The 72,089-nt window shown below is 45.7% G+C and overlaps 1 protein-coding gene across 1 annotated transcript; it reads left to right on the top strand.

Annotated features, from left to right (window-relative positions):
- Nucleotides 1-25,901: 25,901 nt before the first annotated feature.
- On the top strand, nt 25,902-46,609 carry LOC146178716 (carboxylesterase 5A-like). The gene is made up of 6 exons (XM_084579793.1): nt 25,902-26,036; nt 29,728-30,094; nt 36,390-36,679; nt 37,639-37,908; nt 45,123-45,400; nt 46,466-46,609. The coding sequence occupies exons 1-6, from the start codon at nt 25,923-25,925 to the stop codon at nt 46,593-46,595; spliced, it is 1,449 nt and encodes a 482-aa protein (XP_084435919.1). The 5' UTR covers nt 25,902-25,922; the 3' UTR covers nt 46,596-46,609.
- The last annotated feature ends 25,480 nt before the right edge of the window (nt 46,610-72,089 follow it).

Raw genomic sequence — 72,089 nt, forward strand, 5'->3', positions numbered from 1 at the left:
GAAGCTAAAGCCAGATAATAATATAACTAGCCCAAAGGGAAGTTCCCGGCAACGCTTAATGCCGATACCTTATCGCCATATCTCGCGATTACGGCATCCAACTCAAATATACCGACCATAACTGGCACAGCTATCAAGCAATAAAATAATAAGCGCAATGCACCCGAGAATGTACAGTCTTGAACAGAAAGCACGCATGATATAAAGAACTTGTAAGGAGAAATAGAAGAAGAAAATAGGATATATGTACCTAGTGGAAACCTTAGCGCACCCCTGCGTGCGTTTTTTTGATATATTGAGAAAACGAATTTTAGAGATCATTGTCTTCATATATGCCCACTTACAAATACTGTTTGCCTCATGACCCAAACACAATTTTCACAAGTCAATGAAGAGAACGAACGAATACTGCTTCATAGAGGCGGACCTATGTATGCCACATGGTATGGCCCTGTCAGTTCAACACCGCAGTATAAAGGATAAAAGACCCGATGACTGAGCGGTGGGAGGAAATAGTGTCCAGCTCAGATCCGAACCTTCAGACCAAGCTGACTCAAAGCTAAGAGCGGCTACAAAATCCATCGAACTCCCATAATAGGGCACCAGACCACAAAGTTTAATTTCAATAAAGGATGTTTTCAATATCATCATCCAGGACTCGCTCGTGGCTCTTCCTTCTCTTCTTCTGACTAATTCTCTTTGACTTGTCACATTCCCCCTCTGTGGGTATGTGCCATAAAGTTATTTAGTCAACAACAAGAACAAAATTCTCTTGTAACTGTCACTCGGTTACCTCGAACACAGAGCATCGACGCGGCTCTATCACTGAACTAGGCCGCTAGAGTGGCACTACAAAAATGATGTAGCCAGAAAGTGGCCAAGCAGGTACGGGACCTGCGAAAATCAGATGAAGGTCCAAAGACAAGGTGGGTAAGCTCATTCAGTTCAGTTCAGTTCAGTCGTTCGGTCTTGTCCGACTCTTCAGGACCCTATGGACCATGTCACGCCACGCTTTCCGGTCTCTCATTATCTTCATAACATCACATAACTTCATCTGCAGTGCCTCGAGGATGCCATCTAACCATCGCGTTCGCTGCCTACCCCTTCTCCGGCGACCCTCAACCTTTCCCAACATCAAATCTTTCTCCACCGGCTCCTCTCTTCTCATCAGATGACCAAAGTAGCTGAGCTTTAACTTTAGAATTTGACCCTCCAATGAGCAGTCAGGGTTTATGGTCGACAGTATCGACTGATTTGATCTTCTGGCAGTCCAAAGAACTCTCAAGAGTCTTCGCCAGTACCACAATTCAAACGCGTCAATTCTTCGGCGGTCAGCCTTTTTCACAGTCCAACTCTCGCATCCATACATCACAACTGGAAAGACCATAGCACGAGTTATACGGATTTTGGTTGGCAGACTAATGTCTCTGCTCTTTACTAGGCGGTCAAGGCTAACCATTGCTTTCTTTCCCAGAAGCAGGCGTCTCCTAATTTCATGGCTGCAGTCTCCTTCCGAGGTAATCTTGGAGCCCAAGAAGAGAAAATCTGTCACAGCTTCCACTTCTTGTCCATTGATGCTCCAGGATTTGATAGGGCAAGACGCCATGATCTTTGTCTTTTTAATGTTCAGTTTAAGCCCAAACTTCTCACTCTCTTCTTGTACGCGCATCAGAAGCCTCGAGTTCCACTTCACATTTTGCCATTAAAGTGGTATCATCCGCATATCTCATTACCGAAATGAATACGTTCGATGTTTGTATCCCTACAGTATTGCGCTCATATAGTCTGTAACATATGACGCAATAGTGTGAAACTGAGCGAGTGCCTAGGGCAGAATATTTTTAAGAGTGGGAGGAGATACCAAACCTTAGAAAATTTTTCGTTTATGTTCTAAAAAAAAAGGGGTTCACGAAGGCTCTTCCCTGGTACAAGAGGAGCTGACACAGATGATGTCATATAGGCGCTTAAATCTCAAGACAGTGATGAAATCAAGCATGTGTCACTGATTAGGATGAAGTGCTCTGGGGTTTCGAAACTGTACCTCTTCTTCGCAAGACAGATAAGCTCCCAATGATGCATGATGCCCAACAGTTGAAGAGGAATAAAAGGGCACCTAGTTAATGCGCTGGTGTCCCCGACTTGCTTAATAGACTTAGAGATGCATTTGTTTATATTCCTGAGTTATTACGAAGAATAAACTAGTATTTATGGAACTACGCTAAAAACTGAATTCTTGAGTGATTGAATGATTGATTGGCTCTGAGGAAAGGATAGCTGTAATAACTGTTGGTGAATACCTCGCATCTACCATTAGAGACGGGCGGAAAGTGAGAGGGAAAGAATAACAAAATGTCATGAGGATTGCTGAGACAAATTTTCGATAGCACTGATCAGCTTCAGTAGAAAATGCGACAGCATTAGCGTTTACGCTTCTGATTGCGAATACCTGGCACTCCTTTTCGCGAGACTCCGGAGTACAAAATGTCAGGTGATGGAGTGTGATATCAACACTTCTATGCTAGTGTTGCTGAATAACGTTGCACACCATCACGTCACTCCGGTTTGGAAGTCATAACTTTTTGGATGTGATCCTCAATCACGTGACACTTGATTTTTAGGCGCTTTTTTTATGTAATAACTTTTGAAAGTCATCCTTTTTCAAGCAACAATTCTTCATTTCTATTTTGGAGAATCAGTTAGGGATGGAGCGCGTTCGGAAAGTACTCGCTCATCATGACAAGCAGTTTTCTCAAGAGAAAAGTATACAACAGATGGCTCTTACCGGTACTAATGCATGGGGCAGAGACATGGACACTAAAGAAGTTTTACTACAGTTGAGGGAAACGCAGAGACAATATAGATTTGAAAGGGGTATAGGCCGTCTTCGCGGTGAGGAAGGAAATAGCCTAGAAATCGGAGCGCGCCTCTCCACTCTTCTCTGGTGTGTGGGGACGTGGTAGCTGAGGGGGCGCCAATGTATACTTCGCAGAAAGTGTACGCGCTGCGCTGGTGTTCATTGTAAACCGTCTTGTATGGCCGAAAAGTATGCAAGCTGCTTTGCAAACGCCACATGAGCACGTGGGTGGTGCGTTATATTTAAACGTTTAATATCCTGTACATATTTTACACGCTCCACCACTGTCTATTCTTCTTTTCGTCCCCATTATTTCTTTCAATTCTCTATCTCCACCCTGTTCATTTCATATCCGCAGCTCGGTTTCTACAAGTGCGGCTTTTGGCAAAATGGCTTTTTTTACTGTGATAATCGAATGGACATGGAAATAACTACCTTAGACAGATGACTAACTGAAGATAATAAAATGATCGTATCGCTGTAAGCTGTTCCAGTTGCAACTCTTTTAATCGAGACTGAATTCGAAGCAACAACCGAATGTATCTCACTGTGGCAGCCTTTTGTCCGAGTTCCGCGTGTTTGTTGATAGCGAAAGGACAAACACAACAAAATACTCATTAAAGCAACCACTGGGCAATACGCTGATTACATGATTTATAGCCAAAATTTACGAGATGGCTTCTTGCGAAGAAAGACTAACTCAGGACAGCCACTTGAACTTTATGAAGGTCTGAAAACATCATGAGGGTCTGAAACGACAAAATTGCAACAGTGGTGTAGATGTAGAGCATTCGCCTAGCATGCAAGAGGACCGTGGTTCGAATCCCGGTGCTCCACTCTCACACAAGAACAGGAGTTGTCCACCCATATGCAGTAATTGCCCACAACCACCCATGATGAGTCCTACAAAAACCCCGGCATTTAGTCTTCAGTGGCTGCGGAGCAACTCATCGCGGTTGCGGTCAGATCTGTCACGCAGCGTAAGAATTTCTGCCTGCAAGGTCAGGCCGCCATTCAAAAAATGACTCTGGCAATGTTTAATGTTAGAACCTTATCTAGTAAGGCTGGTTTAGCAGTGCTGTTAGAGAAACTAGAGGGTTTGCAGTGGGATATCAAAGGGCTTATTGAGGTGAGGAGACCAAATGAGACATATACTGTAGCGAAGGGCGGGCATATACTGTGTTATAGAGGTTTACCGGAGAGACGAGAACTAGGAGTATATTTGCTTATCAGATCAGATCTGTCGGGCTATTGAACCCCTACCACCCCGAATAAGCCATTTCAGCCATTTACAATGAATCTTACCTTTCCAAAATCATCCACATGTAACAATTGGATCATCGTGGGTAGTGACTACCTTACCTGCTACGCCGAAGAGAAAGCCCTACCTACCGGTGCCGCGGGAGATGACACCAGATTCTTCGTCGAACGCATTCTACTGCACCACGGCGTCCCCGAATGCTCATCACGGACAGGGGAAGATTATTTACGGCAGAACTGACGCAGGCCATCTTGACCTACAGTCATACAAGGCGTCGACGTGTAACAGCTTACCATCTCCAGACCATTGAACTTACAGACCGCCTTAAAACGATTCAGGACAATGTAGTACGTCAACGCCGAACACAGCACCTGGAACATTATCTTGCCGTCTGTGATCTTCGCGTATAAAACGGCCGTCCAGGAGACAAACATGGCGACCCCGTTCTAGCTAGTGTACGTTAGGGAGCCAACGACAACGCTCGGAGCAATGCTGCCCCACGCGACAGAAGAACACCTCGACGTGACTGCGTACCTACAGCGGACAGAGGAAGCCCGACGACTCGCCCGGCTGGGCGTCAAAGGCCAGCAAAGCACCGACGCCCGACAATACATGTTGCGACGACGTCACACAGAGTTCAAATCAGGAGATTAAGTTTGTGTTTGGATGCCGATACGCAATCGCGGGCTGAGTGAAAAGCTCTTTGAGAGGTACATCGGCCCGCACAATATCCTCGGGGCATCGGACTCTTCTATGAAGTCATCTCCGACGGCACAATCACATCACAGCGGAGCAGGGCGCTTCCAGAAATGGTCCATGTTTTGCGCCTAAAGCCTTATTTCGCGCGCTAAAGGCCATAGTTATTATAATTTCTCGCTTTTTGTTTACATTTCTGTGTTTACTTCCTAAGCATCAAGGCGATGCGTTTTTAAGGGGAAGTAATGTCGCGAAGCATTCAAATATTTGTTCTCGTTCTACGACCGCTGGCATCCGGTCTCATTATTTCAATTGAAATCTGTCTTTATTCGTCATTTCTTACAGAACAATGCAGGGAGCGATAACAAAAAGCTGCTCTGCGGCAAGCTTGACTGGGTTCCCGCCCCTTTTACAAGGAAGTGGTTCACAACGGCTCTACAGCAAAAGCACAAAAAAATAAAACAATTTGTAGATAATTTCCAGGTACAAATGCAGAAAGTCGATAAGTTTCAAGTTTCAGTTAAAAGTAAGTAATATAACAAAACATGCTTAGAACTAATCACATTCCCAAGTGACAACAATGATAAAGGCTCACTACAAGAAAGGCGGAAGGAAAGCAGGGCACTCAAATGGGAACCACCAAAGCAGCAATATAATCAGTAATCATTCTATAACTAGCGCGCGGATCCATTCTGTATTCTTTGTTGCTTCATGCTTGCGTCGCGAGTCGATGCTGTACCATTTCCTTTGTCACGAAAGATGCGTTGAGAATTATCGCGAAGAATCCAGCCACTCGCATGCGGTTCCACAATGTTCCAGATTATGCTCGTCACCGCTCGCGGCTTTATCTAGATGCTTCTTCACCGCGTGCAAAGTTCGCAATCTATTAAAAAGGTTCGCCGATGACATCTACAATTTCCTAATCGGCAAATCAAGCCTCAACGCCGTTGCTGACGTAATTCAGCACTGTCAAACGTTTCAACGGCTTAAAATGCGTCACATCACACCCAATTTCGGGTGTCTGGCTGGCGGGACGTCGGTGGCCGCTGTTGGCGCTACTAACCCAACAGCGTCTGGCGGTTTGCAATCCATAATCTAAAAAATAGTTCGAAAGGAAGTAGCTCGTGGTCTAGAATTTGATTGGGACGTTTCAGCTGTCCTGCATTCGCATCCGCTGAGTCCGTTTCCAGCAGCCGCAGTTAGTGCAGCAGAGATTGAAGTACGCAGGGAACCGTAGCAGCTGAGGTGGCGCAACAGGCGGAGAGCGGCCCCGCCCAGGCAAAGGAACCGCTACTATACCAGCCGTCCCCAATACCGTGTGACGACAACGTTTGACGCAACGCTTCGCGTGACGATTATGGAACAGCGCCACGTGTTCCTCGATCTTCGCTTGTGTGCTACCGTTGCGGTCACCCTGACCACATCTCATGAATTTTTCCTGAACTCCAAACAGCTTATATGGCTCCTCGAAGCAAGATTACCACTCGGGCCCTTCACGGCAACCACCCTACACTCCTGTTTCCAGGGGCCCGTGGCTTGTGCCATTGCGGGATTGTTTACCGTCATCGGGCAGGAACCCAATTCTAGCTTCCCGCGCGCTGTTCTCCATCTCCCCGGCGCCGCTCCCCTCCACCGAAAAACTGGTGGGCGCGACTAATGGGTGTGAGGTCACTGGACGTCCGCTGCTGGAAGAGGTACCCCCGCCTGTAGTCATGCTAGGGAACAATATTCGTGTGCTAGTTGATGGTGTATCAGTTATGGCTTTGGTTGATACTGGCGCCACAATATCTGTTATAAGTGCTGATTTCAAGCATCATCTTGATCGGAAAGTGTTGTTTCAGTGGGACAAAAGTGTTCCGTTTTGTGATGTTAGTGGCGTGCCGTTGATTGCTATATGAGTGTGCAGTGTTAACTCTCTTTGGGTGGTGAAGTGTTCAATGCGGAAATAGGGGTGCTTGCCCAATCAGTGCACGACGTCATCCTTGCGCTCGATGTTTTGAAGATGTGTGGTGTCATCGTCAACTGTCACACTAGCAAGATTAGCGTCGGCAAATGCGTTAACCCAGCCCTGATAGAAGACTCGAGTAGTGGTGTGACCGTGTTTTCTGTTTCCGAAGATGCCGTTGTGCCTCTATCGTCGGCAGCGAGCGTACTGGTTCTCTACCATGACACCACCGTCGACATGCTGGATGCAAGTATGGAAGCAATGCACGACACTTGCGTAAAGATATATGTATTGATTCCGCATGATTTGGTGTGCGTCTCTAAAGGGCGCACTGCGCTTTGGACTGTGAATTGCGCTACCAAGTCCGTCGTTCCCCAAAAGGCTTGAAACTTGAATCCTGAAGCGTCGACCCACCTGTATCTGTAGCCTTGGTTACCGATGCATTCGACACGAACGTGGCTGAGTTTCCCGATGAATCGCAATTAGTTCGCATGACTGATCGTGCCCTGTAGACTATTCTAGGGCGACACGTATTCTTGTTTGCCGTTTCTCACTCAGATGGGCCACCTTTAATTCCTTGTACTCGGACCTTGCACAGGAACGACACCGGTGCCTCATATCCAATCCGACAAAAGCCCTACCGAGTGTCGCCAGCTGAACAAAAAGTGATTAATGAACAGGTTCGGGAGATGCTAACGAAGAGCGTTATTCAAGATTCTTCTAGTCCTTGGGCTACACCAGTGATTCTTGTCCAGAAGAAGGGTGGTACATGGCGGTTTTGCGTTGATTATCGTCGTCTAAATGAAGTCACTCGGAAAGCCATATGTCCTCTTCCTCGTATAGGTGATGCCATCGACTGCCTTTCTTCAGCGCCCTACTTTTCTTCCGTAGATCTGGAATTCGGTTATTGGCAAGTTAAAATGCATCCATCCGAAAAAGAGAAAATTGCATTTATTACACCCGATGGCCTGTACGAATTTAAAGTGATACCATTAGGGCTGTGTAATGCACCAGCCGCCTTCGAGAGATTTATGGACACTATACTTCGCGGATTAAAATGGGAGGTCTGCATGTGCTACCTGGACGAAGTGGAAAATCTCGGGAAGACGTCCAGCGAAGCCAACTATCGTTTAGGTTTTGTACCGGACTGTATGCGTAAATCAGGCCTTGTGCTGAAAGCGAAGAAATGCCGCTTTGGAGCTCGTCAAGTGCTTGTTCTCGGGCACCCCGTGAATAAAGGCGGTGTAAGACCTGATCCCGCCAAGACTGAAGCGGTCGCGTCCTTGCTGCCACTCCAATCCGCCATACAGCTGCGGAGATTCCTGGGCTTATGCTTGTACTTTCGAAGTCTTATTCATCCCTTTGTGGACATTGCGCAACCCCTGACAAACCTCCTTCACAAATATGGGTCCTTCGAGTGGACGTCTGGAAGTCGTTAAATTGTGCTTTGTGTTGACTACCTGTCTCGGTATTGCGAGACGGCAGCCCTACCCGCGTCCACCGTATCTCACGTTCCTGTTTTCTGCTTCAGGGAATAGTCTCCCGGCAAGGAATCCCGCGCGTTATTAGCGATTGTGGTCGCCAGTTCACCGCCGACGTTGGGGAGCAGTTGCTCCGCTCGTGTGCCGGTCATTTTCACCATTCATCGCCTTACCATCCTGAGACGAACGGCCTAAGTGAACGCACGAACCAGACTATCATGAACATGCTCTATATGTACCTTGAGTCCAAACATAAGAACTGGGACAGCGTCCTACCATTTATTAAGTACGCTTTTAATACCTCCCGCCATGAGACTACTGGCTTCAGCCCATTCATTCTGCTTTATGCTCGCTCCGTATGATACACCGTGGACACCAGCCTCCCCCTTCCTGCCGGCCCTAGTGGATATTCCTTTATCGCAGAGACACTTTGCCGAGGAAGCCCGACGCCTTGCCCGCCTTAGTATTCGTGCGTCTCAGGATCGCTCAAACGCACGCTACGACGCTCACCGTCTTCATGTCACTTATGAATGTGGAGATTCGGTTTTGCAGCGGTGGCCAGTCAGGAAGCGGGGCTTATTCCAAAAGCTGCCACTATGATGGACCCTTTGTCGTCCTAGCTCCACACAGCGAGCTCAATTACCGCATCGCACGCCTCACAACCAGCGGCCGTCGTTCCGGGAAAAGTGAAGTGGTGCAAGTTGCTCGTCTGAAGCCCTCCTCATCACGTGACGTCAATCAACTCACCCTGCCGGATTCGGCTGCGTAGGGGTAAGTGTGGCGCCCAGATGGAGACGACGACGAGTAAGGGACGATCGTGGAAAAGGGAAGAGGATGAACTGTCGGCTGATGCTGGGTTCTCTAGCAAGCGGACTCAAGCAAGCTTGCCACGCTTCTCATACGGGCAATAAAACCTATATATATATATATATATATATATATATATATATATATATATATATATATATATATATATATATATATATATATATATATATATCAGGATGTCCCAGATAACTTGGACCAAGATTTTAAAAGGTACGGTTAACCCCTAACACTGCCAAACCAAAGAAGTGCTGTTCAGGGTCGCCTATGCTAACCTTCAATATATTTTCGTTCACTAACGTTAATAAATAGCGAATACTAATTAGCTATATTTGCCTTGATTGTCTTGAGAGAAAAACTGTCAATGCAAAAGTTGTACTTCTCGAAAAACAGGTAGCTATCTTATTTTGATCACGCTAAGACGTATGCCTCCCTATCTATAGGTCTTCGAAAAATGCTATCATGTGACCAGCTGCTACTTTAAATAATTCGTCAAGTGCGTTCAACCAGCGTCATCGGGGAGAGCACGGGCCAGAAAAGCACTCTGTTATCTCGGACGCGACTGGAGGCTTTAAGGTGACACCGCAGTCACGAGGAAGTTTTTTTTTTGTTTGCGCCAGGCATCGTTTGCGGCAGCCTAAAATATAAATGTTCGTAAATATTATATCCATATATATAAATATATAAATCTATATATATATATATATATATATATATATATATATATAGCGTCAATCGCAACGCTTCTGTAGCCGATCCAATGTGGCTCAGTCGCGAGAGAACACATATTTTTTTTTTTTTTTTTTTTTTTTAAAGTCGATATTTATTGCCTCAGGGCATCAGTAGGTTATGAGATGAAGGATGAATAAATGATTAAATGAATGGAAATAGGTTGGCTGATTTTATGAAGTCCAGAAGTGAGCGATGATGAGGTCCCTGCGTCCAAGTGACGTATGAGGCAGGATTGGTTGCTGAAAGGCCAGCTATTCTCAGGTGCCGGATTCGTGTTGGCTTGAGTGCTGGGCAGTCCCACAGCAAGTGGTGGATGTCGGCCTCGACATCTTCGTTGTTACAGATCGGGCATCCTGGGCGTGGATATAAGTGTTGGAAGTATGACCACGTCCTAGTTACAGCTGGTGTAAGGGCAACACCGACCCGGATCCTCCTAAGCGCAACCTCCTCTGCACGGGTGAGACCGCGGGGAAGGGATATCGCACACGGAGGGATAAGTGCACGTGTGCGGCGCCGGAGGTGCTCCTTTCTTGACAAAAGGAGGGTAGCGTCGTCGACTTCGAGACGCCGTGGGATTGATGCGTCTTGGTTCACGAGGCGGGTTGCAAAATCAGCTTGACTTTGGGAAGGCAGCAGATCCCGTGGGACCCACTCAATGCGTATTGACTGTGGGATGCGCGCCGCAAGCTGGTGGATGTCCTGGCAAATTTTAGGGCAGCGGCTGACACGTCGGAGCTGACGTACTGCATGTAGTGCGTCAGTGCGGATGACAATGTGGGCTGTAGGGAGCATGGTTATAGAAGTCAAGGAGCAGAGTGCCTCTTGAACTGCCACAAGCTCAACGCAGAAAGATGTAAGTGGTTCTGAAAGCTGAAACGTAGTTGTCTGATTCAGGATAGGTCTCCGTGGACAGTGGATTGCCGTTTTGGCTTCACAGCCTTGCAGGCTTCCATCTACGTACACTACTATGGAATCTTGAGGCAGGTTAGTATCTTGCTCTTCAAATCTCTGGCGTAGCAACGATGCAGAGTTGGCAGACGTCGGTCTGCGGATGTCAGTTGGCTTGTTGTCTCCTAACTGTATAAATTTCCAGGGAGGGAGAACTGGCGCAGGTGGCTGAAGAATAATGTGTGACGTTGCATACGCCTTCAGTGCTTGCGTTGAATGTGACAAAGTGGCCTTGAGTCTGCGAGCATCTCGGCGCTGCTGCACCAGTTCATCGATTGTGTTGAGCTGCGCATTCTCCTGTAAAGCTACGACCGGTGTGATTCGTGGAAGGCATGTTATGGTCCTCATAGCTTCTCGATTTACGGCTTCAAGGCGATCCCATTGTGCCCTTGTAAGATGCTGGAACTGGGCCTGATAAACAATACGGGGCTGCAGAACCGCCCTCACTAACTGGCGTGCAACAGACGAGCCAGCGCCACCCGTTTTAGGTGCAATTCTTCTTATTAAACTTATAGTTTGAAGTGCTTGCTTTTTTGCCTGAGAGAGCCAAGCAGTCGCTGATCCTGATTGGTGAATTGTTAAGCCCAGAATTTTCAGGCTCGAACTTTCTTGTATTGGGGTGCCTGATAGAGAGAGACGAATTGGATTTGAGGCAAGTTTACGGCGTCCCCAGCGGTTGGCGACTGACGTGTATGAAGTTTTACACACAGAAAGTTGAAGGCCAATGGAGGATGCGTAATCAGAGGTTACGTCTAATGCTGACTGAAGGGCGGCCTCTTGAGTGAGAAGATCATGGTGAGTGCTCCATACCGTGATATCATCTGCGTACTGCAAAAACTTGATTTCAGGGATATCATGTAAGCGCCACGCCAATGGGATGAAAGTAATATTGAATAACGTCGGAGACAATACTGATCCCTGGGGCACGCCACGTAGTGAAACGAATGAACCAACAGTGTCACCGCTGAGGCGCATTGCAAATTTTCGTCCGTCCAAAAATGATGCGACAAAAGTGCGTACTCTCGGAGGGAGATGGAGCATGTCAATGGCATTCAGGATTGCAGCATGACTGATGTTGTCATATGCCTTTTCAACATCCATTGCTAATATGGTACGTACATCGCGGCTGCGGGTAGATGACAGAACTGCTGAGGCCAAGACAGCCAACCCGTCCTCTGTACCTATGTATGGACGAAATCCAATTTGAGCAGGGTGATAAAAACCGTGCTGTTCAAGCCACCAAGAAAGTCGTGTGGCTAGCATTTTCTCTGCGAGCTTGCAAAGCGTTGATGTTAAGGAGATTGGTCGCAAGTTGGCGAGGTCCGTTGGAGGCTTCCCAGGTTTGGGAATAGGGATCACGACAGCGGTTTTCCAGCTCTCGGGTACGACACCATCAAGCCACACTTTGTTTATGGTGTCTAGTAGTTGAGGAAGTGCAGCAGTACTGAGGTTTTTGTAAACCTCATACTGAATTTTGTCCAGGCCGGGCGCTGTTTTCCGTTTCGCATCGTCAATTGCAGCCAGCAGCTCGCACATCGAAAAGGGGCTCGCAATTCCATCTGTGTCGGCAGCAGCTGGTAATTTCCATGCGTCTGCAGGGATACCTGCCAAATTAAGGTTTACAGCTGAAGGAGGCAGTATATCGTATTTTGGGAAAAATTTTCGAGCAGCTTCTTTGGCGAAATCACCCGGCGACAGATTAGCCGCAAAGCATGCTGTTGCTGCTGCGTCAGTAGAACGACGACCATGTTCCATTGCACGAAACGTTCGCCATAGTGAGGCATTCGATGATTTATCAGAAAATTGTTCACACCATGCATGCCACTGGCGTCGCGATAGATCGCGTTCATATCTCCGAGCCTTCGCGGTAAGATAATTCAGTCGTGTACGTGCCTGCCCCGAAGTAGGGTCTCGCGTAGCAGCCAGCTCAGCTTGACGGCGGGCTGCCCACAAGTTAAGCAGGCCGAGATCTGGTGCCGGTCGACCTACATCAATCCAGGTAGTAGTCGTAGCGCTGTTTAGTGCTCTCTGTATTCGGTCAACAAGGAGTGACGGCGAATCTGAAGACATACTGTCGAGACATGAGCGAAAGCTGTCCCAGTTTATCACAGAACATTTGCGGCGTAAAGGGCGGAGGCGGGAGGGATGGAGACCGATGAGGATAGGGTGGTGATCACTTCCCCAGCAGTCCGGCTCCATGTGCCATGAGGGAGTTCCTGCGCCCAACCACCACGTCAAGTCTGGAGCATAGGCAGCACTATGTATGTGACGCACAGGCCGTGTTGCTGTCCCAGGGTGATTAAGCAGAACAAACAGGGCATCAGTGAAGGCGTCCCGCACACGCCTACCACGAGGGCTTGCAGTCGGATACCCCCAATCTGGGTGAGGGGCGTTAAAGTCGCCTCCGACTAAAATTGGACACCCGGGGTATTGCCGACGAACACTTAATAACCAGCCAAGATTAATACGGGAAGAAGCGCCTCCAGCTGGTCTAACGTAATAAGAAACAAGAACAACGGTTCCTTTCAGAAATTTCGCAGCAACTGCTACTACCTCTTGGTATGATGTGCACCAGTTTTCGAGAGAAAGGCGTACATGAGGAATACTCGTTTCAACATATATCGCCGCCTTTCCCGGGGGAGAAGCAGTCTGCACGCGACGGTCGGTCATTGAAGGAGACACGTAGCCGCTGAAGCCAGGAATAGATGGTAAGGCGTTCGTTTCCTGAAGTAACATAGCCCACACCCGAAGCTTGTTAAATCGCAGTCGAGTCCTGAGCTCGGCAACCTTCGTGGAAATGCCTCTACAGTTCCACTGTAGTACACCAGGACGACCGGATTTCGCCATTTTTGTGTGCTAGTCCAAGCGCTGTAGTATCACAGATGTCAGGTTGGATAACTGGTTGACCATATAGCGGAGCAGCGATGTTGCAGAGTTATCATTGGGCGTTGTGGTACACTGGGAAGAGGCAGCAAATGGCCCTGTTGTGCGGAATGAAGGCGGTTGTGTTGGGCAATTACTAGATTTGGCGGTTACTTCTGTAACTCGCCGACGTCGAGCAAGCATTTCGCGGTGTTGTCGGAGCTTTGAGACCTCTGCTAAGAGACGATTGATTTGCTCATCCACTACAGCCATATCGTCGTCTGGTAGATCAGTACACTGCTGTATTGGCTGTTGTCGACGGCGTTTCTTGAGCACCGTATCATTAGACTTTGTCTTAGCTGGAGGTGCATTCGAAGCGGGCTCAGGAAGCTCTGGCCACTCGTCATCATCCCACTGAAGAGCTGCAAAGCGATTGGATGTCTGCACCGGTGTCATGTCCTCTATTGGCCAACGCTTAGTGTTCCGAAGACGAGCCTTCTGCGTTGCCTTTTGCTTTGTCGGACAACTTGGAGATGTTATCTCGTGGTCATCCGATTTGCAGAGGCCGCATCGGTACGTAACTTTTCCTTCAGACGCACCTTCATCAGCAGTAGCAAAGGGGCAAGATTTGCGCATGTGCCCTGCCCGAAAACAGTTATAACAGTAAACCACACTCGGTTTATACGGCTGTGGCCTTAATATGCAGCCGTAGTAGTACAGACAAGCTGGGAGTGTCGGAGGGCCTTGCAAGGTGATCATGCAGGAACGCCCCTTTCCTATGTGTCGGGCCTGTATGACTCGGTGCGTTGGGCAGTACAGCTCACGTTGAAGGGTGGTTTGATCATCGTTTATGTCGACGTTGTAAACAACGCAACGCTGCAAGTCGGAGCCTTCAACTAGATACACTTACACAGGCACTGAGATCTCACTTGTGACTGAAATATAACTAAGCGTTTGGACACGTTCCACCGCAGTAAGTGTCGGGAGCCACACAGCTATAGTGTTTGACTTCTTCCTTGCCGTGAAGCCCCGAAAACCTCTGGTTCCGAGACACGCGTCCAAGTTGGCCTGAATGATCCTGTTTGGTATATCGGTGAGGCTTTTGTTGGCTAGAGATTTAATCGCCACTTTATAAGATGACGATCCCGGTGTAGGTGCAACCTGGTTTTCGATAGTTAAACAGGAGCGCTTTCCTTGATAGCCACCACTTGCCGAGGACGAATTCGGTTGATTATCTTCCGAAGGACGCTTGTGAGGCGCACGGGTGCTCGTTGATACGGATGGTGGAGCCGATAGGTCCATTGAAGAGCTTGTCTCCTCAGGACGCACTGTTGGATGTGCATCCCGTCGTGTTAGCTGAGTGGCCATAGCCGTGCTCCGCCCAGAGAACAGTTCACTTACGGGCTGTTGTCCATTTTGGGAAGGCTGAATGGGCGCTGGTGCTGAAGAACCGGGAGCACCAAGCTGGACCTGAGGCCGATGGTCAGGTAGAGGTGTCGACGGCAGGGCAGGAGTTGCAGCGAGCAACTCCGGCGAAGCTGCCTCTGCCAGCGTGGCAGCGGCAGCACTAGGCCTAGCCTCCGTGCCGACCTGAGCTGCAATCATGCATGAGTAGCATGCGCCGGAGGTCTCGCAACCTGACGCGGAGAGGACGTCTGGAGCTTCCTCGGAAATAGAAGATCCACTTCTCTGGAGACGGGACAGGTGCTTACAGGAACGGCAAGAATTTTCAGAGGAGCGATGAAGCCACCTTAGCAGGAAGATACTTCTTCTTCGTTGTTCCAGAGAACACATATATACGTGCACCTGTTCGGGCGGTTGATGTTCTCAAAGCGTTTGCATAGGCAGAGATTGTTTTCGGAAATAATGACTGATACCCAAAGTAAGATGCAGAAAAACGTATTTTAGTTACTCAAGAGAGAGATTGAGAGTGGGAATGTTTTTACACCAGCTGATAAAGAAGATCCGGCTCTCCCTCGCTGTGGACGGATGGCGGCGGGCCCCTCCTTAGACGCAGGTCGGCAAAATGTTACCTTTTGAAAGATGAATTGAATAATATACCCATATTATAGGGCATATTCACTGGTTACGAATATTCAGGTATTTCTAACAGTTTTTCACAATTCTTTTTAGACATTAGCGTGCATATAATGTATTTCAGTGGATTGGGCAGGTGGGCACGCGCGAAATATTTCTGACTCGTGCATTGCTTCGAGGAAGAAGAGACATCGTGTTTGCCGAGATGGAGGTTGCAGACAAAAGCGGCCCGGCCCCCTTGGAGACTTCCACCGTCGCTGGCGCCGAGTCCACCGCCACCGGCAGGCGACACAAGAAGCACAAGACGCGAGGCGGCAAGCACCATCGCGACAGTGATGGCAGTGACGGCGGCTTGAGGTGAGCCGCCACTCTTCACACCTCCTACCTTAGAATCCCCGGCCCTCATGAGGGATAAGCCCAAGGGATAATCTACGATCTCTGGATGTCGTGCTGGCAAATCGGTCAGTAACAAAGTAATCTCTACCCAGATCTGTTCCCCACAATGTATTCTAGAGCCCCATGCCGCTCCTTTTTGATGGAATAAACGGAGATATGTCCGTGTGCTGTGAGATATCAGTGCATGTTAAAGATCCCAGGTAGTCGAAATTACTCCACAGCCCTTCACTACGGCACCTCATTCCCTATTTCAGCTTTCACTCCCCCTTCATTCCTTCCCATACAGCGCTTTTTAGTAGTGACTTCATTCTCTGCTTTTACGTGTGCCGTCTTTAGGGAAGCGCATTAATACGCTCTCATACTCACCAATCTTAATTCACGTAGTCCCAAATTTTGCATGAAGATGACGTAGATTAGGCAGCCTAAAAGCAGTATGCGAACCATCCTCGCTGGAATCGAAGTACTGCACTTTGTCAAGGGGTTTACTGGCTGTTCTGCACCTTTTCCGGTGAGGTTTAAACAAATGAATGTGCAGCAAAAAAGGTGTCTTCTCCAGACACACGATGCCAGAATTTGTCACCCTGTTCGTTGAAAGCAGGTACAGTGTAGCATGCCTCGCAAGATTGGCGTGGCATATTTTGCCATGGGGTACATGTGCATGTGCCGCTAGCATTCGGCGGGGCCAAACATAATCTATACATGTTCAAGATACGAAGCACGGTTGGTGGCGTTTATTGGTACGTCAGGCCCTCTCTCTTTGCTGCACACTCCAGTAAACTCAGCTCCACACGTCTCGGCCACTCAGTAGCTAAGCCTCGTCTCTACTGCGTCAAATAATCAGGTATGAACCCTGCCACAGTGTCCGTTTTTTTTAAGGCTTGCGAAATACCCTTGCGGTGTGCTACGTCCATGAAGAGCAAAGATCGCGAACTGCAGGACTAATTTAGGAGCCCTATTCTACTGCAGATAGTGCTATAGGTCTGCCTTCACTCCCTTTTTTTTTCATCCAACCATGGTAGCTCAGTGGCCACGGTGTTCTAGTACTGAGCCAAATTACATGTGTTCGATTCTAGCTGCGGTAGTCGCGTTTAGAGCGAAAGCCTTAGTCTCTGTTTAAGGGTTGCGTTGTGAGGTACAGAAAAGTGGAGCGCGCTACGAAGGCGAAACAGCAGCCCCTTAGGTATTCTGAGAAAGGGTGACTGAGCTCAATTGGAAGATTTGGGAAAGTGTTACTGATGGCACAAAAGGACCTCGAAGGAAAGGACAACAGCCCCACTGGGAATTTGGGGAAAAAGTCAGCGATGGCACGTGTGGAGAACACCATTGGAGGCAAATGTCAAAGCCGGCTTCCGTACAATATCTGGTGGGGCCGGCTACACGGGCGCAAGGTTCTAACCTGCCTTGTATGACTAGCTTTGTATGCTCCGAACTTCGTTCTACGTCGCTTTATGTGACGACGCACCATCCCCTAGTGGCGGCTGGGATGGAACGAGCTTTTTCCCAAGCGTTCATTTGGTACTCTGTACTGCTTTGAGGGGAACCGAGCCTTTCAAGAAGGCAAGGGTCGGTACGAAACCGAGTTACTCTATGTCGGTTGGACTTGTTTAAAAGCAAAGCTCTACAGTTTGGTACCGCTCTCTAAAGTTAGCGTAGTCTGAGGTGTTATGAGAGCAATATGTATCGGAGCTTATGAGGTGCTTGATATGTTTAGTTGTTTTGCAGCGTACTTGAATTATTTTGTTAGTAGTGCCAGTTAGGGTTCGTCATTGTTTGAAGGACTTTTCTGACGTTGTATGAGGGGTGTTCATGCACCGATTGTACCGAAGATTATCGAACGAGCGATGTTAAATGCAACCTTTTGGGCCAGCCAGGTTTTCCAATTGCATCGAAGCATCGGAGAAACGAATGACGCTCGTCTTTAAGCGTGAAGTGAGTGCATTAAACTGAAGTTCTCTTATGGCTGACGTGCTATCTGTACACTTAATATATTTAGAAGTGTTCGGCTTGATAGCTGGGAGATATGTACGCTTTCCACGATGACAAGATCGAGAGTGGGCTCCGAAGGGAAAGAGGGTTAAATAGTTCTTATCATGGCGGTGTTTATATATTGGGAGAATCATCGGGAATGTCTATTCAAAGGCAATTAGAACAAGCGGCCCCCGAGTACAGCAAGACTGGTTGGGCCGATATAGCGTTGTGATTGTTGCTAATTGTGTATGGTCAATTCTGCATTAAATAAATAAATAAAAGCGGTAAATAGTGTTTTTAACACCAGCCTGATCTGCGGGGTGTGCGTGGTGCACTCTCCTTTATTGTCAGGTACCCACCGGTTATGCAAACCTACACCAACGCAAGAAAAATGGGCATTTTGTCTAACTTCTGTAAAGAAAACTATGTGTATATTAGGAGAACTCTCGACACTTATGCCAAATGAAGTATGCAAAGCTAACAAGCCCGATGTTATTTATTCCTCGGGGTGCACAGCCCTAAGAAAGACTTCGTTCAGAATAGAATAAACTATTTCTCTTGATGAAGATTAAGATCAGCACCTATTGGAAAATCCCGTATCGAGCCAACCCGTTTTTTATCGGTCCTGTATTATCCCGAATAAATTTCAAACCGGTGTTACAATCCTGTATGAAGCTTAAACTTTTTTATTACAGACAGGCCATGTCCGGTATGAATCTCAATCCGGACGGACCATTCCGGTAGGGAGCTTTTACCGGACTACCCATTTCAAGTATTTATCTCAAACAGGATATCCCGAACCGGTATCGAGCTAATACCGGACAGACTATGTCCAGTATGCATCTCAGTCTGGACATCCCAGTCTGGTATAGATATGAAACCGTGTGGGCAGTCCTGTATGAAGCTCATATACAAGACAAACCATGTCTGGTTTAATTGAAACCGGATAAACCCGCCATGAATCGAAGTGAGAGTATTTCCGCTTCTCAATAGAAGCTAGGCCGATCATGAAGCTCAACCACAATAGCCATGCCGCAACATATCGGCGCTCAATATAAGGTGAAACCGCGCGTATTATACATTACTTTTCTCTATATATGTAGTATGCGTAGTCTCACAAATACCTACAAAATATGAAGCCGTCGAATTATGTGCTAGCAAGCTCATACGCGCATCGTGTCACTTTTGCGCGTGCAAAAGTCGCTTTAGCTCGTACGATCTGCGGTGCATCTTCATATATGCCACTGAAGATCTGCCGCCTTCAACATGAAAGTGCAAGCAAGAAAGTACCGTTTCGTTAGCGAGGACAAAAATATGCTCCAGCAAAAATTAAACACAACTGCTGAACATCGAAGTATGTCCAGTTGCCGCATACCGGGCGATGCTTCCTAAGTGTTTACATATACAAACCACTTAGTCGGAAGTGTATTCGTTGATGCTACTGCTTCGCTAGCAGCACGAGAAGCTAGAACACGCAGTATTAGAAGTATTAATCCACTGGATATCATTGTATGTAGAAAAACTAACAAGCGTTCGAAGACTATGAAAAAACGCATCCCCACTAGTAAATTACCACATGTTGAGGTATGCCTGCAATAAAGCGACTCATTATAAAAATGCGGGACATTAGTGACTCCTCGTGACAGCCAGGAAAAAGATTCAGTGTGTTTAAAGGGCGCTTGGTGAATTACGGCCACATATTCTATAACCGAAAAAAATATACAAAATACGAAAGAGAAAGATTAGATAGATAAACAGAAATATAATCACTGTAACCATAGCGGCGTGGAGTAATAGTTAAAGTATAAGTATGAAAATTGTGAAGACCGAAGTTCGTATCGCGACTTATCAGCACAAGTTCATTTCTTTTTGCTTTTATTATTATTTGTTGTTTGTTTCGAATGCAGCCGTGCTAATTTATAGCATTGCATGCTTTTTCTAGCCTGGCGACGCATTTTTTTCCCAAACGAGTGGCAACCTACCATACAAGAAATCTTGGTTCAGAGCTCCCCGCAGTTTCATTCCAGGCTTTCGTTTACAGTACTGGAATTTTCTGTAATACCACAACATCCTCTACAATAATCTGTATACAATTTCATGTGTGGATTTTATACACGAGTTTTAACGTGTCGGGCATGTTAAACTCATTCTTACCTTTTTGCCAAGATCGGGTCTCCTCCTCATTCTCCATACAGCTTGCCTATGTACTTGGGTAGTACGTTGGATGGATTTGTTGTAATGGCTTTCATCAATTAGGCAGTGTTTGTCACACGTCCACTCTTAATTATTTTTTCCATGCTTCATTTTGCTGCGCTCGATTATGAAATGAAGTCATAACTCACCCAAACATAAGCTTTAATTAAAATTACGGAAACGTGTGCCAGTTTAGCACGACATAGCAGGATTGGGAGTACAATTAATCATCGGGTAATACGCTCCTGCAACGTGTGGTTTTGACCATACATTAGGAAGACAAGCAAGTTATCAATATCGACGATACTCTCACTATTTCTGACCGCCGACAAAGTTCAGCGGCAGTACAAAATATATTTTATTAATCTTTTGCTGTTAGTTCGGTGGCCTTCCCGAGTCAAGGATTCTGCTGACGAATGCCAGTTGCTAATCTACAGGATAAGCTGGCATTTTCACAGCTGCTCCGAAATGCCAACTTTATCTACAGCTTCTCATATCTACCACTAAGCGCGAATGTGAATATGCACTGGTGCGTAAACGTTTAAGAAGGCGGATACGAGCAAAAAACTTTGGTATACCGCATGTATTATCTACGTTTTAGGCGTATTTAACCATCTCTGAATCTCTACTGGCGACTCTCTACCAAGAAGTTTTCTCAAAGTGCGATGAATGCTGAATGGGATATAGAAGTCCGTTGGGCTTAGACCACAATATTATCCTCCTGGTCAGAGTTTGCAAGAAAAATCTTCCAGGCCGCTCGAGAACCAAAAACTCACACTGCATTTATGCGTGAGAGGCGTTTCCTTGGTTCCAGCCCACTTTACATTATGGTGGTTCTTTGAGCGGTGTTCCTTGAACGTCGGTCGTCCTGCAGGAGCAATGAGTCAGCCCACTCGGAGAACACGACCAAGGCCCGCAAACGGCACTCACGGAAGGCCCATGAAGATGGCGCCAAAGAGCTGGTTTCTCCTCCCGCGGACTCCCCAGGATCTGCCAGTGCTGGCACACAGGATGCGCCGTCGCTGCGGCCCCCAATCACTGCAGCTCTCCCCGAGGAGGTAAGCTGCGGTCTAATTTCTGCCAGGCAGTGTTTTAGGCATCAATAAATCGTCAAGTTTGAAGTACACAGAAGGTGACCTGAAGTCTGGTTGAGATGCTCGTGGCACGACAGAGACGACACAAGATTAGACATGCTTAGAACAAGGGCTAAACCAACTCGCTTTCTTAATGGCTGACATCATCATCATCATCATAATCATCAGCCTGATTATACCCACTGCAGGGCGAAGGCCTCTCCCATATTTCTCCACTTATGACTGACACATGCACATTTTTCCCATCCTCAAAAATTGGCAGGCACTCGCACAACCCACATTAGAGAACACCCCAAAGTTAAAGTCATCCGTGTAATGGACCAGGCCGATCTATTTCCAAGACTTCCGATGGAGTATTTTGTTGGTTGGTGACAACTTATAGCGTGCTCATTCGGAGGCGGAGGCTAATTGTCCAGCTCCGACTTCACAAAGATCCTTGGTTGCTAGAGTTCGGGCAGCGGCTTCAGTCAACGAACTACAGGACGGAGAATGTGTCCAAATCCAACACTAACCCCTGAAACACTTATCTTTAATGATTTATACCACATGCTAATTTGTGAGAAAGCCACAGTGAAGTGCTCTGCAATAATTTCGGCCATTCATTGTCCTTATTCACTGACGTTGCAGACTAGGCGAGCGCTTTGCGTTTCGCCTAGCTGCTGCTGCAGGCATAAATTCCGGGTTATAAAGCTCAGTTGTCGAGCGTCCTATAGCCACTGAGCCACCACGGTTGGGCCAAGATGACCAATACACTTCGAATGGACTTTACGAGCATCAGTATATCTCATGTTTTATGCTTACTTTTAAGCCCTCGCAGACACTTTTAAGCAGGCGCAGACACTGCGCAGGCACCGGACACTCCGCCTTGTGCCTACGCATCCTATCATCTGAGTGTTTGTGACGACTTCACTCAACGCCGATGTTTAAAAAACAGTGTTAATGAGCGAAATACCTCGGGTCACATTCGCTAATAATCTACTTGAAGCCCCTAAAAGAAGTCCATATTGCTTTGATTAGATTCTTGTACAACCTTTCCTTCTAACCAGCATGAATAATGTAGGTTCCTTTAGTTACCGCATGTTGGTAGTCGTGGTCCTGCGCGACAGCACAGCATCACACGCGTGATTAAAACTAAGTTCCCTCACAATCGGCATCTGCTTTATTTATACCAACAGAACAAGCATCACCAGGCAAATCATTCATGCAATCGAATATCGTGGCGTGGCAAGAAATAGATCGCCGATTTTTAAATAATTTTTTCTAAATTTACTTTGATTTAAATGTGCAATATTTCACTGTTTTGAGTTTGTGTGTTGCGGAGTGATGCAACACAACCTTAGACTGCTTGAAAGCTACTCAATCCATTGTTTTATGTTATGCTGGTAATACACTAACTATAATAATGCTCTAGATGACACGTGTCATGTCACGCTTGATTTGTAATGTATGGCGGGACCTCTAGCTTTAACTGTATGCTTTCCATTTCCTAATGAAGGTCGCTTGGAAGTCCACGCTTTTTCTATCGACAAACTAGCTTCTCTCATTGCCCTTGTTCGTTGCCATAAGGAGCAGACATGGGAGAACGATCAGTCTTCAAAGTATCCAAGACAACGCAAAGAAATACTTTTTGTAAGGTTTGCTGTCTCTTCAATTCGAGCCTTGTTCTTTCTGTGCAGCCACCTCATGCTCCCCTAGCGCCGCCACTTGCAGCCGACAAAGAGGGCGCCGTGCCGCCAACCGAGGAAAGAAATCCCAACGAGTGAGTTCCGCGCAGCCTCTGGTCGCTTGGTACGAAGAGGACTGAGTCATATACCATGAGTCAAAAGCTGGAATGCGCCACTCTTATTTGCAGCCTGATTGTATGTTCCAATCTTTCCAAATTTCATATTTTTTGAGTCTACGCCGGCGCCACCATGGTCATGTGCCAATGGCCCCAATCGCGATAATGAAAACTGAGAACAAGAGAAGAAAAGAATGAGCTTGTTTTAGCAAGAAATTCCAACTGCGAGATGGATAGATGCAGCAGGGAGAGAACAATTCAATACGCATCATATGCTTTACAGGGAGAAAAAAAATATTTTGCGAAGGGCGTACAAATTCAGAAAATTTTAGTGGACACCTCAAAAGCGCTTAAGGTAAGGGATGAAGGTAGGAGTTAAATAATAAAATTTACAAAAGTTCGACGCTGCTGAACCAAATATTGAGCGAAAGCATTAGCTGCGGGTGACCGAGCGTTCTTCTTCTCTTTTTCTTCTTCCTCAACCCACATATAAAGCTCCGTTTTAACCAAGCCATATGAACGTGCCTTAGTGGCCTATAGGGGTAACGTGAATGCCAGGGTCCTGGCAGCCTGATTCTGACATAACCGTCCCATGTGAAACGAGAGACCCAAGTTGGCAGCTTATGACAACTGAGCCGCGGCTCCGACCGCGCCACGCCAACCGCTTGAGTTGGTAGCCCATCTCTCGCTTTTGTGTCACGTGGGGTGTGACATGATAGCATCACGTGGGTAAGACGTGGCTACCGCTGCGCTACGCTGAGGGCTCGAAACCTATAATAGTATTGCTTTCGCAATAAAAGAGAGGAAGACTTGCTGCAGTGAAGGGCTTGTGGTGTATGTTCTCCCCGTTCACCATCGTCCTGTTGTTTGTCCCCTGTCGCAGCACTGGAAATGTTCAAAAAAATGTACCGACTCGCTTTAATATCTCTTCTGCTAAAGTCGAACCATTTTCGTTAGTCTGCACTCGTCGGTTGCATGGGTGAACCGCAAAACCTCCGACTCATGCGCTCATGTGACGGATGACGTTTCGCATGCACACTTTGCACAGGCACTGCGCACAACTTCGTGCCCCAGATTTTTCCTCTCGTCAGCCATATAAAGGTCTCGCCCAATTAAACCTGCCTTGGCTACGATCAGCGCTTCCGCCGAATTACGGAAGCCATAACGTCACTGCACGGAGGTTTGAAACTGCAACTGTTTTCAGCAGATTTCCTTGTTATGGGACGCTTGCCAAGTTCGATATTTCCGCTCAGCAAATTACGAGTATGCTCCCCTGCAAGCATGATTTAGCAACGATCAAACACCACTACACATACATATATATATATATATATATATATATATATATATATATATATATATATATATATATATATATATATATAATCATTATCCCTGTACCTTCATCACAATCTCAAACGCTGATAATTTACAATTCACAAATACATGATGATTTACAATTCACACGGACATGACCTATAAACAGCCTTGGCCGACTCATTTGATGACTTCTGTCCACGGCATTCATGAGCCAGGACAGCTCTTACCTTAAAACCGGCATAAAGAATTTCGCAATTGAGAATATTTAAGTCAGCAGCACATTTAACCTAAAACAGCCATTCCTTATGCAGCAGCCAGCCGAAAGATAGATATTTACTTTATGCAAGGTGTCCTGGAATAAATGTAAGAAAGTCTATCTATTTTGCGAGATTCATCGTCCGTATGACGAAACAAATATTGCTCAAATGCCTTCAACTGTGCGCAAGCGACCAAACTCACAAAGAAAATATGCTTTTAGTGCTCCCAGAAAGGACATATCTGTTATTGCTAACAAACAGCGAGGAAAACCAGTAGCCGGGCAGCTATTTCAAGTGCGGATCACTTGCTGTGCCTCTCCAAAATCCTTAAGCGGTTATTAGATGAGTTGCGACAGTTTACTGCGAGAAGAATTTTCAACGAGTGCCAACTGATTAATTTTGTTTCTCCACTTAGCACATCGGAACCAGTTCTGCGTATTGCTATAGGTAGAGGGTGTTGAGTGCCTCCGTGTGCCATGTATAGATGGCCTCAACGTTAATGCTAGAATACCACGTACATCAGCCTTAATTCTGTTCTCCGTACAATGGAACTTCTTCTCATTCGTCACACAATAATATTCTATGGAAGCGCACGATTGATCCACGCTAAGCGGTCTAATGCTCTAACAAAAACCTCCGTTGGCCAAATCGCAGCTTCGAATAAACGAAACGTCATTCGTACGTGCGGTGCAAGGAAAGCCACCTAATGAAGTGCGATGAAGCGGCGCACAAGGGAAAAGCAAAACGATCTACTGTACTCGTGCAACCTCATGAAGCTAAGGCCTTCTGCTTTATTTTGTTATTGCTAAGGCGAAACCGAATAAAAACCAACATTTTCATCGTAGCCGCTCAGTGCTGAATGCCGCTGCATGCCTTCAGTTTCAAGATAATTCAGCTGCGCTTCTTCCTCTCCAGCCGCGGCGGAACTGAGAGTGGCGCGACGGCCCCTAGTCGCCGTTAGCGGTAGGCTAGAAACTCTAGCACATGTTTCCTATCGTGTGCACATCCAAGTGCTTTATAAAAATTCACTTCAAAAGGGGTCTGTGTTGCAAGCCTTAGAATTGCTCATTCTATCGAGGTGTATTCAAATCACTACGAATTTACACCTGGAATATGTAGCAGTTAACTGCAGAGCAAGATATTTCGGTTTTTTACGATCACAGCTAATTGAAATTGAATTTTAAAGCACGGTATTTTCCTGCGCTGGCTTGATGATGCATATTTTTCTATCTTGTGCAGCGTCCTGCTCGTGTCTATCGTCACCTGCGTCGTCATGGTTTCGGGCTTGGCGCTTGTGGTGGCAGGCATCGTTTTGGGATTGATGATACCTCATCCAGGGCCAGGTTGCCCGCCCCTGCACAACCAGCTCCAGGAAGGAACCATCATGGTGCGCACCTTACTTTTGCATGACGCAAGCGGTGTCACGTCATCCTGCCTCGGGGCCAGAATTACTGTATTTAATTAGATGTAACTTAAAGAGTAAGAGTGTAATGCTGCTTACCCATGTTTTAGAATTTGTTTCCGAGTATCTGAAAGTTCTGTTCCTTGCAAGAGTGAATACTACAGTTCCTCTTTGTTCAGGTGACTTCTATCTAGGATATTTATTACGTGACAGGCACTAGAATAAAAAACTCCTAGAGGCTCAGTAGTGTGACTTTTTAGGCTTGTTGGTCCAACGCTTCAAAACACTGTGGCGCATAATAAGACGAGTACACAGAACAGAAAGGAACACAACGCGTTCCAACCTACAACAATCTTTATTCTTCCCAAACAGTACATTACCCCAGAACAAACATGTAATTAGTTTTGCATAATATTATACTAGTCACAGGAATGCGAGCTCTTTGTCACTGATGATCATGAAAGGCATGATAACCCACGTGAGACCTAAACTACGTACCTCCTCAGCTTCAGGTATTTCAAGCGTTAACCTATCTCTGCTTTGTGCTATCCCAAACCCCTTATCCAGAAAAGTTTTGCGTGCTTTCCGCAAATACGCCGCAACTCGCGCAAAAGTATCACGCAAATACGCCCATAACTTTTAACGAACCTGTCACCAAAACGCTTCTTGAAGCCCTATTGTTCAAGCATGACATCGCAATTGCATATTTGTTTTTGTTTTCTTTGTTTTACGAGAGAATACCGGTGTTTTTTTAGTATTTTACAAGTGCTCTATACTCTACCACTAAATACAACGAACGCGTCCATTGGTATCCTCTAAAGTGGCATTTTTCATTGTTTCATTATTTAGAGTATGTTTATTACAAAGCAGTCAGAAAAAAAAGGTCAGTCTTTTGTATTTGTTTTTTTTTTCTGTCCACAGTTATTTGTAGAGACTCAGATTCATGTAACCAAATTTTTGCATTTGCACATTGTGTTTATGTTTCGAAGTGCTCTTTTGTATGTTGTTGAATATGCTCCTTAATCTGCACGCTGAACGTCAACCTAAGCGAAAGCCTTTGTCAGGCTCTGTAGCCTTTAATTTCGTTCCAGCTTTCCGTAATGAAAAGAAACAATTAAATAAAGAACGAAAGAAGGAAAGAAAGAAAAAGGAAGTATCAAAATTTCAACAGTATCAGAACTGAGACAGAATATGAGTCGAGATAGCGTGGCGTGTGAAAGACAACCACTTAAGAATGGCAATAAATGTATAATTTGCACGGAATCTCAAAATGGTATAGAATCCCCGTCAAAAAATACTACAGAACTGTGTCAAAAATACGACAAAATATTCTGTAGTTCTGAAGTACTTTTCTGTTGTTCTGTAGTTTTTTTGTAGTATATTTCTGTTGTCTGTAGTTCTGTAGCACTTTTCTGTGGTAACTACAGCAATTTATGATGTTACTACAGAACTTTCTGTTGTCACAACAGGTTTCCCGTGAAAAGTGCACTGAAATTTTGTTGTAAGAACAGACAATTTTCTATAGCTTTTTCCGGCTGGAATGGAAAGTTAAAGTTAACATCGCATTTTCTCGACATGCATCCTATACATCACTTTGGTTTTGTTAGAAGGCTCAATTACACTAGCAGGAGTGCTTTGTCCGGAGCCTTTGTGAAGTGCAAGACAGCAAAGTCAAGGCCCGACTTCTCTGCCCTTAGCCACCCTTACTTCGATGTTTGGCCTTTTTAGAAGTATACAAACGAACTTTGGCCTTTTACTGTGATCCTGAGAGTTACTACATCATTATGTGGTATAACGCATATAACCTTTGAAGATACAAACCTCGCATACGTGCTTAGACTGCTTTTCAGATACTGCATATAGCCTATTTACTATCAGCCATACTTCACTGCTCCGACTGTTCACTTTTCAGCACTACACGACAGAATATTGATCTCTACTTTGAACTTGGGAATGCCTACGTCATTTTGTGACAAGGTCACGTAATTTTACCTTGCGGATAAAACCGCTCATATGTGCTTGGCTTCTGAGTTGCTACAATGTACTCGATATGTGTCCAGTATATTGCTCGATACATATCGCATCGCTGTCTGTAACCATTAGGATCGAGCCATGATCGCCGGTGCTTTCTGGGATAGGCATTCACGATGGCAAACGGCGTGCAGCGCCTGTGTTCCGCGATGAGTCCAGCTAAACTAATTCATTTTTGCATGTGTTTAATAGTATTAGATCCGGAAAAATGTTTCCAACTTTACTAACCAAGCTTCACCGAACTTGACCAATAACCGTGCGCAAATGTCGCGACCCGTAGAGGAGCAGCTCTTTGACTTGCTGAGATAACTGGTGGAGCGGATGTAACGTGCGATGCGTATGCACCAACCTTGGGTTGAAGTGCGCTGTTTTTTTTTTGGTTTGCCTTTGGTTTTTAACGTCCCAAAGCGACTCAGGCTATGAGGGACGCCGCAGTGGAGGGCTACGAAAATTTCGACCACCTGGGATTCTTTAACGTGCACTGACATCGCACAGCACAAAGGCGCCTAGCTTTTAGCTGCCATGGAAAAGCGGCCACCGAGGCCGGGATTCAATCCTGCGTCCTTGGGCACAGTAGTCGAGCTCTATTTTGAAGAATAGTTCTGACGCTCGATCTTTTCAATATATTGTAGCAAGAAGCTTGCTAGACGCATAATTTTCCAGCGAAGAGATCACAACACGATCCCGATAACTACATTTCCCGTTCTAAGGATCACAAGCCCAAGAGAAGAAAAGTGATTGGCCTTTTAGGAGCGTAGTGTCAACTATAAGTTACATCGTAGTTAGGTTGATCATGATGGGCGCGTTTCACTAGGTGTGCCACAAAATATAGCTTGGCCCTGCTCACACTGGCAAATATGTCAGTCAATAGTGAACACGAGTCCTATGCAACACAACCGTCGAGTTTTGCGTTTGAAATGCGGAGTGGATGGTTTTTGCTTGGGCTGTTCAGACATGACATTTCTTGTTGCGAAGGACGAGATGCAGAGGAAATATTTTCGCTAACGAAACAATAGATAGGTGGGGCGGCGAAAACTGGCCCTAGCTTGCTACTCTACACTACAGAGAACTAGGAGAGAGAAAGTAAAAGTAAGAGTTATGATAATAATGAGGGGGACAATATTATCTTGCAATGAATTTTATGTAGTAGTGCGGGTAACAGAGAACAACACCCTGCACACGATGACTGGTACTCGTCTCACGTGGCGTCGACTGCAGCACGTACGGCATATGCAGGACAAGTTTTTATTATCACAACGCGCGCGGAGCTGTAGAAGAGCTCCCTTGCACTTTAATGAGAAAGGCCTGCACTTACAGACCGAGCAATGCCAGTTGCTTACCATGTGATTATTTGGGCGCGAAAAATGCGAGTCAACATTTAGTAAGCTTGAAGATGGATGAGTAGGCATGATCACTCTGACTGTTAGCTTTAATTTTCCCGTTCCATCCGCCCTTGCATCGATTTTACCCGAAAACAGCATTGTGTTGACAAGCTGATGAGTGCGGTGTATATTTCCAGCTGGCTACTGTGTTATGCTGGTCGTTTCGCAGCTCGGCTACAATGACGATAAAGAATGCGTAAGAAGGCTCTTTCAAATTGCTGGGGTGGATTTAAATAGTTGCCGCATGGCGACCGCCGGCACAGGTCTCCACGAGAGTTGGCCGTCTCATCGGTCGCACGATCGTCGTGGACGGCGTGAGGCTGTCGCAGTTGCTGGGCGTGTCGTTCGCCGTGAGCACGGCTGGGGAACGACGCTTCGAGCTGCCAATCCCTTTGACGGTGACCAATCCGTGCCTTGTCCGCGACTGCGCCGAGCCCAGGGAACCGTGCCCGCAGGTGGATGCTAACGGCACCTTGGTGGGCTCCGAGGACTGCCTGCACGTCAACGTGTGGATCCCGGAGACGCCACCACCTGTGGGCACATCCCGCGCACTGGTGGTGGCGCTGGATGGCTTCTGGTTCGAGCGGGGCTCCAACGATCACCCTGACTGGCCTAGGCTTGCTGCCAAGGGTAAGGCTCTTGCGTGATGGTTTTCATGCCGGCAGTTTTAATAGCTTTGTACTCATCCGCCAGAAGGTATCTGGATACCTGCACAAGTGAAGAAACTTCATTTTCGCATAAAGAGTAAACATGGCATGCCGACGGATTAGTGTTAGCTAAGGCACTCTGCAAGGACCTTTCCTGTGTACCTTCTCTGACATTTTCATTTGTGTGCATGTGGGTGCGTGTGCGTATGTGTGTGTGCGCGTGTGTGCGTATGTGCACGCGCGCGCGCCACTGGTGCAGGAACACATTGCATGAACAGTTTTGCATCGCTAGGCTCTAGTCAGAACGTGGCACTTTCTGGCAAATCACTGGAAGTGTTCGGACGGCGTTGCCCCTGACTAGTGTCATCTTATTTCTAGGCTAACCAAAAACGTTCGATCGCGTATCGCACCCGAAAGTGATCTTTAAGCTTCATCATTTTCTTGGCTGTAATAAAGTAACAAGCTGGATAAAAGATTGCCTTTTAGAACGCTACCAGTATGTGCATTATGACGACCACGCCTCACAGCATGTTAAAGTAATGGCCAGTGTACCCCAGGGAACGGTATTAACGCCTATTTTATTTCTTCTTTGCAATAATGACCTAACATCCAATATTAACGAAACACTCCGAATGCTCGCAGATGACTAGATCATTTATAAAGAGATAAAGTCACATGATGATCAGGTCAATTTAATCAAGGCACTTGGTCTAATAGCAACATGGTGTAGGGGATGGCAGATAACTAAATCTAGAGAAATCAGTTTTCACGACTGCGTCAAGAAAAGAACACGCTCGTTTTCCTGTATGAAGTTGGAAAGAAATTATTAAAACCAGTCCAAAAATACAAATATCTCAGAGTCCTCAACCCTTCAAATTTGAAATGGAAAAAACGTGTGCAATACATATCATCAAAAGCATTTTCCGCGCTTTGTTCTTTTACGCGATCGATTCTGTCTGCCTCCCCCGACATCAAGTTGCTAGCAAATGTCTCCATGTCCTGCCTGTGCTCGTGTACAACATTGTTTCCTGGTTTCCGCACACACAATGCATAAATAAATTAAATAATGTCCAAAGTGAAGCAGTGAGGTTTATTTTCAACATATATCGACGTAAGGACTCCACTACCAAAATTCTGAACAGCGCGAACCTTGCCGTTATTACTAACGTGCCCCCACTTCACGCCTTATGTTCCTCTTCTTTCTAATTAATGGTACTTTAAAATAGATTCCGAGCTGCACATAGTCCCTTCATCTAGAAGAGATACTAGAACTCAGCATTCACAACATTTAGTAGATTATAAATTTCATACTGACACCTTTCATTACTCATTTTTCTGCAAGTAATTAAGAAATGGAACAAGTGTGCCGAGGATTTTAACTATTAATCTCTGGACATTTTTTATTCTAACCTGCCGTAATCGTTTTTTAACATGATAATCTAGCATTTAAGCACTATTTGTTAAGAAATGTTACTTCATCTGTACTCATGTTGCATTGAATATTACACAAAACATTGACATTACCGACATGATGACCACTCAATTTCGATGTTATTCCGCAATGGCTGTATTTCTCGTGACGCGTTACAAATTAACTATTAGGATCTACCCTAATCCTGCAACACCCTTGAAAGAGGCTAGCAGTATTTTGAAATAAATACATTGAGTCGTAAGGGAGGGAAAAGAAAAAGAACTTGGTTGATTTTCTTGCTTGTGAATGTGGTTGATTTCCTCGACTTGCTGATCGGTGCTCTTAGTCCTCAACATCACTTATGCGTAATGAGTAGATTCTCCACATTCTCTCACGTGCGTCTGAAACTGGCCTAGTAGCTGTATGCCGTGAGCACCATGTGTCGCCACTTCTTCCTTAACATAAATTACCCCAGACGGGGGCTGTCATTGTTGGTTTATGTTCTCGTCGTGTTGCATATCGGTTTCTTCAAGCTTTCGAACGGCTTCGTCTTGTTGCTCGCCGTATTCTTGGACCTTTCGGATTGATTTGACTTGTTGCTCATCGTATTCCAGGACCTCTCTGATAGCTTGGCGCTTCTGGAAACAGTGACAAAATGTCCAATTTTCCCACCCACAAAAAAAGCATGTCTTGTCTTGTACAGGGCAAGTTGATACAGCGGTGTGTCTCATTTACCTGCATCATTAGCAGTGCACTTATTTTGGGCTTGTGTCTTGGAACTGCAGAGGTGCTGTATTTGGAGCCAGTGTCCATGAAGCTGATCTTTGTTGCACTCGAAGAATACGTAGCTTGTCTGACAGGTTTAACAGATGCCAGGTATCCTTGTGCGTCTTGAGCCACCTGCTCATACTGCAAAGCGATGCTAGACGCAGCGGCAAAAGTAGTGAGTTTGGGTTTGTCCAACTAAAGCCTTTCTCGAATTCCCAGAGAAGGCACTCCTGTCATGGAACGATCTCTGAGCAGTTATTCTGAAGATGCGTGGTCGCATGCTAGTAAGATATTGCGTAAATCAGGATACATTCTGAAATAAATTCGCCTGCCTGCTGCGGTCTGTTCAGAAAGCGTCTTCGTTGCATGACTAAGTTCGTTGGTACCTTTATTTCTTGTCGCTATAGTACAACAGCTTCTTTGTAAACATCTGGCGTAGCGTCACTCCCTTCTGTCAGCGAAGTAGCAGTGGGCTCACTTTGAGATGCCTCATGAGCGAGGTAGAGTCGTCTACCTTCATATCCTAAGGTATATAACACGGGAGCCTTCTTGTTCATAGCGGTCGCTGCAGGCCCAAATGGCAAGCTCAGATAAAGTTCTAACGTTTGGAGCAATTGGTTGAATGTAATTGCTGGACGCCTCTGGCGAGAAAGAAATGGGGCCTTTTCTTAATGCCCACGAACGGAGTTGAAAGAGCAATGCTGGCCTATCGTAATGCGAAAAACTCGTGTGTAATTTCAAATATTACGTCTCTGGAATATATGAGAAATAATTTCTCAATGAACTTGGCGAATATTCTCACAGCAATTTTGAATGCTTTCCTACAATGCCGAGTTTGTGGGACCTAACTTCAACACAACAATCTATACCAATATTGGAAGTGGGACTTTCTAACAAATAAGGTTAGAAAATATCTCGAAGCGTGAAAAACATTGATATTGTGGGACGTGTTGTTCCCGGCGACACACTTAAGAGACGTACAAAAGTGTTTTCCTCCCTTGACAGCCTTTGTTATAGGACGGCGACAGCAAGGAAAAGTGACGATATTCGTATGTAGTTAGCAACGCCAAATCTTAAGCGGCTCGAACATCACAACTTGTCGCTTCTGTTGCTCAAACACATGCAACTTCTTGTAGAAGAAGTTCTTTGGATGGAAATTCTCCCCTCACTGTCTTTCAGCAGTGAACCGGGCCGCATGTCAGTTGGTTGGACTCACCAGGTGACGACGTCATGGGCGACATGAAAAAGTTTGCAGAAAATGGCTGAAACTTAAAAATAATGAGTCGATGTCGAAGAGAATTATGCTATGATTGGTTACGCAAGAAGCTTCGGGGAGGATTCTTTACGTATTGATGGATGCCATCGGATAACTTGAGTAACTGGGGATGCCTCTATTCAGCTTGTTTTATATACTCGTGGGCCAATATTGCGTCTAGGCCGACACGTTCATAAGAAAAAGAGACGAGGCTCATGCATTAGCCGTCCGCGTTAAGAAGCCCGTTTATTCACAATATGTCGGATATCTATAGGACACAGTCGACATCACAGATGACGACACAATACACAGTCATAGTTACAAGTACAATCATAATATACAGAATAGAAACAAGGCGAAATCGATACTAGAACAAAGTATGTAGAAAGACAGCATATATGTCATAAACGAGTGCTGCTACTGAATTGCTCACAGTGCCATTAAAGAGAGCCTTTCAAAGGCATGATTCTCTTCGGATATTGGTGCTATTATTCTAAAAAACTACAAAAACATACAATTCAATCACTGGAAGGCTAGTTGGGTGCGGTCTTAAAGCGACAAATGTCCATACATAACAACGTGATATTTTTCTACAGATATAATTCGTTGCTTTGCACTCACAATCAATGCATATATATTGCTGCGCAAGTAAATTTTCACTGGACATATTTTCCCCATATTCCCCTTAATGGGTATATTTTAGCGTATCGCCATCATCGTAATCATACTGTGCATCTAATTCTGTGATTAGTCAAAAAACATGCCAGAAATAGATGGAATCATTGTGTGGAGCGTGCGTTGTATGCGTAATGTTGGTTGATATTAGAGGGCTGATAATTGAATTGGTTGCCTGATGAGAAGTGATTGATGATTAGAGAAATAAACAAATCGCACGTGAGTGTCGCTGGCCTTCAAGAGGCGTGATTCATCCTGTGGGTGGTAATGACAGGGAACGTTTTTTGACATTGTACCAGATGCATGTAAGAGTGTGTGCACACTGCTTCAGACTGTATCTTGTCGTGATGGTGGTGCTCGGCAACTAGGAAAAATTCCCGAGACACGTACATGCCGAGAAGACAGAGAAGAACGCTCAGTATGAAGCCTCTAAACGGTTGAGGGGTAGTGCGATGCCGAGTATGAGTTGCGGATACACGGGTTGCCCGCGCTATATTGCAGGGCGAACTTTTCTATCTGCGGCTGCGTTTTAACCACAATAATGCGAGCTAGATGTATGAGCCCCAGCCTCCTTGCAGTAATGTTCTGCATACTCAGTGTTTGTAGAGAGAAGTATTGTTCTTTGCTTGCTCTCGGGCGCTCTTTAAGTAATGAGAACATAATGTTGAAGAAAGTGTACAAAAGTAGGTAGAGCTCTTGAATGCGGCCAATGAGCCAACACAAGTTTTTGCTTCAGTCGCTGAACGCCTGTTCGCAGAATGAAAATAGAATCTGCACAAGTGACGAACAGAGAACGGAAGAGAAATATAAAATTGAAGAAAAGAGAAAGAACGAAAGGTAATATGGCCGTGATATAAAACATGTATAAAGTTTCGCACATTTTAAGAAATCTATAGGGTAATGTTCTAGTGTCAATGTGGTATTTACGGCACTAAAAAAGTTGAGTGCCTGCAAAAAGAGCTGATCAAAGTGAACGCCGAAACATTAATTGAGCATTAAAAGAAAATTACTTACGTGCCTTGACGGAGGGGGCTTGTCTACAGAATTCCACTTTCATTTGTTAGGCACTACATAGCCTAACAGGAAGATGTTTAAATCTTCTTCTCCAAAAGTGAAACAATATAGTGGGCACCCATTGCAAAAAACACGAAGCAGAACCCCCTCCCCATACCTTGCTAGATAAAGCAATAATTTTGTATCGGCACCACAATGACATGACGAGAGAAATGAAGGAAGCGGCTGAGATAGCCCAGGTAGCAGAACAATGTGTCAGCAGACCGTATATATCGCCATTTAGAAAAGAGCTCGAATTCCTTGAGTGAGGACATGTGGCACGCTTGTCACATTTTTGTACGCCCCTCTTTCCTTCCCTCAACAGAATCAGATATGTATACGCACCTGTTTCCGTAATAAAAGTTGTGGTAAAAATTAGCGCTTGTTCCGAGTTGTCCTCGTTCTCCCTTCTTTCCGCGCTACGCTTCCTGAGTTCGGATGCGAAGCGCCGTAACTGTGCAGATAAATTCTAACCATAACATCGGTACATTGTCGTAAATCGCACGAGCATGGCTAGTCTGATCGGCAAAAGCAAATATACCGGGCTTAAAGATCACCGTCGCCCGGAAGCTGGCGACGATCGTTAACGCAATTTGAAGCTGAACTGGTACGTAAGGGTGAAATCTGTCGAGCGAAAACAACGTTGTTTATTATTAGGCAAACAAGCAGATGTGATGAAACCACCGGCAGAGTAGCAACAGGTAAGGCATTGGGTAAAAACGCATGTCATCACATCTGCTCTTACAGTGGAGCATAATCATCCACTTAAATACATAAGTTACCCCAAGGGATGACTTCCTACAAGTGAATAGGGTTACCTGAAAATTGATCAAACATTTGCTTCCTTAAACGTCAGCATAATTATTGGATTGTTTATCATTTTAGACCGCCCTTCCCGTCATCGCAAAAGGAATTGTGAAAGCAATCCGATGACGCAACAGTCGGTGCAGAATTGATGCGACGAGGCGGAGATACCGAAATCCTGTAGAAGACTATTTTCTAATTCGTATGCAATCTTCTGGCTCACAGCCACCAGAATAAAGTTAAACGGACTTAATGTTCTGCTTTATTGCCTCTTAAAAAAGCTGCTTCCCTTCTCCAAACGTTTACTGGCAGGCGACGTGGTGGTGGTGGCGCCCAACCATCGGCTTGGCGTGTTCGGCTTCCTGAACCCTCCCAAATACGCCGGGGACAAGGAAGTGGCGGTGGACGACGTGGTTAGCGCACTGCACTGGGCGCGTGACAACGCGGCTGCGTTCCATGCTGACCCCGACGGCCTGGTGGTGGTGGGTCGCGGCTCGGGAGCGTATCTTCTCTCGACCGCGCTCCGCCGCATGCCCAACAACACAGCGAGCCGCGCCCTATATCACGGACTCGTCTACGGCTCCCTATTGCCCCTGAAACCGGTATGTGTCCGTTCTTCCGCTATATCTAAAAATGATCTAAATGATGCGATGTCTTCACTGTCAAGCGAACTTAAACTCAGCCCGCGGCTGCAGATATGTATTCTGATGTCCGCACCACCTGTCCTTCGAGACTGGACTGCTGCGCCGAAGGCAATCGAACATTTTGTCGCCTACAATACGGATAATGATAAAAATAAGTCTACGGATAACGTGGCATAACTTTTAAGAAGCGTACATAAGTTAGACAGTTCTGTACTGACAATAGTGCTCAACATAGAAAACAAGAGATGAGCAAGAACGCAAGAATAGGTGCCCGCTCTAAAGTGAAAAATTATATTAGAAGATGCACAAACTAACTGGAAAACCTAAAAAAGAACTGGATGAGACACAGAGCATATGTGATCCACAGGGCGAACATCCAACGGTGGACTGAAAAAAGTGATCACAAGTGAGAAAAAGTAATCATTAATGCTGCAATGAAAAATAATGTTATTAGAAATGCGTACTGCATATAAATAAGCCCAACGAACGTTGGCAGATCCAGTTCATCTCAAGTGTTGTGTATGTGAAAGAATTCCATCTGTTCTCAAACTGATTGATGTCGCTGTCTGAAGAAAGTCGTCATTCTTGCAAAAGGGGTGTGATTTGTTTTCTTTTTCTTTTTATCGTTTTGGTGCAGATTATTTAGGGTGTTTCAATTTCCATTGTTGCCGTAACCTTTCAGTTATACAACAGTTTAGCATAGCCATATGCCTGGTGCTTAACTAGCTTTCTCATTTTTTTTCCCCATCACTGTCTCCTTTCAAAGCCTAAGAGTCAGTTTGCTATTAGCGATGTACACAACTGTGAAGATACACCAATCTGTGACATTTTCAGCCCATGCGCCATTATGTGCACATTGGTACCTTTGAAAACTTCTCATGTTGCCTCTGCTTCCCATCCTTGCCTCGGGCGAGCAGCAGGGTCCAACAGAAATATACAGTCAGTTGGCCACTGCTCTACACTGCAACACCACTGAGAACATGTGGCTACCCTGCTACCGTGACGCACCCGTGGAGAAGCTGCTGACGGCGTCACGGGCTTCGCGGCTACCCATGCGCTACGCTCCTCAGCTTGACCTGAGCATGCTGAAGAAGCCGGGCGCCGCGTGGCCTCACACCGTGCTGGCGGGATCGGACGCGGCAGATGTGAGGGTGCTGTTCACCGACACCATCGTGCCATTGGCGAAGGTGGGCTCACTCGGTGCTGTATGCGTCGGTACGAATTAGAAAACAATCTAAGACGTTCAGTTGGGACACTGGACCTCAGGAATATCACAATCCTACTGCTCAGCAACTGGTGACATGTACTTAAGAAACATAAACGTTTTTTTCTTTTCGCATTCTGCTTCCGTCAGTGTGGCCCCCTGTCAAGGAAAGCATAAAAAAGAAAAAAAGATGGGGGACACTTAGGGATCGCCTTTACGGGTATGACGTGATAGCATATGCTACTAGCCTAACATAAAGCCCGGCTCTAACCAAGCCGTATGAACGTGCCTGCGTGACCTAGGGGGGACGTGAAAGCAACGATCCTGACAGGCCGATTGCGATATCACTCTCCCATATCAATAAATGAGGCTCTAGTTGGCAGCTCCTGCCGGGCAATGTCAGGCAACCCTATGTAGTACCTGCTTATGTCAGTTACCAGCCATCGATGTTAGCGCTATGCTCAGTAATTTTCGCTCACAATACCGCCGCTGGCGGAAAGTCGCTGGATTTTTAGTGAACAGGGCCTTTAGTACCTTTGAGTACTCCCTCGCAATTGCCTTTAAAGGGCAACTCCGGGGGTTTCTTGAGATTCAAATATTGTAGTGAAACGTTTACCACAGGTTCTCCTCTCCGTCCTGACGCTTTCTACAAAATTTGGGCGCCGTACGATAATCCGTTCACGCGAAATACGGCTTTAAAATATGCCGTTTTCATGGCTTAAGTTGAGAGTATTTCTGCGGGCAACACTGAGTTTCTGACGTCACAAACAGTATACAGGCGTTAATGTCCACTTCCCGCGTGATTATGAAATTGTGAGGCTTATATTGAACTACCTCAGATATTTTATGCAGTGCGTCATGATTTCCATACTTTATTTTCACCATCCAACGCACGTACGAGTGTTTTTCTAATACTGAGTGTGACGTCACCATTTCGTCTAATGGGACGTCGTTTCTGAAAGCAGTTTCGGTTTCGATTTGCTGTTTTTCTTTTTTAAAAATACTTCCAATTGGAATTTTGAAAAACGGTTTTTTGTGTTGGAGTCAGGACGTGCCGAGGAATGTAATTCAATTAAAAACACAAATTTATGAAAAAATCACCGGAGTTTCCCTTTAAAGCTGAATCCCTTCAAACAAGCCTGCCTTTCCCGCGTTACGCGGCTAGCCCGTGCGGCGAAAACCGGCTCCGTCTGCGCAAGGCGATGTTTATCATCCGCCCAACGCTTCGATCTAAGGCACTACTGCGCGAAGTTTTCGACACTTACGCGCCGGTTAGTTTAGTGCTTTCTATACAGATAGACAATGACGAGTTGTTCCCGTTTTATGCTGTGGCATCAAAGCTCGGGTGGTATTCGTTTGGTCTCGGATTGGATTGGATTGATTGGGTGAGGCTCCACTGATAGACTTGTCCATTAGGCCGCCATGTTTTATATGTTTTATTGCTGTCCAAGGTTGCCAACCGAATAACTGCATTTGACTTCATGTGAGTTAGACACCACAATACCCTCCTTGGCAAGAAATTGAATTAATGGACACACAGTGATTAGAGAAACTACTAAAAAGAAAATGCTTCACAGCGGAATGACGCAACAGTTCGAAAGTCAGGTTAAGAAGTCAGAAAGGTGACTCGGAGGCTTTCTATTTATCTTTGGGTAGCGTCATTTTACTGCAGACCTCTGGTGCGAAGCAGGTGGTGCAGGAGGTGACATAGGGGTATGGCTATCCAGATTAGGTGGTGGATGTATGTCAGAACAGCCAAGTGGTTGTAGAGATCTCGCTGCTGCTTGCGTAAGGCCAGACGCATCTTTAAAAGACATTGAGTTGCGCGCTATTACTTGATTTCCTCTAGGTGCCTTCATTTGTGATGCATGAACGCTGACAATATTGTAAGTGTACGCAGTGAACTTGTTATACTTGGCTTGCTCTCACAATGTATTTGACCGATAAAAAAGCGATGAGGTTGAGTATGCCTGTGTGCATCAACCTGCCCATTTTTCTACGCCTCTTTCTTTACCACTGTTGTTTTCAACCCTGTTAAGTCTTTTGTTTCTAAAGGAGTTTCAGTGTAGTCGGGCAGCGGCTTTCTCAATGATCTGCCAAAAAGTAGTTCATATGGTCATCTTCCTTTTTCCATGTGTTTGCAGACCTGCAGGACGTCAGAAAAAATCAAGTTCTGATTTTCAATCAGTAGTCGCAAGCTGACTTATATGAACATGATTTTTTAATGTTCTCATGAACCGTGTGGCTTTAACATGTGTGGTGTGAGGGTTCCAAATTCCCAATTCTCTTGAGAATGAAGCAAGCTCTTTGTCTTAGAAATGTGGCTCTTTGTCCGTCTTAACTGTGACGGGATTCTGAGCACGCAACATAACTTTTGGAGAGAGGGGAGCACAGTGTTTGCACTTGCGTAGTGCATGACTTGTACCAATGAGTACCGGGAGAAATCATCTTTTACACCATGGCGTATCTTCCATCTGGGAAAGGACCACAAAAGTCACGTGACACTTATTCCCAGGGGCCACAAATGGTTAGGCGATGGCAAGTGGTTCTTCCTTAGCTTGAGGAACAGCTACCTGGCATGGTAGGCACCTTTTGTTCAAAGAGTTTACAGGGTTGCCCACGTTGAAAACCATACCTTTTCTCTCAATACTTGTTTTGTTTGGGCAATACCTTGATGACCTTTGTGAGTAAGCAGTACTGCTTGCTTTTGCAGGTTCGTGGGAAGAACTAGCGTGTCCTTCGAAAGCTGATGTCTTCAGGTGTTGTCAATTCCGTTTTATTGATGGCAGCTGCCTCAGTTCAGCTGAAGGGCTTGGGGGTGCTTCGATAGATCCAATAAGCACGGTAGCTGTTCGTATGATTAAGTTTCAACTTCTTGAACTGGGAAGGCCTTTGGAATGCCATGGCGCTGAAGAAAGCTAACATATTGATTTGACACTGTATTGATGCTGGAATATATTTTAATCTCTGGGACTGGACGTCTGGAACGGCAATGAGACGGGTTGCCATTTTCTGCGGTGTGGCATATGTCAAACTTGTGCTACTGAATGTGTAAAGCTAGTCGCTTGATGCGGGTGTATGGTGATGATCGCGGGTCTCCCAATATGCTCCTTAATGGCTTATGATCAATCAGCAAGAGGAACTTAAACCCACAAAAATAATAAGGAAGGTATTCCATAGTCCACACAGCTGCGAGCATCGCTCATTCCATTTGGGAGTAGTGGCTTTCAACTAGTGTAAGGTCTCTATTTGCGTAAACTATCACTGCAATGTATTAACTGACACGCTGTATGAGGTTAGCACCCAGTTCATGTGGACTTGCATCTACCACAAGTTCTGTCAATTTGGATGGATGAAAGTAAGCAGCGGTGAAGGCGTCGTGCATGGCTTCTTTCAGGCTCTCAAAAACATTCTGCTGCCGATCTGTTCATTGCTGTGCAACATTCTTCAATGCCATACACAAAAAGGTTGCGTGAGATCAGCAAGATTTTTCTGAAATAAGCAGGGGTAGTTGACCGTTTCTAGCAAGCTCTTCACTCTTGTGGAGCGTCCAGTGTTTTGATTTGTAGGAACGTTTTCTTACGATCCGGACAAACGCCATCAGCTAAAAAAATCAGTCCGATGAAATTTATTTCTGCTTCATGAAAGTGACATTTCTTTTGACTGACTGCCAATTCAGCTTCTTGGAGTCGCTGCAGAACTCCTTCCAAGGATGTTTCACGCACCTGTTTAATTCGAACAAAGAAAAGAATGTCGTCACTAACATTCAGGATGTAGGGAATGTCGTTGAAGACTTGGCGGATGGTGTTCTGAAAGATTTCGTCTGCACTGGTGCTGCCAAAGTTCCGGTGTCTGTAGCGAAGCAACCCAATATATTTTGAGAATGTTGTGAGCTGTCTGCAAGCAGTGTCAAGATCCAATTGATAATATTTATTCTTCAGGTCAAGGTTGGAGAATACTGTTGCTCCATTTAAAGCAACAGTGGTGTCATTTACTGTTGAGCACAAATGTTCACATTGAATGGCAGTGTTCACAACATGCATGTCAATACACATTCAAATTTCATCAGGCGGACGTGGTTTAGCCATATTACCACAGGGGTCGCTCACGGTGGAGGTCCTATGGCTGACTCAATGATGTCTTCTGACAGGAGGTATTCATGTTCTTTCTCTGTGGCATCCCGTAAAGGAAACGGTTTAGGTCTGTGTTGTTGTGCAAACAGCTAATGCAGTGTTGACAGCAAAGAGGCGAATTTGCACGTCCATGAGTTTTTCAATTCCACGAAACAACTTGAGGAGAGTCAGCAATTGTCAGCTAGAATATCGTTAACTTGGTGTGTGATTTGTAGAAGCCCCAGGTTTGATGCTGCTGTCAAGCCCAAAAGTGGTGCACAGTTTCCTGGAATGAGGAAGATGTCTTCTTTGATGCGCTTTTCTTTGTCTTGCTTTAAACCAGAGACTTTGCTTAGAAGTTCAGGTGGAGACATTGTTTCATATGGGAACACTCTGATGGACGTTTTCTGGAGGCTCACATGTAAGCAAAAGCTCTTGGAAGTCATTCTCACTAAAAATAGACACGGCTGCACTTGTGTCTATAAGAAAATCACTGGCACATTGTTGACCGTGATAACTGCTTTTCTACATAAGCTAGCTAGACGAAACGTCAAGGCAACGCAAATGTGTTCATCCCTGCTTGCACTAGAGTAACAGGGGGCTGCATGCTGTCTGGTACTTCAGATTGTCTTATGCACACTGCCTGTGAGTTCTTGCCTGGATCATGGTTGTGGTTCAGTTTGTAAAATTGTCTTGGTTGAACAGTAGAATCGCGCAATGACCAACCTAGTTATATGTCTTGCATGTCTTGCCCCATGCAGCAAAACTTGACATTCCACATTAGTGAGGCCACTTGCTACCACAGTTACGACAATCTGCTAATGAGGTAAAATGTGGTTGCCGTTAGGCGATTTATCGTAGCATTGGACGTCCACATCTTTGGTGTTGGACGTCGTGCTGTCCCTCCTTGGGCACTGTGATTACTGTCGCGTCACTGTCCACGTTTGTTTCGATATCGTACACATCACTTCGACGTCCTCTAGCACTTCTCCTTACTTGGGTAAGTCAGGTAAAGCAAGTAACTGAATGATGGCATATTTCCGAAGGCGAGACGATGTTTTGGCGAGAGGACGTGATTTTTGACATCAAATTCAAAGTTTTCAAAATTGCAGTGGCAAGATCGCTGCCGGAGGCGCACGTAGAAGACGTCCATTGACTCACCAACAGTTTCTGGAGCTTTACGAAATTTGTGGATGCAAATTGGGAGTTCACTCGCGGAGCCAAATAAACATCTAGTTTCGCTCATACGGCATCGTATAGCGGTGTCGACGTACTCTTCGTTTTCTGGGTTGTGCTTGTGGGTGTTGCGGCTACATCTTCTTGCATCTTGCAAGGAGCTATCAGGGAGTGAGCGAAATATGTCTTGGACATTGTTATCGACGTAGTGCAGAAGAAGAGCTTTCTTCCGCGCATCTGCCATAGTATCACAGGCCAACGGTCTGTCCAATTAGTCCATTCGTGACCAATATTGCTATCGTCGGTAGCTCGAAGGGTAAAACTTGTAAATGGAGTAGCACATGTACCATGCTTGGGATGGCTTGTTGCCGCTTGCTGCTGAAGAGCGATACGGCCGATTTACAACATGGTTATTAGTACTCACAGATGATGAAAAACGCATCTCACAGCTGTGTGGTGTTGCTGTGGGTTTGGATGGAGTTGGATTGATTGGGCGAGACTCCAATGATACAGGCTTGTCTTTGAGGCTGCGATGTTTTATTGCTGTCCACATTTTCCTAACGAATATCTACTCTTGGGTACATATGGTTTATAGACACTACAGCTCGCCGTCTAATTTTCGCGATGTCGTCGTCTCCTGCCGCACTGCAGAATAAATACAATAACCACTGTACAGCCGGGAGCGTGTCTCAAACCGCCGTTGTTCCAGACCGAGCATGCGTGTTAAATAGCAAGTCTGGCTCAATTTCGTTGTCTTAACCAACCCTAGTGAAAAAATACCGTATGAGTCACAATAACCTCATACAGATTTCTCATACTAAACTCATACAAATCTAATTAGTTTGCGTATACTTCTCATATGATGAATCAGTTTAATATGAGAATATATGAGATCTGTATGAGTTTAGTACGAGTTTAGTATGAGAATTTGTATGAGGTTATTGTGACTCATTGGGTTTTTTCACTAGTGTTAGGCGCCTTGTAATGGGATTTAAGGCGAGTGTGATATCGCTTCGAGCGCAGTAATGGGTATCCACGCGCACTGCCATTAGCCTAATACACAGTGATAGCAGAATATGAGAAATGAGCGACAAACTAGCCGTGGACAAGCTCATATTGACGAATGTGGTTCAGAAGCGTCGGCGATGTTCCCACGGGTGCACCGTCACCAGCGCACTCGTCTAAACATCGTCGGCACGCTGGTGACGCTTAGAAGCGAAACGAAACCTAAATGCGGTCAGTCCTTTTTATGCGGTCTACTAGAGCAGTGCAGCTCTAGTGCGACGCATGCAACTAGCAAATAAGTGAATGGTTAAGAGAGCGTGATCGTCGCTGTCTGTCTCAGTAGATTCCGTAGATGACTTCGCTAATTACAGGTGAGAGTAGCCGAGACTAGGGCGGAACGAGACGAGAGACTGTCCTCATCTAGTTGACGGGCACGTTTCGGCCTCTTGAAAAATTTCTTAAGGTTTCGCACCCGGCAGTAGAAAATAAATTTTGCTGCTATGTGACCTGTACAATCGCAACATGCTAGGAGACTAAGGAACCTCCTACCCCCCCCCCCCCCCTACTTTAGGAATGCGACAGTGAATAAAATGCTCAGATATTTGCCTCTGCCCACTCGTTTGCGTCAGAACCTTCAATATAATTCGCTGCCCACACAGGTACGCTGTTCTTTAGGCAATGTGGCCTCTGCTCCTCCTGCCGTTCGCCTGGAGTACTGCATCAACTGCTCGTCGTTGCCCATATCACCCACGCGTTGGCCTATACAGGCTCCTACTCTGTGGCTTAAGACTAAGTACCAGTCCAGGGTGGTCACTTAAGCGACTTCAATCCCTCGGTCTGCTCAACTCTTGCTCTAATAGTTGCCAGCCTGAGGCTACGAGGACCAATGCACTCTCCCGTGCAGGAGGCCAACGCGTCTACACCTCAAGCGGTGCTGGACTTCACGCTGGGAGTTTTCAACATTGACCCCTACTTGAGGCCGATAATACTGGAGAAGATTCAAATCTCTTCCATCGAAGGGGTGTTGCACAACCTGCCGCTGGTGATGGGGTTGTGTCCTACGCTGAACGTGGCACAGGCGGTGCCCGAAGGATTTCACTATTACTACGACTCGGTGGCCGTCAGCACTTCCTTCCGACCGCCCCTAGGGGTCGAGCAGGTTGCCGAGTTCGCCGCAAAAGGGTGAGTCTGACGCCGTAGAAGCCAACGGCTGAAGCCTGTGTAATGCTGTGGACAGCTGTGTTTGTGTTGCACCACCAAGTCGCCATCGATACTTGAGGCGGGAGGCGGCATTCTGGGTAACTATTGCGGCTGCCGTGCAGAAAAAATACTAAACAACTTCAGTGTTCAAGTGCAGCATGGTTGGGCAGAAAAACGTTATGGGGAAGAAAAACGCTACTCTCTTGACGGATATCTTGGTAGTGCAAAACTGGCACAGTGACTACAAATCGCGCAGTGGCCCTGAAAGATGGTAATGCACCGCGGCACACAAGGAACAAACTGCGTTGTTGACTTGCCGCCAATCATAGCAAATGCGTTGTGCAGAATGCTACTCTTGTGGGAGACACGTAGAGTTCGTGGCCTCGTTCTACTGCACGTCATTGCGCCCTGGAGATTTCATGCGACAGCCTTATTGCTCCCCATCAGTTAGGAAACCGGCGGCCCCTAGTTGCCTGCATTAACGCCAGCGCCGATGGCGTGTAGAAAACGATCTCCTTTGGTCCAAAAGCTCCGATTGATCACTCCTTTCAGTGTTTCATTTTGTTTTCAGCATTATTAGAGAGAAGAAAACACTGCAGAACTGCCAGCTTCAGGCATACAAGTCACAATATGCGCATTTTCGGTGTGCAGACCTGAGTGTCCATCTGATTTACGCGGCAAAATATACTGCAAAAACAGATGTTGCTGTATAATTTCTGCAGATATATATATGTTGCGTCTTTTTTTTTTCAGAAAGAAAAAGCTGGCCTCAATTATTTAGGCACGTGGCCATGCTATTTGTACATTTTTTTCACTGAACAGTTCCAAATTCTACGACTTGTTACGCGGATGCCCTTTGAGGTGGAGCGCTATAGTTTATGTCGCTGGCAATCGGCTTCGGCCCGGGTTATGGTCCCGATAAACGCGATCATTCCACAGCCATTGCCTTACCGAACACTGTATATATTACTGAGGAGCAGTACATAAAAGGTGTCATCATCTTTGATGTCCTGGCTAAAATATTGTTTTAATTTTTCAACCATGCAGCATAGTGCCCCCGCTGGGATACGGGAGCCCGTGGCCACCACTGAAGACCACGTCGAAGACGCGTGTTATCGAGGAAAAAGGCCGCGAGAATTTCACCAGCTTCGATTCTTTGTGCAAAAATGTATATTAAAGCAGAAATGTTTAGTTACAGATTAAAACATTTAAAGAAACTGCAGACGTCTCAATGGAGGCAATGCACCACGGCACGATCTAGCATTGCCTTTGCACCGTGCTTCCTGCTCGCCTTGTATGTGCTTATTTCTGCTTGGTGCATAAATAGTCATCAAACTTGTTTGCGCCAAAACGATTGCAAGAGCATTTGCGGCGCCTCACAAAGTGATATGTCATCACAGTGTACTTCGATCCCCTCTTTGGCACTAACCATTGTTCTGCTCTGATTTATTGAGATTTTTGATAGATGAATGAGATTTTTTCATTTTCATAAACGTCACAGCTCACTCCGCATTGAATGAGAAGTTGTTTCTGAAAGTGTTTTTTATTTGAAAATTGTACTTCCTGTAATTTGTGTCAATGTGCGTTTAGACGTCTGCTGTGTGCGTGTCTCATACTGACATCATAAGATCGCGTAATCTTAAAGGCTCCATGATTTTCGAGTATTATGTTAGGAGAGGGTAACATATGTACAACAAAAACATGTACAGAAGTAACACACGATGAGTCTTTCTCTTGCGCAATGCACGTCTCGAATCGCAGAATACAGACCAGGTAGAGCGAAAGGGGAGGATGGAGCACTGAACAAGAGTACAGGGAGGGAGCTCGATTTCGCAGGTCGAGCCAACGTTTCGACAAGTGGATTTGTCCTCGTCTCGGCGCCTTTGACAGACCACAGACCAGTGATTTTCAGACGACTGTTGACAAATGTATTGATGGCCTCTTGAGTGTCATCGTTTGGTTGCCGTGGGTAACATTTTAGGAGGTGGTGGTAAAACTTTATTTTCCAGCAGATACAGGATAGGGGTCAACCTATCCGCCTACACGACGGCCTAGAGTCCTGCGACCCGGGCGGCGTGTTCGGCCAGTCAGATTACACCTAGCTGAGTCTCAGGGTGTGAACTCAACAATAGTCTCCCAAATTTCTTGTTTTTGACTGTTCATTTATATTTTTTATTTCTGGACACGTCCACATCATAGGTACCAAATCCACCTTATCCTGACAAAATGTGCATCTGAGAATTGTTCCCGGTACCACTGACTTATTTTAGGCTTGAGACTAAAGTGGTGGCTGAAGGCGCTCACTACATTGTAATCTGTGCAATCTACAGATATGAATCCATTAAGAGGAACCTGGTCCGCATCATACGTAGGTAAGACATGGTATAGTGTCTACTGCTTGAATCCAACGGTCGTGGTGTGAAACGTTTTTCGGTTTTCCTTGAATAGTTACCCGCACATTGAGTTTGATAACTATAATGGCAACTCTGCATCCTATTTAGCGTATATTGTGCAGGCATCACAGCAGGCTTTGTCCTCGTGGTCTTCCAGTAAGCTAATATTTACTAGGGCTTGGTGTCGAAATCTAGTAAGGTGTCGAAAATGCTTCCATAGTGACACTTGTTAGAAATAAATGCGGGCTAGTGAGATGTATGTTCTAGCCTTGCAGATGACCCAGACACACAAGCATGAGGCATTTTCTAGACGTCGTAGAGAATGTACTCTTTCATCTTTGTAATGAAATTTAAACTTTCTAATTTCCGATACACCATTAATGTTTTGTTTTACGATTCAGCAAGTTAGGCGCAAAAAATGAGCAGGCGTCTCCTGAAGGAGAGAGTTTCCGTTTCGAAACGAGTGTAGAAGCCTTTTTCGTATTTATTTCTCAAATTGCACACAATGTCAAACAGGCTTCAAAACGAAAGTTGAAACAATTTCAGGGGTGCGCCTAATTGTCCTTCCGTGAAAATTGTAAAGTCCAATTAGTTGGCGCGCCGGGCAAGCATATGTGACGACGCGTGGAAGGTTCGCGCGCGGTGCACACGAGGATGGGTCACCCCAATCGGCCGCGACCGGTCGCCACGAGAACTATTTAGAAATTATTTTATATATACATGCTACTTGCGAAACTTTCAAATTTGACTCGAATACACTTAAGGACCACCTGCGATGGATTTTTTGCAATAAAATGGTGTTGTAGGTAGCATTTAAGGTGCCTTTTAACACGGACCTAAAAGCCCCTGAGTTGTGTTGCCACTCTTATCGATCGTCTCTCTTTAGAATATCATTATCAATTACTACCACTATTATTATCTACCACTATATTATCAGTAACTATCTTACCTGAGACGTCATATCTATCATTATTGTGGATTTAAATTCTCGAGTTACGTTATCTGTCTCATCTGTCTGATATCACAATCATAACTAGCTAATAATCAACATAGTGTGTTGCAAGACATCTCGCTATCATTAATAATCAACGAGCTATCTAGTTATCGTTACTTATCGCCTTTCTAATCGTCATTATCTCCAGTACACATATCGATGTCGCACAATCCGTCCACGTAGTCCAGGAGCCATGATAGGCTTTCATGTCAAAAACCTGCCTTCGTGCAGCTGGCAAAGATGAACCCCGGCGCTGCTTCAATCAATCTCTGCTTCAGTCAGTCGCAGCCATTAATCGACGACAGGTTGCAAAAAGGAGGCGACGAAGCACCGCGGCTCAAAATCATTTTCCGATTGCCTAAATTCGGCCCATTGGGCCACTGTCCATTGCCGACACAGGACCCGCGTTAGGACGTCAAGGCCGTGTTTGGTCAGCAAGAGTGTTTCTTCAGCAGGAGTGGGAGTGGATTTTTATCTGCTGTAGGTCGTCGTTGCGCCCGCCATTGCTTCGGTGGTGAACGGCGGCTGTTGTTGCGGCGCGCGTCTTTCTCTTCCTCTTCCTTTTATTTCTTGTCTATTTTCTCTTCCGTCTGCACAAGACAGCGGAGGTGGCTCAGCTAGAGAGCATTGTGTTTTCCTTCTTCCTAAAGCCACAACAACAACAACAACAAGACTGGTCAGGCCAACTTTTTGCCAAACTTTTTGTTTTGCTTCCGCCACTTTCAGGAGAATGGAGCTTATAACACTATGACGTTATAATCAGAAAAATCAGCGAATGTGTATTTACCTTCCTGCCAACTACCGCCAGCAAAGACCAGGACGATATCAGGGGAACAGGTGAATGCAGCGTCTAGTTCTAAATAACTAATACATTATATGACTTGAAGAGCAAAGAGAATTGCCCAGCAAAATCTCTTGAGGCCAGTACGCTGCACCTAGAGGGACCATAACCCTACGCTCACTTGAACAATGCGGTGTGTAATTCTGAGAACACAGATTTATTGCACAACCAGGCACTGCACGAGAGGCTACGCTAGGCTAACCAGGCGGGTGATGCAGAGGGCTGTTCAAAGCAAGTGACGTCCGAACTGCTACAACGGTTCGCGTAAGGCAGAGCCGTGCAGCAGAGCCGACGGCACCGTGGGTGCGAGGGAAAAATTGAAACGAGAAAGAGAAATCCTTTTCCTATCTTTTTCCTCGTTCACTTTCGTCCCCGTATGTGACGAATAGCGGCAAAGTAGACGGGATGGAAGTGCCGCCTACTTTCTGCAGTCTGATTTATTCTCATTGAATCGAACGGTTAAGTACATTACATCTAATATAATCAATCAACTGGTACAGAAAACATTTATTGGCAGCAGGTTCGAATGAAATTCCCCATCGTACGAGTTTGGAAAACTCATTCGCATACAATCACAAAGCGAATGTGTACTCTCGATGCCAGATACGCAACAGAGCCAAGAAAAGCGAAAAAATTATCAGCGCATAGTCAGGTAAAAATTTACATTTATTCATTTTCATTTTAAAAAGTAAAACGTCATTTAATAGTCAAGTTATTCGCACTGTAGGTTCTCCTTATAGTGCCGTCAACAATTCCAGAGGTGGGATGACTCGGTATCTTCCGTTCATACATTCAGAACGTTTGCGATCGACGGGGCGTCGATCACTGAATGTGCTGAAATGCAAATAATGATATTTTTATTCAGCAAGAACTGCCGTCGAACAGCGCGTGAATCACCCAATGTCTTCCTTTACTCTACAATAATTTCGTGGCCCAAACCTCAGAAGGAGCGAAATATTTGGCAGTGCTATAGCTTCAGTTGAGTCGAGTTAGACGAGTGATTAGTAGGTTTTGCCTGGCTTAGCGCTCGTGTTCCGATTGCGATCGTCGAGGCCTTTAAATAATATATGACGACGTCAGAGTTCTAAAAATGTCCGACTTTAGACACTATAGTAACTAAACGGAAATAATTATGCACTAATCATCAACTAAACGTGTACGATGTGATATGCAGTTAATATGGGGTAATCGGACTCTGGATAATATATGCAGTGACGTTTGATGGTGGGTGCTTCAACTTTAATATGTAGTCACAATTGCTTGTCAGTGCACGTTAAAGAACCCCAGGTGGTTGAAATTTGAGGCGTCGTCCACTACGGCATCTCTCATAGCCCGAGTCGCTTTGGGACGTTAAACCCTACGAACCAAGCCAAACAATTGCTTAATAATCGTAACAATTTAGCAACTAAGGGTAGTCTAGTAGAAATATAGCCTTCGTGAGCTAGCTAGCAATATACGGTTTGATGCTGTACGTACAATAAATTCTTAATTAAAAACATGTAATTGAGGATAATTTCTTTCTATTTGATTGTTCGGTTTTATAAGAGAGGCTACGGTTAAATATCCTGACAAAGGCCCAGCCTCCTTTATACGCAGCAGTCTGTCTTCCGCGTGATATAAAGAAAATTTTTAAGACGTGTAAAGAATACACAAAAATAATATGCAGATAACACATACCTAATGCACAGATAATACAAATAAACAATAACTATCAGCTATAAACATGACGGGATAGATACACAAAAGAGGGCATTGTTACAAGCCTAATAAATATCATGAGTCGCGTTTAAAATACCCCTACAACAGCAAACGATGGATATACGCACAAAACATATATTTCATTCTTTGTGCAAGCTGCTTTTTTTATTTCGGCATTCATGAACAAAACAGTTCATTGCCGAAAGTCTGTTGCTACCTTACAGGTATGTGCTATATAATAAAACTTTACATACAGGCGTTTATATCGCTAATTCATGGAATGAGTTGATATTTGTGGACAAGCGGAAGTGGCTTCATCAGGTCGATTTGGTTTGCACGAAGCGTAGTATATTGATAAGTTAGAGCAGAATTTATTCGCACTCACGATTAGTACAGAACGAATAAACTCTACGTAAGCTGCCTCACACTATGTGACAATTTTATAGCTTTAAGTAAAAATTGTAATATTCATGAAATAATTGACTGCAATACTTGGGTATGTAAATAATCAAGCATAACAAACTCTACATAAGCTTTCCAAAGGTGAAACACTTTTTCCAATGGCTTGATTTGAAGATTAGACATCGAGGCTCAACGGAAGGTCAAACAGTCGCTTTTCGCCGGCGATCCGCTTTTGCGTTCAGTGGTCCATACGCTCAAATATCTGACGTCTGGGAGGACTCCTGAAACACGTAATCAGCACGAAAACGACCAAGAGCGAAATTTTCACCACTGAAAATTGGCCAGTTTACTTACCGTTTGGTGAACGAGGGCACGAGAGCAGAGGGCTCTAGCTGACAGATGCAGTAGCAGGTCTAAGTTGCAGCGAGAGGAGATTCAAATTCAAATTCAAATCGAAATGCAGTTTATTTTCTGTCAGAAAACAAATCAACGGAGGAATTAAGCTCGAGCAAAAAGTGAAACATGTTCTCTTGATTGCGCTCAGCCCCCTTTTACATGGCATAGAATGACGACACACAGGCGGATATTACATAAAACATACTCGTGGAACATGAGAACATGGAACAAGCAAACAAAACGTACAAGGTTAAGCAATGTAGAGTGGTCTTGCAAAGCTCTGTTGTGGAAATTAAACAATGTTTATATGCACAGCAAGTACAAAGAAAAAAAAATTACCTGTTGTAGTTTACAAACAGAATAGAACGTGCATAGAGGTACATATTCATAAAGGCAAACGGTTTTGCAACAGAACTACACATTATTTCAGTAGCATTAATTAGTATGGGGTGTCTGATGCTTGCTCAGACAGGAAAGACTATAATTCTTGGGATATTAATGTTGTTAATGTCAATTTCGTTATGTTCCAGGTTGTTTTTAAGTGTTGGTAATGAATGACGTAGCATTTGTTGACCATAATTTGTCCGCGAATAAGGAACTTTCCAAGGTTCTGAAAAGCGTGTATCACGTACATGTGTCGATCTATTTAACTGTGCTATATAGTTTAATTCTTGCTGGCTGTTACGAAATTGTTGGGTGTATCTTTCTCCCAATGTATTTAAGTATAGGTTATGTACACTTGTTACATTAAGCCACATAGAATATTCACCTATGTGGGCTTGCGAGCCGGCATCGTGATCGCGGAACCAGAGGTTACAAAAATTGCTCGAATGGAAGATGATTTTATTCATCTTCTTATTGCCGTGCCATTTATGGTAACAAAAAACCCGCGCATACGACGCCAGTGAATCTTCAACATCTTTGGCGCAAATGTGCCCGTATAAAACGGCGGGGTGTCGTTGCAGGATGGCGCTGGAACAGCTGACGAGATTTGACGGATCCGCTGCTTTCTTTGGGCCTCCCTGGCTGGTCACCATAACGATGGTGCAGCTGCGGACCTCCGCAGTGATAATGCACAAGTCGTAACCCGCACCGCATCAAATGAAGATGTATTATGAGAAAGAGGCGTGTATCTTAGGATTCAGTCGGATAGGAACTCAGCAACGGAAATATTATAAATGAGTATAGACATGTTATATTCAACATACACGAATCTCAGAACGCTTCGTCACAATTCGTACCACACAGTCTGATCTCATATAACCCTAAAGAAACAATCCAGTGTTCGTTACTAACAAGCACTTTTCGAAGTCCTCCGGCGACCGATAGCTGTCGTTGAAGAACTTGATAGCATTCTTTATTGCGTGGAGTAGCGGGAATCTTCCTTTCCCGCAGTGTCCTTCGGCGTCGTCGTACTCGATGCGGGCAGCTGTAATTCCGTATTTTACCGCTGTCAGGTTTTTCTTGGCTGTGCAAAGCTGTCCATGATACGAAAGGAGGAAAATTAATTATTTCTGCTGGCAATTTTTACGCCTGAAGTTATACACTGGTGGAAAAATAAGCGCCAAAAATATTGCTTCGCTACAACAGGAAGAAGGAAGACGTGCAACAATGTTGGCAATAGGAATGCTTTCCCGAATTTGCGCTATAGTGATGACCCATAGGTTAAAACTGCCATAATGGTTTGGTTTGTTTTACAAGGTTTAACATCTTAAAGCGACTCAGGCTATGATTAACGCTGGAGTGGAGGACTCCGGTAATTGCGGCAACCAAGGGTTCTTTAACTAGCACTGACATCGCACAGCACACGGGCTCCTGACTGCTCGCATCCATCAAAAAGATCACGCATCCCTGGGCACGGAAGTTGAGCGCCCAAACCACTGCCACGGCCGCTCGATGGAAGCGCACTAGGTGCGGCCTGCTACGTCGTCCGAAACCGGCGGGAGGCGCCTACTTCCCTTCGCCACCGCCGCGGCGCCACCGTTCGGGGACAGCCGCGCGCGGAGAGCTGCGCCTGGCTGCGCTTTTATTTTAAGGATATAAGAGCTCCGCTTCACACAATTTGGCAACACGAATTAGTATATACTGTCATGTCTAGTGTGACCATGTCAGCACTTAGCGCTTGCTCGGCAACGATGTATACTGGAGTGTACCCCGAAAAACTTAATGTGACGGTGTGTCAAGGCCACTCGATTGGAGAGCTGGCATTACAGTGATGTTGCATTCAGATCAAGTTGTCACACGCAAGTGTCACCCGGTTGTAAACAATTCGAAGCTGTTCAGCTGCCGTGATAGTCTAATTCATAACCACTTAATTATGTCGCGAATTCCGTGTGTCATTTTCATACCATTTACTCATTTCTGCATATAGCTTTTATACGCAAATTGATGTCAACCTGTTCTAAGCTGACAGCGCTGTCCAATAAAATTATATTGTCCTACTGTGAGCAACCTCTGTGAAAACGCGACATGTAACCGACCTTTCTATCTCATTCTGACAAATGTTACGTTGGAAATATGAAGATGTTTATTAGGTAAAATCTGCATGATAACCTGGGATCTTCGATTCATTTGGAGACCTTAAACCTTTTACGCCAGAAGGCTTATCCATCATGGCTTCTAGCATTTTTCATGACCGAACTAAGCGCGCTTCATAGACCCGGTCTGCCTCAAGGTGCTATGCGCCGAAAGATTTTATTACTATTTTCATTCGCTGCTCGCAAACCCATACAATTTTGCTGGTTCGTAATTTTCAATGGAAGAACGCGCATCGAGTGTTGCTGTTGTGAAACTCTTAGCTGTGATCACACGAATGTTCACGCGTCAGAGCGCAACTGCAGCCGGGATTCAGCGAGCAGCCGAGTACGCTTATTTAATGGCCACACACAAAAAAGAAAGAAAATTACCAATCGCAGATGGAAAACCTTTCATGAGGGAGGTTTATGCCATAGCCATAAATGTCGCTCCACTGTTGAGTTGACATTTCCAGCCCAGCTTGCTATCAGTGGGTGCCGCAACTTCACAATATCTTGCATAGCGCCTCCGCATGGGCACGATCATTGTTTTCATAGATTAGCTGCAGGTGCTATGAACAGTGAGAAAACAATGATAAAATCAAAAGTTTACACAGCTTGCTACTTCGCCGGACCTCTTCAGACGTCATCATCCTGTTAATGAAGGTGCTCGTAAGCTGACAAAGCTTGATTACTTCCTTTGCCGAGTACATCAAGCCTCCATTGTCCTTGGTTTTCATCAACCTGTAACTGGTCCAGTTGACTCATATTTCCTGCAACAGGCTTTTGCACGACTGACATGTCGCCCAAAAACCATTAGCAAATATCGCATAAATTAAGCAACAACCTGGTAGTGATAAACAAAACTTGGTGTTCTTACGTCTCCTTGAGGAGCCTCGTTAGAGTGCCCTTATTTTGCTACCTGCTTATTAACCGTATTCCGTAATGGCTGGTTCTGTCGCATATCATTAGAATGCAGCCTTAAGCCACCGCATTATATAAAATAGCACCCTACACATAGCTATATAAAGCCCCTCTTTACTGAAGCCGTACGAACGTGCCCTATAGGAGTATAGTGTGCCTGACTTGGGATCTAAGGGTCCCACTTTCAATAATTACCATTTCACCCTTACATCGTATTGACCCTCTCTGGTTTGGCAGCTCCTGCCACATTGAACCTGTCATGTGTTCTCATTGCGCCTAAGGTGTCTGGCCATATCACCAACTAAAGCGCCTCTTACCAGAGAGGCATTTTTCCGACTTTTCGCTGACAGAGCAGGCGCCGGATTTTCTGTGGAACGTGGCTTTTCAGTTTATTGCATCGACTCAGTCAGTGTCAAGAGTATAACCAAATGTTGTATGCACAGGCTCTTTTGCTTGCAAGGCCACTCAGACTAGCGCGGCAAAATTTAGAACAAATTGTATGCTTATATGAGAAAAAAAAAACGGTTCGTATCGTTTTCTGATTTGTCCTCGCAACATAACCTGCGAGAAAAGCTTCTGTTGCTACCTCATCGTGTTCATCTGCTTCACAACACATCGTTAAAAATCCTAGTTCACTGGCCAGCTCCCTGGAAACTAAATAGGTTAAACAACGTGACTGGAACAGAGGAAAAGAGGACGACACAACTAGCGCGGTTGTGCCGTCCTCTTCTCCTGTGTTCCCGTCACGTTGTTTGCACTGTTAACCTATAAATAATCACCAACAAGTCCAATCTGCTGGCAGCGGATAGGGCATTATGCTTCAGCATCTGGACTTTTTAATCTCAGCGCCCCTTTCATTTCAGAGGAAGCGAGCGCACTTCCACTCCTCGCTACTGCTTTTGTCTGAAGCGAGCTCAGCAGATAAAAGTTTGAGGGTCTCTTAGATGTCTCTTAAGCGGAGGACGGCGAAAGCCTACCCTTGTCCTATATTTTGCCTCTCATCGTCAGCCACAGTTCGTCATTTCAAGTAGTCGTTTGATATAATGGGCGTTTCCCAGACATGATGAGTCTACCTGCGCAGTCATTGTAGCCCGTACCACTCATAACTAAGCAGGTTACTCATTTAGAATCAGCAGTGGTCATTATATGTTATCCTTTCACATATTGGTCATTTCGTAGTCATTAGCAGTAATAATGAGTCATGCCTAGCTATTACAGTCATTACCAGACATCGCTAAGCACTTGTACTCATTTCTAACCAATTGCGGTCATTACATGTCATAGTTTGATATACTGGCCATTACAAATCATTTTAGTCACTATTAACCATTATTAGTCATTAGCTTTAGTCATTATCTCTATCAATGCCTATTTATAGCTTTTCTTGATTACCTATCACCATCAATCCTTTTCATTCTTAATCTCCCTCCTTGCACGTCCGCTTTTGCGACTGACACACCAGTGCACAGATGCGACGCACAGATTACAGCCACAGCTTCTGCGCACATATTTTCGCTCCATGAGCCTAGAACGGCTTTCGCCTTAAAAAACAAACGAATCCCGTCTCAAAGTTGACGTGCTTGCACACGCGCACACAAAAATGTTTGCGTTTACCACTCAGACATGAGGAGAACGCGTCCAGAAAGGAAGCAAACCGCGCGCTCAGAGCCGGCGCCCCCAGTGGCGACGTGTCCCCGAACAGTGGCGGCCTCAGCAGAAATAGCGGGCGCAACTGTAAACTCCCCAAGGACGCGCTTGCCCATTGACGGCGGCGCGACGCAGCAGGCCGCACCCAGTGCGCTTCCATCGAGCGGCCGTGCCACTGCACAACAACGGCGGGGCAGAACTGCCACAATGATAGCCACAGTTACCGGTAACTTAACTGCGGGCAGCTGCGGGGCATCCGTTGTCTAGGGTAGCAGAAATTTCGCAGCAACACGCGTTACCGACTCGACATTGTGCACGTGGCAGGTCACCCAAAAGGCTTCTCACTGCGAAGTGAAATCATGTTCTTACGCCATCGCTTCAGGCAAAGATGAAGTTGAAAGGAAGAGGGGCATTAGGAATACCATTCCTGTCTAGGTGTGTTCAGTGCGGTCATGTGTCGTTAGCCGTACAAAAGATGTAATATCCATGTTTAGACTCTGCAGATCCAGTGTAGTTCATGAAGCGAATGAAATGAATAGTGGGTTCAGAACCTCAACGGTAGCTGTAGCTTGACTTACAAGTAGCTCATCTCAATGCAGTCTTCGATTTCGGGACAGCCCGCATACTACAAATGCCGTAGGTATGCCGGTGCGATGAAGACCTCCACTGTATGCCACTCTGTGATTTTTCACAATATCTTTGTACTGAAACGGCGCGTGGGAGGATGACCGTGGGACGTCTTGGGGCCGGAACGATCTATACGCAATTTTAATTGCTGTTTTCTTATTTTCGTTGAACATTGTAGCGAAGTTTGAACATTTTATGTCGAATAAATTTTTGGGGACACTCAAGCTCCGCCGTTAACATATGACGCGACTGCTCAGATGGCTGTCCTTTGCGTAATTGTACTTGCTGATCCTTGTCCGCATTTACACACTTCGCTATTCGCCCATTTACTAATCACTCAGTTCGTTTTATTGTTATTTAACACATGCTCGTTTCGTATATTCGCTCCTCGAAAGCCAACCGAAAAAAAGTACGAGGCACTGGCAACCAAATTGTGAAAGGCGAAAGCCCGAGTGCTGCATTCTGCTATGCATTTTTTGCGAATGTGGCGGTAAATGATGCTTCGAGTAAAGAGGGTGACTACTGTTTCACATTTCTCTCTTCCTTTACGGCATAGTACATGTGTACGCGGAGAATTGTGACAGATACTGCGCCTTTTACATCCTGTAAATCAATTCAAACGCCGCTGATTCCTGCTGTTTTAATGCCTACTCTCACTGTAAGGCTCATCAGTGTAAGGCGCTACATTATTGATTAAACTTAGGCTCATCCTTTAAGGCTATGACGCGAGAGCGTAAGCTACCAGCCCACATTAAAGTCGCACTTCAACCCAGCCGTATGAACGTGCCTGCGTGTCGCAGGTGTAATGAGAATGCAAGTGGTTTTGGCAGGCTGATTCTGATATCACCCTCCCATACGAAATGAGCGACAAAAGTTGGCTGCTCCTGCCCGTGGCATAAAGGTAGCGTGAATTCAAATGTCATGGCAGGCTGATTTATTCAATGGTAAAAGCGTGATACTTTTAGTGCCTACAACGATGAGCCAATAAAGGCTTTCGACTTAATTGGTAGAAAGTTAAGCCTACTATGCCGTGCCTGTGAGGCTTAAGTGTGGTTTGTATGATTCAGAGAGCAAAGGCCCTAGAAGGCTGCATTCTTAACGCACATTTCTATCTGAAAAGAGGGGCTTCATTTGGTAGGTCCTTCCAAATGGGCCATGCCATGTGGTCACGCGATCTGACAACGTTACAGCTAATAATCGTCTAGCCGTGCCAGCTGGAGTAGTTTTTGTGATTTATCTCTTAAACCGCCGGCCCCCGTCATTCGAAGAACGGCGTCTTTAGCGCTGTAGCCTTAATATCATAGATTTTTTTACATTTATTTTATGCAATGAGGTGGACATGACGGACATAAAAAGGTGCATTTAACTATCTAACAAGGCTCCCACACCTGGTAAAGTAGTCCAGGAACAGATATTTCTATGAAGTGCTATCATGAATAGACTGATTGTGTACGGCCGCTTTCTTATGTTTATTTTAAGGACACGAACTGTGATTCGTGCTGTACCTCCTTCACCTGTAAAGAATGAGGTGCATTTAACTGCTCGGAAACAATGGCGATAAGTATTTCTTCTGTGCCAAATCTCGACGCATTTCCTCAAAGCGCACGCCACGCCTGATCTCAAACAATTCATTCACGCTACCTCGCTTAACAACGTCGACAAATTCGCAGGGAATAGCCTGTTTATGCTTGTCGCACTTAAACTATTCGATGCATAGTGCAATCATGGCTATCTCTTCAATACGATGACAATAGTGAAGAATATCGGTAGTGGGCATGACCTGACTACCGAAATTAGTTTTTTAAACAACATGTTACGGTTCGTTTCCTAGCATCGTGCGCGGACACGCTGCCAAAGATGGTAAGGGTTTTATTGACAGTGCCGTCAGCATTTGGATGGAGATGCCTGGTCAACCCAATCGTGACGAACGTACGCGGAGTGCGTCCCTCCAAGATCACCCTCACTGATGCGTGTGTCTATGACAGAAATGCCTTACATAGAACGCAGGATCGCTGCACGAAGTTCTCATTAGGTTGGCACTGTCTGAAATTTGTGCGTACTCTCGTGTAGGTGTTAATGTGGGCGCATCTCACTGAGTCCTCCTGTTCGAGGTAAGGGAACCGATACTTCAAGCTATCCGCTTTCAGCAGGTGGAGTCAGTAATTGTACAGTAGCTGTCTAGCACTCGGTACATTTTGATGATGTCATGAAAGCAATTTACTTGCTTAGTTCTGCTAAAGAGGAATTTTGGCATAGCTTAACTAGCTTAACTAGTGGTTAAAAATCACATGCCTCAGGTCTTGCGTTCACTTCGAGCGTTTTTCAGCAGACTGGAGATGAAGGGTGTACCTTTTGACCTCTCATTCAGGGTGCGCGTTCGTGTTCCTTGGGTTCTTGAGATCAATATTCTCGAGTCGCCAGATTTCATTAGTTAGAAATGCCAGCACGCGATCGAACTCCGACGCAGTCGCAGGAGTTGCTCATAAGCGGTACTTGATGACGACTCGAGTACTTGATGACGACGGCAATGTTCAGTGACAGGAGAAGAATGTCGCGTTGCATCGCAGAAATTGTCTTGCTCGTCCCCAGTCTCTAGTCGGATTTTGCTAGTGGCGCGTTTAAGGGGCTTCCGTAAATACACCGTGTCCGTAAGCAATGAATATGTGTCAGCAAGCGAACACTATAGAATTGGTCGTACTCCACGCCATCTTCGCCGATGCGACTACTGAGCTTAGCAACTGTGTCCAGATAGTAATGCTTGCTGCGGGAAGATCCGCTATCACTCTGACAGCGTTGCCTTTCAGGAAGGGTTGGAAATCATATTTTATATAATGGTGCGATGGTTTCTTCGATTATACGTTTGGTCAAAAGGCTCGCAGAACAAGCACCAGCTGCTCAGGTCTTCTAAAAAAAGATCGATAGTGAGGTTTTGTAGCACTGTTGCTGGCTTTTCTAGAGGGGCGTATGTCAGTGAATGAAACTTTGAAGTGCAGGCGACTGTTGACGAATGAGGGCTCTGGCAACTTAGAGGGCTGGCCAGTGCCTGCATCGCGCTGTGCTTTCCCTTGACGACCTCCGCCAGTTCTTTAAACGCAAGGCTAACAATGGTGTACTATTCCTCCTTGTCATTGAAACTCTGGAGATCGTCACCATTTGCTAGGGTTACCGTGAAGAAACGTTAATTGCGTAAGTGGCGTAGATTCTTAGAGCAGATCATTGCCTACGTTAATAAGTTGGTCGCCTATTCTGAGCACATCCAGCGATCCGTTAGGCGGTTAACTTGAGCATAGAGAAGCCATACTGAGAGTTCTCGGGAGGTGCATGGAGAGGGGCGCTGGTTTTGGTTCCAAATGTTTACCATTGGTAAATAGTAAGTAGCCAAAAAACTGAATTCATACGTTAGGATGACAACGGAGTTACTCATGTCACGCTAGCCAATCCTGGCGTTGAACACCTTTTCTAGCTGGCATGTCCTTGTGATTCACTTGTGATTCACTTGCAGAGGTCGGTGCTTTGGCAGAGGCTATTGCGATAGCTCTCAGTACTATTGCTGGTTTCAGTACCATTGTGACTGCTGGTTTCTAACAGAGGTGCATTCCCGGTGAAGACATCGGCAGACACACAAATATCGTTTTGAAATTAGATCTGTCAATGTGTAGAATTTCCGCGCGCCCAGGAGCGCCCTCTAGTAAGGGTCTACAAGACTTTACCGCAGATGCGAAAACATGGAGACTCACCTTATATAAAAGGGTGTCCGAGGTGTCGTAGACAAAGGCCTTGGGGTTCTTTTCTGTGGTGTTGTCAAGAATGAATTTGCAATGAAGCTGCGCGTTGTTCTGCACCTTGTACTCTTTGTGCTGACAAACCTGCATTTTATATTCAAGCGAAAAAAAAGAAACACATGTGATTTTATCCCTACCAAAGTTTACCATGAACACCCACCGAACTTTCATGCACGCGGAAAGTTAGAATCACAACACAGGGCAGAATTCCTTATGTCGGAAGACTGAGAAGCTGAGGATGCAAACGAGGTATAAAACGCGAAAAGGACACGTACTTAACCTGTCATGCCGCGTAACAGCACTGTGCGATAGATTAAAAATTTAGACAAGCTCCCAAGGAATATTTTCAATGCAAGTGCACTCACGTCACAATAAAGTGATGTCATGCTTAGGATAGTTAGCATGACAGCGCTATAGCTAGTATCGCCACTGAATGATGCGAAAGCCATTAAAAGCAGGTGGCGATTGTATGAAGATGGCACGGCTGACTAGCTAGTCTTTGACCCGTCTTTGCGACGAATTACGCACTAAATGATGCCTTGTACACGTGCGGATATAAGTAAACGGAGCACACTTATCCATTCAAATTAAATAACGGCTTCTGCACTAGAGATAAGCAAGCCATTATTGTCCAAGTAAAAGGGCACTGCCGTCTACTACTGGTTCGCACATACAACGACTGCCAATTTCAATTATGCAATGCATGAAAAATTTTAGAAGCAAATAACGTGCTCCGTTGACTTTTGTCCGCAGGGGTACATGTCAGTGTTTTCAGATATGTGGTGACTATCTTGTCGCCATTATGTAATCTTTAAGAACTAAGCAGCAAAATGTAGCACAGCAAACCTAAGTTTGTAAAGGTGTTACCAATTCACTCATAACCTGGTTATGAAGCCAGTCTACTGTTCTTGTATGTCCATTTCCTCTATTTCAACTTATCCGTTTCCTACGTCAATCGGCTAATAAGCAAGAACGAAATCTACAATTACAATGTCGCACATTCTACGTTTGTGACTAATACGTATCAAGTCTTAGAGTCGTGAATGCTTCACAAAGTACTGTTCACACGCCTTTACAAACTATAAGCTTATATCTGCGTGCGAAAGCCAGACAGAATCATATACAGTTTCTGATTAATTTAAACTTCACCCAAAAATATTGTAGAGGGCTCTTTGGACCACTAAATTGAGATGAGGCGAAAGCCATCATAGCACGGTGGATCGTTGCCCTCCCCTAGGGCCACTTTATTGCCAAGAAGCGTATTTGGCTTTACTCGGGGTGGTGGCTCAATCAACAGAAGAGTCGAAGAAAGCGGGCTGTTCCGACTAGCATCTACCGCCTCCAGAAGCGGAGCAAGCTTGAGAGAGCCGCTGCCGGGAACCTGCGCGTGCTCTGGGATCCATATTAGACTGACTGTGCGGGTCAACTCTTTGCGGGCCAGGATCCTCACCGCTTCCGAAAGGTTCTGCCTTTCATGAAATCCCAGATAGCAGTTTTACTATTGCTGACTACAAATTTCACTTCGTTTCAACGCAAGCGAGCGCTATAGCAACTTCTTGAATCGTCTGGTGACGTCATGACCTAGAATAGCAGCTTGGGCATGTTGGTTATGCATCTTGAGGATAACAGCGCGGGACACAGGACGGGAGCACAAGATTAGAGGACGACACAACGAGCGCTGAGAGGACGACACACAGCGCTCGTTGTGCCCTCCTCTAATCTTGTGCTCCCGTCATGACCTGTCGTGACGGTACATCGCGCGCCCCTTGTCACACAACCAACATTTTAACGCATCAAAATTGACCAAACGCATCGTTTACAGGAAAGGGAAGGCGTAGTATCTGTCACACGCGGAATCCCGCTTCGTCCTCACGGTATACAAGGGGAATGTTTTCGATCCGTTGCGTGGCACAGCTGGTAAAGCGCTGAACTAGTTATCCAGGGGATGAAGCTCGATTCGCGGGGAGACAAGCTTTATTAATCAATTTTTAATCTCGCTCTCGAAAGCGTGACACATCTACTGACAACCTTCTGCCGACAACGATGGGGCATTAAAGGCTTTCGCCCTAATAATGCATTCCTAAAACGAAAGTGCAACGTCTATTATGCGAAGCATATTAACGTAGGTTTCGGGCCTTCGCGCGACGCCCGGCAGTGGCCACCATTGACCCTGAAGTGGGGTCACGTGACATGATGTCACGTGATGACGTCACACCGGCTGCAGATGGGGCCTCATATCGCGCCGTCGGTCGCCTCCCGGCGGTGGCCACCATTGATCTTGAAGTGAGATCACATGATGTGACGTCACGTGATGACGTCACACCGGCTGCAGATGGGGCCTCATACAACACCCTCATATCGCGCCGTTGGACGTCGCCCGGCGGAGGCCTCCACGCTATAGTGCTCTGGAATATTGGGCAGTGTGACGACCGGCGCCGGAGAGCGGGCCGCTTTTGCGATGACAGGAACCGACTACCGCGAGAGGGCGCGACATGCAACAGGGGTGCCACGTTCGCCGCTCGGCGCGTAGCGGCCGCGGGGATAGCGGGGGTACAGAGGAGGCGTGCGGTTCTTTTTGGAGCTATTTTGACACACTACGCAAATGCAGCGATATTTAATTAAGGGGTGCTTATTACAAGTGCTTAAACTCATCCCTGCCATTCCATTACGTTAATCAGGAGACGCCGTGCTCGCTTGGGCAGTCCTACGGAGCAGCGCGCGATGTTTTAATCGCTATTTCAAACTCTTTCAACATTTCTACCTGCGGACAGCCATAAATCGTCCAGATGAGCTTGTACTTAATGTTTTCAACGAAGCGTGATGTTTTGCATTCGTTCTTCCAGCAAGGAAAAAAAGGCTACTGCCGAGGAGCGCTATTAACACGCGGAGAATAACAGTATACATGCGAATCAAAGCTTGTGCCTCGTAAGGTCTCTTAGGAACAGCTTATTTTTTACGAACCTTATTTACGAACACCTGCTTACATTTTGCTACTCGTGCTTATTAATACATAACAACGTTTATCTTAAATCGTCAGTAATTTGTAATATATCTCTTTAATAGGTGTTCTTAATGTGCCCTATCACCGCTTATATAAATTACAAATACAGTGTGCGAGCAAAACACATTTATTTATTACCGTTCTAATGTAAAGCACTGTGGTATTTAGCGGCAAAAAGTAAAAAAAAAGGAAAATATACGTGACTCAAGCATTTATTCTCAGTTCGCCGCTGACCAAAGGGTGAACCAGCTGTTTAGATTTAAAAAATGTCAAGTACAGCTAGGACAATACTTCAGATAAAATATAAAAAATTGAACCTGTCACATATACGTATACGAGGGAATACGTTCATATGGGCACTTGCGAGCGGACGCTTTATTGGCATCAAATGGTACAGAGCAAAAAAAAAAAAAGAACACTTATAATTGCGCGTCGTATTGGCAGGTATGATGCAGTTCTTGGCGCGCACCGAAAGAAAACGAAAAATGCAAAAACGGTGACGGGCACCAAATGCACATGCAATTAGTATAAGGCCGAATTCAGATGCGGACACTAATGCGTGTTTATTCTTCGAGTGTGTGGTATGGAAATGTGAGTAATCAACTGAATAAAGTCGCCAACTACTGCTTGCCGGACTATAATCGGGCTACTTGCCGCGGGTATTCTTTGCAGAACTAATCAGGCTATGATTGTTAACAAGGTTGATATTACACGTGGAATACTCCAAGGGGATTCAATTATTTTCCCTTTGAGAACTCTGGTCGTGGTTCGCTTACTTCGCAAAGAGCGAAGCCGCAAAAACACATGAACTTTCATTATTTCAAGTGTGAGCTTTCTGGTGCTCTAATAGGTAACATTTTTGAACCTCCACATTTTAGATGAAGGTTGCAAAATCTCAAGTGCAAAGGCGTCCAAAAGGATCGTACACCCGAGCCAAATTTTTGGGTAAATTGCGACTATAGCTTGGAGCCTATGGCGCAGTTTTTGTTCGTGGCGAAAAACCGTGCCGACCTCACAATCTCTCTTTCGCTGAAGAATTATGTAGCGGAAGCGAATTAGGCGTACACTATAGCCTCTACGTCCTCTATTTTCCATCGTTCTTTTCTTTTTTTTTTTAAACCTTTCTTTTTTTTTTTTTTTTCATTTTATATGTGCACCAAAACAGGACTAGAGCGATCTTCTGGGGTCAATGACTTACATATTACCGGTTGCTTGAGCACGCAGAATAAAAACTACCTAGAATGAAAACATTTTCTGGAACAATTACGTCATTGTCAAACTATAATGCATTGAGATTAAATGTCTATAGCGCGCATCTCTGGGTACTTAAAGCTACCCGTTACAGCAATGTTCCAATTTTTGGAAAGAAAATAAAATGGTTTGTTCTTATATTAGTGTACAGTTTTACGAAGCTGTTGACTTAAACTTCGACGCTTATATCTACGCGTTCGATTGCAGCCTTTTTGTGTGCTTTCTTCTTGATTCCCAGGCCTCCATTTGGTTCTTAAGCTCGATTGTTTCCCTTTTTTTTTATTGCCTGTCATATTTCTCCATTTTTCTTCGTCTTTAGCTGCCTGCTTTCTTCTCCGTCGTGCGTTTGCTGCGCCGCACGGCAATTCCAAACGTTTGTTCTCATTCGCGGTCGCTCTTTTCACGGCGCTGCGTGCCTCGATCCTTTCTCCCTCCCTTGTAGGCGACACGTCTCTTTTCTTTTTTTTTTCTGTGCATCCTTTACTTCCCATTTCTTCCACCTTTTCTGACCCAATGTGTTTAGTTATTTAGTAGCCGTTTGCCTAGTATCGTTCGTTTTTCATGTCTCTACCTCTATGCGGGGTAGTCCATATTTCATTCATTCGAACTGAATGCCGACTTTTCTTGTGGCTTCAGGTAACTTACTGTAGTCGGCATAGTCTGCGCGTGAAACAACGGAATATACTATTCTTGACTGTTTTGATATTGGGGTTACTGTGGCCAGCTTTAGCCAGCGCTCGAACGCACATGTTGCATGTTTGACTTCTTCATACATCCTGTCTCCACACTGCTCTCTTTTCAAAACGAGTGCATTTCTGGACGTCAATTAGATGCTTCAGGAATGCTAAAGCAAGCTGTACGGCGAGTGAAGCGTGGTGTGCGAGTCTGAATTTGTACGCCCTCTCCAAGCTGTTTTCTTCGGAGCCCAGCTCTTGTAGATGTTGCTTCCGCGAGGTGTTGCCGACGGCCAAAAGGGAAAATAAATTAGGTGATTGCTAACAGTACTGAGCCCCATTAACCGGCATATTTATAAAACCTTGTCGCGAACAGCTCGAGACGACGCACAAGCAAACAAGAACGTACAGTGCGCGGTATCCACCCTGCTGCACAGCGCGCATACGCGGGCGCCCGGACGGCTGACACACCAGTTGCTGGTGGCGCCCTCTGCGCTGCGGCGCCTCCGTCATCGCAAAAGCGGCCCCCCGCTCCCATGCATTTCGCGGCGCGGTCGACACACTGCCCAATCTTCTAGAGCACTATATCCACGCTTCGGTTCGCGCCGTCGCGCGCGACGCGGCGGCGGCGCCACCATTGCTGCATCACGTGATATGACGTCACGCCAGGGATGAAGCGGCGCGAGCCCGCCGTCGCGTCAGTTTCTGTGCCCGCAACCGCGCCAGCGTCTTTGCGCCGGGCGTGTATGCGTAAGTGACGTGCAAACCAAGTCATGCATTTACGCACCATAAGAGTGTGTTTGTCGGGCTGCAAAGAATAAAGTACGACGATTAACCTAAAACCACGTCTCCGTTACTTAACCCCATCCACACTGAGGCAGCTGCTTAACATGCTTCGCATCCACTGGGCTTAACCTTGATAAGCCTCCAATTTTTTTGGGTCACTCCAACACCGGGGTGGAGCAGCGCTTCCAGTGCTCGACTACTGTTCCCAGGGGTGCGCGATCGCAGCCGGGCCTCGGCGGCTGCCCTTCTATAGGGGCGAAAAGCAAGACGCCCGTGTACTGTGCGATGTCAGTGCATGGTAAAGAACACCATGTGGCCTAAATTTCCGGAGCTCTCCACTACGGCGTCTCATAGCCTGAGTAGCTTTGCGACGTTAAACCCCGCAACCAAACTATCCGGTTCACTATGCTGTAGAATCTAAACATAAATGTGTACTGATGCATAAGCCGATTTTATGGCTGCTTTGTCAACAACGAGTTCATTATAGTTCGCGATCCAGGATACAAAACTAACCGCCCAACCTTAGAAACGTAGCTGCGCTGCGGTCCTGCTCGATCTAATTTCCAAATTTTAGAAGGTTACAAGCACAAAACCCTGTTGTGGCTCCATAGTGACATGGTCAATACATCAAGGAACACAACGTCAAACTGGCTGGCGCCAAAAAGAGGCAATAGCGTGTGACGTCTTATGAAGGCGATGGGCTTCAGGTGTTATCAAGTATCTCTTCTCCTAAACTCAAAACGTTCCGAGAGCCCACCAGAATCTGCAGTGGAGAAATACGAAATCCTGAGATTTGCTTCTGCCCACGGCACATCGTGCGCCTTTTGTCCAACACACAAGCAGCGTTCCGTTCAACGCATAAAAGTTCAGCAGCGTTCTAGAGGCGGTTTAGAGGAAAAGAAACGCGCTGTCAGTACCCGTCACTCGCGGAATCTCGCTGACACATTTCGCGGTCAAATGTCGCCAACGCGAGATTTTCACCACTCGCCTAGAGAAGCGTTCATCTTAATAATTGCTTCACAGTAAAGGAAAGGCGCAGTATCTATCAGACTTGTTTCTGTGCACACAAAAATAATATAGCATTGAATTACTCCACAGCAAGTGATAAAAATAATTCATTCAGAGAAAAGTAAGGTGGAGTATCTGTCACACCAGTTTCTATGGACGCCTGAGCCCCCCCCCCCCCCTCAAGGGAAGAGAGTAAGGTGGGAGTGAAAGTGAAAAGAGAGAACGGGAGCCGAGTGGAGGGCTTGAGTAATTTCGACCACCTGTGGAGCTTAATGGGCACCGACATCGGTGACACAGGGGTGGCTGTTCCTGGCCCTACGGGTCTGGGAAGGTAGGTCAACGCCGCTTGCGGCGGGCGCTAGCCAGCCACCGAATTTTTATTGGTTGCGGGCCGGCATTGCACCCGCCACTGCTTCGGTGGTGGACGACAGCTGGTGCCGGCGCGCATCTTTCTCTCCTTTTTCCTTTTTCCTTTCTTCTCTATTCTCTCTTCTGTCCGCACGAGGCCCCACCGGGCAAAACGAAGAGGCGTCTGTGTGCTGTGCGATGTCAGCGCACGTTAAAGATCCCCAGGTGGTCAAATTACTCCGTAGCCCTCCACTACGGCTCCTCGTTCTCCCTTTCCTTCCTCTCCTTTCTTAAGGCGCGGTTGCGGCGTCCACAGAAAGCAAGTGAGACAGTTACCGCGCCTTTCCCTTCCTATAAATAAATCAGTTAATAAATCAGGCCCCGCCGGGGTGGTGCAGTGGTAAGACGGCCGACTACTGTGCAGGAGCACCCGGGTTCGAACCCGACCTCGGCGGCTGCGTCTCGATGGAGGCGAAACTAAGAGGCATCCGTGTGCTGTGCGATGTCAGCGCACGTTAAGGATCCCCAGGTGGGCGAAATTACTCCGTAGCCCTACAGTAAGGCTCCTCCCTCTCTCTTTCCACTTCCACAGCGGCGTTGACCTACCTTCCCAGCCCCGTAGGGCCGGGAACAGCCACCCTTCACCACCTACCGGGGCTAGTAAAACTTTGGCTTTAATACGAACCTAGTGTGGGAGAGAGAGAGAGAGTGACATTTAGAAACCTCTTGGGTCCTATCGGATCGTGAAGTGTAAGATGTTTATCACAAATCGGGCAAAAACGTGGCTCACACGTTTCCCCTCTCTACTTAGGTTACAGACAACACATATGCCATGAACAATAAAACGAAGAGGCGTCCGTTTCTATTGTTCATGGCATATGTGTTGTCTGTAACGAAGAGGCGTCCGTGTGCTGTGCGATGTCAGCGCACGTTAAAGATCCCCAGGTGGTCGAAATTACTCCGTAGCCCTCCACTACGGCTCCTCTTTCTCTCTTTCCACTTTCACTTCCCATTTTCCTCCCTTCCCTCACGGCGTGGTTGTGGTGTCCACAGAAAACAAGTGAGACAGTTACCGCGCCTTTCCCTTCCTATAAATAAATCAGTTGATAAGAACAATAGAAGATTCGACAGCCCCTGCCGCAACTCAGCTGATTGTGCCCTAGCGAGGGGCCTGGTCTACGCTTCGTACGCGGAACGCAGTGGTCGAATTACCAAGGCATGGCATGAAGATGCTTTAGATAGCTGTTCCTGTCGCGATTCTGATTTTTCTGCCGTCGGCGTCCTGCAGCGCATCTCGCTGGGCTAAACGTGGGTGTAATGAGAAGTGGGCAACCATCTGTCCTCTTTTAAAGGAGAGGAAAGTAGGAGATGGTGCTCAGAGGGGGGCTGAGATTCGACGGCTATCCCAGTGACTTAGGGCTGAGCTCGGTAGCTCGATGTGTTAGGTTTGAACCCCACTCGATTTGTTATGGGCAGAAGCTTTTCCTTGCCTCGCGATTGTAGGGGAATAGTCGAAGGCTGCAGTAACTAATCAAAATGCACTCACCGCGGCCGCGCTTGCCAGCTGGTCTATAGGGTTCTTAAAACACCTGCTCCCCACAGGGTAGCCCAGCACACTGCCTTCGTCTTTCTTGTGGTAGAAGTACCAGCGTCCGTAGACGCCTACCGAGACGGATAGAGCGGCCGTTCCCACGCCATTGAGGCGCGCCTTGTCCAGGTTCGAGATGTACTGCAGTCCTGAAATCTGCACCGAGGTCAGATAGCGGGTTCCGGATGTATGGTGGCTGCTTGCAAAAGAGATGTGGCTTAGCTTCTAGCTGGTGCCTCTCTAGCATCCGGTGTTTACAGCGCACACAATTTAATGGCTAATTATAACTTATTCTGATTGATGATCCGGTTTAACAGTTCTTGCCTCGCAAAGCAGATGAGTAATGCGCATTCTGATCCTGAATCGAATTGGACACCAAGATATGGTTCATGGATTTCCTAGACACCCTTCTTGATTGATTCGCACAACACTCCGGATCGATGATTATAAAATTAAAAAGCAATAATTGATTAACTTTCGGTACGCAAAAGAAACAAAATAAATGTTCCCATACGTTGTTTTCTTTTCATTGTTTGTTCCAGTTGTTTGAATTGCACGTTTCCTTTGTATCGGTCTAATAACGGCACAATATACTAACCCTGCCGACCCATGACATCGATATGTGCACTATGGTGCTTTGTATAGGCTTATTTCCTCGCATTTTGCTTCCAGCTTTGTATCGGAGTTTAGGGTTAGGTGAAAAATGCAGACCTTTTTAAGGTTAATACTTTTTTTAGGATTCTAATACCTTTTTAAGGTGACATGGCTGAAACAAAAGTTTGCTGGTTGCTGCGCTAGGCTTCAAGCATTCTCGACATATGCGGAAACTATCAGGCAGAAAGGCATGCCGCAAGTACTGCGCACGAAAAAATATCTGCGCAGACTAGCTTCACAGCACGATAAGATATATGCTATCTACGCACAACTTTAGTTCGTGTAGGCGGCTTATTCTTTTTCATGCAACACGAAGTCACTCATAGGCACAAGAACTTTCAGAATATGGTACAAAGAAGGTGATAAGCGGATTGCCTTTTATCTGGACACAATTGTTGACGCTAGGTACTGTCATAGCGTTGCACAGGGCTTTATGCTAGGCTCGTTAATTTAATTCTTTTCTTGCTAGATGTTCTCTCAAAATTGTGCATCGACTTTTTAAAAGTAATACCACTTGTCTTCCAAATTTTGACTAAATTGACCGCATCACATGGATGTAAACCAGCTGCCGCGAGAAGCTAACACTAGATCCTTGAAGTAACTAATGTGCGAGTCGCGTCCATATGCCACTCTGTAGGCGGTTGAAGTGGAAACGGTAAGAGAAAAGAATTTCCCGATATAAGGGACATTTCAAGGCAGTTATGCATCAGATCGCAGGCTAGATACTTAGGTAATAACTTTATTTAAACTTAATACATTGCTACAGCAAGCAAGAAATTATAATGATATTCAATGAAGAAATAAAGTATGCTTTCTTAGTTTGGTAACCAAAGACAGTTTCTGTAACTAGGCATATATTCCTGTAGACGATTTAATTGGAGCACCTCAAAGCAGAGGCCTAATTCTTGTTCTCAACGTTGTCTAGGACACGAAAGGCACTTTCGCGACTTAAACTCACCAAGCCGAAGGCGTAGAAACTCTGTTCGTCGCCAAAGTCAGGCGGATTCAGGAATGTGGCTGGCATAATCCTGCACGATTTGTACAGGCTATCGTAGTCGACGACATGGGCTTTGGATATAAACAGGTCCGGCTCGAATACAGTTCTGGCATAAATAAAAAGATAGCAATAAGTCTCTAGATATTA

This window comes from Amblyomma maculatum, chromosome 9, assembly GCF_055883805.1.
Source record: "Amblyomma maculatum isolate TAMU_Amacu chromosome 9, ASM5588380v1, whole genome shotgun sequence".
Taxonomy (NCBI): domain Eukaryota; kingdom Metazoa; phylum Arthropoda; class Arachnida; order Ixodida; family Ixodidae; genus Amblyomma; species Amblyomma maculatum.

Excerpts from the sequence above, each read along its gene's own strand:
- LOC146178716 (XM_084579793.1), top strand. The coding sequence starts at position 25,923 with ATGGTTTCGGGCTTGGCGCTTGTGGTGGCAGGCATCGTTTTGGGATTG. Across the intron at positions 26,037-29,727 it reads TCCAGGAAGGAACCATCATG|GTCTCCACGAGAGTTGGCCG; the intron begins GTGCGCACCTTA and ends CCGCCGGCACAG. Across the intron at positions 37,909-45,122 it reads CCATCGTGCCATTGGCGAAG|GAGGCCAACGCGTCTACACC; the intron begins GTGGGCTCACTC and ends TCTCCCGTGCAG.